This window comes from Quercus suber, unplaced genomic scaffold (genome assembly GCF_002906115.3).
Source record: "Quercus suber isolate HL8 unplaced genomic scaffold, Cork oak 2.0 scaffold_503, whole genome shotgun sequence".
NCBI classification, from domain to species: Eukaryota; Viridiplantae; Streptophyta; class Magnoliopsida; order Fagales; family Fagaceae; genus Quercus; species Quercus suber.
This window is the reverse complement of record NW_027069952.1, coordinates 287,041-355,419: the sequence shown is the minus strand read 5'-3', so window position 1 is coordinate 355,419 and position 68,379 is coordinate 287,041. Positions and strand designations below refer to the sequence as shown.

The 68,379-nt window shown below is 35.3% G+C and overlaps 3 protein-coding genes across 5 annotated transcripts; 1 reads left to right on the top strand and 2 right to left on the bottom strand.

The window, feature by feature from the left end:
- The first annotated feature begins 15,833 nt into the window (after positions 1-15,833).
- LOC112040089 (glutathione reductase, chloroplastic) lies at positions 15,834-33,508 on the top strand. Of its 2 annotated transcripts, XM_024072991.2 has the most exons (17): positions 15,837-15,970; positions 16,798-16,963; positions 17,432-17,496; positions 19,165-19,234; positions 19,838-19,909; positions 21,350-21,553; positions 27,033-27,106; positions 27,199-27,282; positions 27,824-27,911; positions 28,017-28,098; positions 28,994-29,067; positions 29,649-29,756; positions 29,874-29,938; positions 30,886-30,999; positions 31,587-31,686; positions 32,404-32,457; positions 33,130-33,508. In XM_024072991.2, the coding sequence occupies exons 2-17, from the start codon at positions 16,823-16,825 to the stop codon at positions 33,223-33,225; spliced, it is 1,491 nt and encodes a 496-aa protein (XP_023928759.1). In that variant the 5' UTR covers positions 15,837-15,970; positions 16,798-16,822; the 3' UTR covers positions 33,226-33,508. The 2 variants fall into 2 exon arrangements, with proteins under 2 accessions (XP_023928760.1, XP_023928759.1); XM_024072992.2 differs by lacking the exon at positions 29,649-29,756 and having other exon boundaries at positions 15,834-15,970.
- Positions 33,509-39,292: 5,784 nt separating this feature from the next.
- LOC112040087 (protein disulfide isomerase pTAC5, chloroplastic) lies at positions 39,293-46,518 on the bottom strand. 2 transcript variants are annotated; one of them, XM_024072987.2, is made up of 7 exons: positions 46,000-46,518; positions 45,027-45,122; positions 44,739-44,876; positions 43,458-43,704; positions 39,914-39,951; positions 39,706-39,795; positions 39,293-39,567 (listed from the first exon to the last, which is right to left on the bottom strand). In XM_024072987.2, exons 1-6 carry the CDS (start codon positions 46,450-46,452, stop codon positions 39,706-39,708), a joined length of 1,062 nt encoding a protein of 353 aa, XP_023928755.1. In that variant the 5' UTR covers positions 46,453-46,518; the 3' UTR covers positions 39,293-39,567. The 2 variants fall into 2 exon arrangements, with proteins under 2 accessions (XP_023928755.1, XP_023928754.1); XM_024072986.2 differs by having other exon boundaries at positions 39,293-39,795.
- A 14,384-nt stretch (positions 46,519-60,902) lies between these two features.
- On the bottom strand, positions 60,903-67,444 carry LOC112040103 (uncharacterized). The gene is made up of 11 exons (XM_024073005.2): positions 67,163-67,444; positions 66,972-67,055; positions 65,677-65,772; positions 65,519-65,591; positions 65,317-65,418; positions 65,125-65,198; positions 64,863-64,970; positions 64,597-64,734; positions 63,624-63,729; positions 63,000-63,208; positions 60,903-61,414 (listed from the first exon to the last, which is right to left on the bottom strand). The coding sequence occupies exons 1-11, from the start codon at positions 67,229-67,231 to the stop codon at positions 61,346-61,348; spliced, it is 1,128 nt and encodes a 375-aa protein (XP_023928773.1). The 5' UTR covers positions 67,232-67,444; the 3' UTR covers positions 60,903-61,345.
- Positions 67,445-68,379: the final 935 nt, after the last annotated feature.

The following is a 68,379-nucleotide window of genomic DNA, read 5'->3' as shown; positions in this document are numbered from 1 at the left end:
GTTATTAATTATTAGTTGATGGTTATGATGTTTAGAAGCTTATTATTCTTAATTTACTCTTAGTGGTAATTTATCAAAAGCCTATGAGAAAGCTCTTCTTGTGAGTAAGCTTTTTTTTTTTTTTTTTGGACGACTATTTTTTATCACTGCTGAAAAGCAAGGTGATTTCTTTGGATGACCATTTTTTATCACTGCTAAAACGCAAGCTAATTTCTTTGGACGACCATTGTTGATTACTGCTGAAGAGTAAGGTGATTTCTTTGGATGACCATTCTGGATGCCCCCTATTAAAGATGACGATCACTTGAATCAATTATTTCTTTGGACAATCCCTTGCCGTCAAAATTATTTCCTTGGCAACCATCTGGATCGCCTTCTACTGAAGATGGCGATCACTTGGATCGATTATTTCTTTGGACGATCTCTTGCCATCAGAATTATTTCCTTGGCAATTATCTGGATTGCCTTTAGTGGGCATTTCGCCTTTGATTGGGCCTTTGCCTTTTGTTTGAATAAGTAACTTTTTAGTTTTGACTTATCCATGTATAAAAGGTTTTATTGCTTTAAATGATTTTATTCTTGCGTGAAGAATTTATCATTGCTGTTTGGACAATTTTATTCTTGTATGAAGAATTTATCGTTGAATGAGTTTATTCTTGTGTGAAGAATTTTATCATTGTTGCTTTGGACAATTTAATTCTTGCATGAAGAATGTATCGTTGAATGATATCATTCTTGTATGACGAATTTTATTATTATTGTTTTGGACAATTTTTTTTTTTTTTTTAGTTTCAATTTCTAATGGTCAACGATAAAATTCTTCATACAAGAATAATATCATAATTCAACGGTAAATTCTTTGTGCAAGGACAATTTAATTCTTGCACAAAGAATTTACCTTTGAATTATGATATTATTCTTGTATGAAGAATTTTATCGTTGACCATTAGAAATTGAAACTAAAAGAATATGTACATCATGCATCATCAAAATAAAAGAAAACAGGAAAAAAAAAAGGATAAATAAAAACCACCTCTTGCATGGATGTACTCTTCTTATTGAGGGAATATTTTAGGGTTCAAAGAAATTTATTCAATTATCTTTGAAACCTAAAATACCTTGCTTACAAAAAAGAAATTCTTAAGGCTAGAGCCTTAGGAACGTCTTTAACGTAAGAGAGAAAATAATAGAAAATGGGAGTCAAGAATGGGGGAAATCAGAGAGCGTGAAAAGTCCCGTTAATTTTGAGAGACCTCCTCTATTTATAGAGGTTGGGAGGCTCGAAAAAATAGCTAAATGATCAGAACACAAACTAAGACGCGTCCTTATCTCTAAAAAATTGAAAAGGATGTGTTTTATCTTGATCTAAGTGCCCTCGGGCCGAGGCCCGAATTTGTGCCAATCGGCACTCCAAAAGTGTCGAATGGCCCTTTTGGGTGCCGGTCCCTCGTTTGTGTTTTGGTCCGTTTTGGACTTATTTTTTGAGCCAGGACTTGCACTTAAACACATTTTTAATCCAATTCTAAAAATTAAACTTTTTTTTCTGATAATTCAGGTCTTTTTAGCAATGATTATCCTATAGATAAATACTCCAAAAAGTCTTGATTATCCACCATTTTGTAGTTATCTGATTATCCTCTTTTATTCCTATGCAAGCAAGCCTATTTTTAACACTCACTAACAAGCAATCACAAAATTATTTAATTAATTTAAATTGTCTAGCCAATCAGAATTAATTTAAATTAATCATGTGTGGTTGATTCCACCCAAACAAAAATGCATGTAGACCGTGCAAACTTGATCATGCGATATCTTTCAATCCAATGGTCCGATTTAGAAATCAGGCATACCGTTGCAACCATTAGAATCTCAAAAACACTTTTATGAAATGTAATGAATGAATTAATACATGTAATGTAATCATGAATTTTGGGTATATGATTGGTCATTCTAGTAATTTTCCTTGATTAAATTATGGATGCAAAATCAAGTGTCTACAAGACCAAAATAAAAATAGGCCAAAAACGTAAGGACCAAAAGTGTATTTTCGCCTTATTTTTAATCTTTTATAGACCAATCGTAATTTATTAGTGGTTATTACATGTGAATCACCTTAATTGTATAGATGCATGCTAACCATGAAAACTATATGTAGCTAGGGCTGTACACGGTGTGGTACGGCCGGTTTTTGTGGCCGTTTCTGCACCGCACCGAAAACTTTGGTTTCCTAAAAACCCACATCGCTGCCGCGCCTGAGTAACGGTTTTCCGACAACCTCGGTGGCGGTTTCAGTCGGCACGGTGGTCGGTGTCCACCTGTCTATCACACACACACACACAGAAGAGATATCTAAATTCTAAAACCAAAATCAAACCCAGAAAACTCAAGGATTCAAACCACAAATTAAAACTTAGATCAAATCTAAATATTAAAAGATTCAAAACCTATTACAGACCCAAATATTAAAACCCATTACAAACCATCTGTCTGAGTCCGACTGAGCTTTTTTTTAGTCTGACTGAGCTAAGTGATGGAGCGAAAGGAGCCTGAAAGACTGAGAACAAAAGTCTAAAAATAGAGAAAGAGACAAGTTAGAGTGTTAGACAACTGGGTGCTGGGTACGTGTATGGCTGAGAGTAAATAAGGAAAAAAAAAATCTTATACAGTGACTTAAAAACACTAACCAACTGCGGCATTTTTATTTTTTTATTTTTTGTTTAAATGCAAGACAATTAGACAAGACCTGAGTGAGACTATACTTTAGGACTGACACACGCTAACCTTTTTTATTTATTGAAAGGCTTATTTCCTTTGACTTCGCACGCGGGTGAGAAAGAAACTAATGAGTCCTCATCACCCAAAAAAAAAAAAAAACCAGAGAGACTGAGCATGGCGTGCTCAGCACGCCATATATTTTTGAACATAGCACAGGCCATGGCATGAGAAACTGAGAGCACATCTCAGTTAAAAAAAAAAAAAAAAAGTATATACATATTAAACATACTCGGTGCGGTTCGGCTCTCGTCGGTGTGCACATCTCAGCGCCGACAGCCGCACCGGTCCGTCGTCAAAACTGAAAAGATGCCGCCGACCACCGTGCCGGAAACCATCGGCAGAGCTCTGAAGGGGGCGGATCGGTGCGGTTAGACCGGTTTCAGTCGGTGCCGGTTGATCGTTGAACAGGCCTATATGTAGCTATAACTTTTGATCCGATAATTTTATTTGAGCATATGATATATCATTTTAATCTTTAGATCTCTTATATTTATTTTGCATTCAAAGATTAAATAGTCAAAATTATGATTTAGCCTTTATGTCAAAAAACGATTGTTTTGCCATTGTTGTGAGGTTTAACAGAGGTAAAATAGAGCGTCTACTTGACTACATCTAGGGGTGGCAAAATTGGATACAACACACGAACCCGACACAACACGACATAAAATTAGTAGGTTATAGTTTGAGACTTAATGGGTTTGTGTCATATTTGAGTTAACACGACTGACCCGTTTAATAAACGGGTTGGGTTAGTGTCTATCACATGGAATTTGTTTACCCTGTCTAACCCATTTCATTACATGACATTTTACTAATATACCCTTCAAACCCAAGGTATATAAATTTATTAGTTGTTGTGGTTTTTTTTTTTTGTTTTGACATATTATGATTGATTATTTATGTTATTGAGATATGCTTTAGTTTTGAATGATTATTTGTGATGCAGTTACTTGTTAGTTTTGAATTTTATATTAAAAATATTTATTTGTTTGATTTTTCATAGTTCATATCAATTTGGTTAATACTAAAATTAGTTTTTTTTTTTTCATTTTGAGAAAATTTGATAAACATGTCAACACGACTGACCCGTTTAATAAATAGGTTGTATTAAGGTTAAGGAATCCTAACCCATCTAATAAACATGTCAGGTTAGGATTGACTCATATAGTCGAATACTCATGAGTCGACACAACATAAACTCGACACGCAAACACGAATTACCACCCCTAAGAACACCCACAACAAATGTGCCAAATATGCCAAATGCCAAATATTTGGCACATTTGGCATACCAAACACCAAAAAACACCTCATAGCAGGTGTTCTATATGTGCCAAATTTTTACCATTTGTGTCTGTATCGTTGCAAATTTGCAACGGTATGGACACAAATGCCAAACCGGAAAAATAATATTTTATTCAACCTTTCTCTCTCCTCTCAATTCTTTATTTGATTTTTTCTCTCTCTCTTCTCAGAATCTGTCTCTCTCCTAAGTTTCCAACATGTGTTCTTCCTCTTCTCACAATTGAAGATGAGCAAGAAGCCCGTCTACGGCGCAGAAGAAGGTAGCAGCGGCGGCCAAGAGAGAAGGAAAGGCAGTCGCGACTTCGTCGAAATTGACAGCGGCGGCATCGTCGACATCAGATTCGCAAAATGGAACGAAGAAGTTGGCAAATGGGGTTGAGGCACTTTTGATTTCTGATCTCTCTCTTTAGCTTGATTTGTTGGGTTGTGGGTTCATAATTATGTGATAATGATGACTAATTAGCTTGATTTGTTGGGTTTGCCATGGTGGTGAACGGCTAAGATTGCCTCTCTCTTGGGTTCATCGATGGTGGTAGATGGGTTTGCCATGGTGTGAGGTTGAAAGTAGGTTTAGCCAATGATAGGTTTGGGTTTGGCAGGTGATCTCACTCCGAGACAGCCGTCGATCTCACCATCTTCCCTCTCCTCTCTGTTCGCCTTTCACTCTGCCTCTCTCTGGTTGTGGGTTTTTTTTTTTTTTTTTTGCTGCAATTTAGGTTGATCTGATATTGGTGAGTAATTTTGGTGGTTGGTTTGCAGTAGAAGTGTTGTTGCGGCAGTGGATATTGGTGGCTGGTGGTTGTGTCGTTGCTGTTGTTGATGATAATGAGGGAGGGGATAATATATTATTTTAATGTGTAGCAAATATTATTTGAATGTATAGAATTGAATGATAAAACATATGATAAATAGGATGTTATAAAATGACATGGTAAAATAATAAAGTAGACTTTTAATGTGGCAAAATAGCATAATTTTTGCAACAGCTACTGCAGATGCTCTAACTACAACCATATTTTTGGCAAATGACAACACACAAAGGGTCTGTTTGTTTTGGGTGAAAATAGTTTTAGGAAATGGTTTTCCGCATTTTCGAGTGTTTGGTTGCGCATGGAAAATAAATTTTCCGAAAATGCATTTCCGTTGACCGTGTGACCGAGTGTAAATTGATTTCCATTTTTATTTTACCTTCAAATCCCATTTTTCGGAAAACAGAGAGAGAGAGAGAGAGAGAGAGAGAGAGAGAGAGAAGAAGAAGAAGAAGAAGAAGAAGAGAGCCGATGACCCACGAACGCAAAGTCCAGAGCCGGCGACCCACTGCCACGAGTCATCGACCCACGAACCCAGAGCCCAGAGCCATCGACCCACGACCCACCAATCTTTGAACTAGAGCCGATGACCCACGAACCCAAAGCCCAGAGCCTTCGACCTTCGACCCAGACCTTCGACGACCCAGACCTTTGACCCAGATCTCGTTGTCAACCCAGACCCAAATTCATCGCTCTCTCTTCCTCGATCTCTCAGTTTTGTTTTTTTAAAGTTTGATTGTTGTCGTTGTTGTGGTGGTGTGGTGGTAATGTTTTGGTGGTTGTGGATTTTGATTGCCAGAATTTGCTGTTGAATTGGTTGTGATGTTGAAATTTTTTGTAATAAAATTTGTTTGGATGCTGAGAAAATAGCTGAGAAAATGTGAAAAAATTGTAGGAAAATAGCATTTTCAGAATAGAACCAAACATATGAAAATATTTTCTACAACAATTTTTATAATACAACCAAACACCTGAAAATATTTTCCTTTCCCGAAAATAATATTTCCGAAAAATAGGCTATTTTCTAAAAATTATTTTACACGAACTAAACAGACCCAAAGTCACAAACTATAGTTGTAGTCATTTCCTCTAAAGTTTGTACCAGGCTTTCTCGTCCTTTATGCTGGTATATATGTCTGCTATGACCAAGCCTTTTTAAGCTATTATTACCTGTTAGGATTAGTGCCCTTAAATCCTATTGTATGATGCTATGTATGATATTAAGTTTGACATTGTGTATGACATTATGTATGACTTAATATTATGTTTAATAAATTTGTTTTATTGTTATCTGAAATAATGGTAACATGAATATTCGGACATTATCACATAGTCCATGAGATGCATAGTATGTGATTTATGTGAAGAGTCACAGAAGATATAAATCACAAGTTCTTTGTAAACTCAGAATTATAGTTCGTAGTCAGTGATGAAATTAGGCATTTCATCTGCAAAGATTATAACATATCAATCATGATGATTTGTCTTGATTATGGAAGTGGTGACTTCTGGTTGATGTGTTAATATGTTTTAAGAGTTAAGACATATTGAACTGGACCGCTGTGAGATTTATTATTCTCCTAAAGACTGTCAAAGGAGTAATAAATCTCACGACTTGTATTTGCATGAACTCTTAATCCTGAGAGAATAATGGACCTGATCATGAGGTGTAGGTTGTTTTGATATATCAGGAGTGAGATCTAAAGTTATGGTCAAAACCTCAGTATGTTGGGCAGCCACATTTAGTGTTGATGGAACATGTATTCTCAAGATGGAATTCATAGTCTCTTAACGGAGATATAAAGTATTCCCTTGAGATAAGTTTAATGAGTTTGTTATTCAGAGAGTTAGGTCTAACCACTTTAGTAAGACTAAAGTATATATTTATAGAATTGGATTTCATAAATATATAATGAATAACATTAAAGGATTAAACCGGGTACTCAAGGATTAAGATGTAGTAATTTACAAAGTTTACGAATATTTTATGAAGGGGTTGCATGTATAATAAAGTCTTGGGATATAATTTATAGATAAGGCCTAGAGTGCAACTATATTTATATAGTGGTATTAAATATAGTTAATGGTAACTTTGGACTTGTCAAGAGTTGACAGAAAACCCAAGGCCCATTGGAGCTAGTGTTTCATTGGTCCCTTTTGGTCCCACTCCAAGCCACACACTTAAGCCCAATTGGGAAGGCCCAAAAGGCTAGCCTAATTAGATAAATTGGTTAGATACAAAGGGAAAAACGTTCAGATTTTTCTAAGTGTGAAAAACAACATTGAAATGGTGTGCATGTGAGTTTTTGTCACTCACTACTCATCCCTTTTGTTTCCAATTTGAGAGACCACACATCTTGGGCGTTAGTGGAATTGGAGTGAAGATTAAAAGTATTCCCGAGTACTTCAATCTTTGGTTTTGAAATTCACCGCTTCAAGGTACGATCTCTTGTTTCCAAATTCTGAAATTCAATTAGTACGCGTTATCAATATCGAATGAAGTAGATCCGTTTAAAACTTATTTTCCGCTGCACTCATCTTTAATTTCCTTCATTACCACCTCAGTTCTTGCCACCTTTGTCTCATCTAAAATCTTTAGTCTTTAATCTTTATAAAAACCGAAACATATTAACTTTTGATTGACCTTTTAATGCCACGTCAACTTTTTAACCTCACAATTTTATTTTTTTTATTCTAATATATATTTTGTAATTGACATTAAATTGTATTTCATATTTAAATTTAACATTAAAATGTTGTCATATCATATTCAAATATAATCATTAGTAATTACCATAACAATAAATTTTCATATTTAGAAGAAAAAAAATAGATAAAAGAGGAAAACAATCGTATCTTGTTAATTTACAAGTTGTTGACCTTGTAGAATATGAAAAACGAGCAAGGTTAGAAACACCAAAAAAACCACCAGAAATTTCACTCTATTTTCCTGAATTAAAAAATATATATATGTGAAATGGTGAGCAAATTTTGGTGTGACAGTTCTGGTGAGCCATAAATTCCGGTGTTTGTGATAGAGAGGGAACAAAAATAAAAAAGAAGAAGAAGAAAACGTTAGAATTTGGAAGGTATTTTAAAAACCTCAGAGGTCGGTTACCTAAAAATCCAAGAGTTGGAGGGTTTCGTCTTTACTCTTAGGTCCTTTTGGGAAGTGAAATAAATAAATTTATGTACAGAGACGGAAAACTCCGGTGAACTTCACAGATTGGTTTAACTTTTTTATTATTATTATTATTATTATTATTATTTATACTACTATTTAAGGAGATTTTCTTGTTTGAAATTTTCATTTTTTTTGTTCAAAAATACGTCTACATCTCTATGTTTAAGTAGGACAAAATTAAAGTACAATCAGGTAAACATACAACTCTCCTGTTAATCTTCAAATTGTTTTATTCACTTATAAATTAGATTCTCAAAATAAAAGTATAAGTAAATACATAATATTAATGAGAAAATGTGTAAACCTCAAATTAGAATAAATGAGTAATTATGACACTAAATTAAAAAATAAAGAAAAAAACTCATCGCATACGCAAAGTGCGTGTGATAAGGTTAATAATAATTATTATTATTCACAAATTTTTATTTTTAATTTTTAGAATCAAGATTGGTTTAACTAAATTTGACCCAAAAAAATTAAAAATGTGACTAATTGTAATAATAATTAAAAAAGTAATATTAGTGATAAATTTAGATAATAACTAATAAAAATTTGCCAATTCAATTATTATTAAAAATGTTGTGAAAGTTGCTTTGTTATTATCTTTCTCTTTAACTATATCACTGTGAGCATGTGACCCAGGTCACCGGCCGAGCATTTCTTTTATTTATTTTTTTTTTTGTGAGAAGCAGATCACAGCCGAGCTTACAGTCAACAATCACGTTTTCATGTAAATATCATCAATCATTTGATCAAAATCGCAACAGTGATGCGAATCTCGTTGTACTTGCATGTTTGAAATTTCTTGTATACACCAATGAATTCTTAATTACAATTTTGATTTGGTGATCAAGTGCGACATACGTGTCAAATTTCTCTCATCTCTTAAATTAAAATATTCCAAGATACGTGTCAATTTTTATGTCCTTGCAAGTGGTTCCTTTGTTCTTTTGTCGTATGTAACTTGTCATCCCTTTCCCTTTTGATCTAACGGTATACCAAGACGGTTCTAGTTTATTTTGTTGTATTTGTGAGAATTTGGAGCTTGATTTCGGAGGTTTGAGATTTCTGAATGTTTCTAATCTCCCCCATAAGGTTGAGAGGAGTCTCTATTTAGAAGAGTCTTAAGGAGGTGTGATAACACATAATTAACTATGAGCGATAAAACGTATCATGATTTTAATAGAGAGACTTTATGTCTTATTCTCCAATTGACAAATGATATTATTTGATTAGTTAAAGTGTATTAATCTAAAATAACACATAAAAGCTTTTAAATAGATTGCTTACGACATTTAAAATTAAATATCAACATACTTCGACATATGATTAGTCCTTTAGTATTCTTTATAATTTTTATTTAGAAACACTTGAAATATTTCCATTGGTTTATAAATAATGACAATGGGACCTACTAAGTAGCACGTAGCATCTTGTAATTGGTTGCAACATTTCTACTTCTTAGTGGAGTTAAAATGAATTTTATACTTTTTCTAAAATTTATTTGAAAAACAATTGATTAGAATTATAGTATTGTTGCTCAATTTTAGTTACTTTGACAATAATTAAAACAAAATTAGTAGGTTTCAGTTAGTTTAACTAGTAAAGTGTTTGATAGTTAAATAAGAGATCTGAAGTTTAATCATCGCCGACACCAAAAACCGATTGATGTTTTGGTCTAATAATAAAATAGTTACATCAAGAGCAGACGCCATAGGTTGAAAGTTGAAACTCTCTAAAAAAAAATAAATCAAAAGAATAAAAAAATTTGAAAAACTTATGAAATCTTTAATTTTAAAAACTTGTGCACTTAAATTAAAGGAAATAATTAAATATTTGTCAAGTCAGTTAAGAAACATGTCCATATTCATAACTATATTAATCTTAATAATATACACATCCCTTTATTATTATTTTTTTTGTTGATAATTCAATAATTACAACATTGTAATCAAGACTTTTAGGGTTGATATATATATATATATATTGGTTCTTTTGTATTAATAAAGAATTGACTTTTTTTTTTTTTAAACAAGATAGAATTTCTACTCTAGTCTAATTTAAGTGTATATGTGTGTGAAGATTTTTCCTGAAAACTTGAATCTTAGCCCTTGCCCCCCACACCTTACAAGCATTTATACTTGTGAAGTGACCATCACATCAAGAGTGCGCAATGGTAGTTTAAAAAAAGCAAAAGAAAAAAAAAATTCATGATCACGTATATGGTCCATGACAATGAAAGCTCGACAATAAAATATTTGTCTTCTACTCTTTTCATCTAATCTTATCATCAAGTAATCAATTCTTATCAAATATAACAAGATGGGATTAATAATTTAATATTGTTATTTCTAATCAGAAAATCCATAACCGTGTAGTGTAATAAGAAATGCTAAAAAATCTACTTTCTAATTTCTATGATAAATAATTTAGAACTTATGACAAAGATATTACGTCGGATAAAAGAAAAATAGCAATTGAAGGAAGATTAGAAAAACAAACAGGTTTCCCCAAAAACTGAAGGAAGATTAGAAAAACAAATAGGTTTCCCAAAAAAAAAAAAAAAAAAAACAAATAGAGTTCATGGAGTGGAGCCTACACGTGGGGGTGGCACACTGTACCCCAATCCCCGATCTGGTCCATGCCGTTGACTCGTCAACCTTAATAACCATCGGCCTTTACGTCATCATTACTACCAGCCATTCTCTCCATATTCAAAAAATAAATTCTGTACCCTTTCAAATTTAAAATTGCAATTCCTTCCGAAAATCATGGACCATACAATAAATTTCTAACTTTTTACTTAAAAAAAAGGATCGAAAAATGAAATTCCACTTTTACAGGTTTCATCATACATTAACGCCTTGTTTATTTTAATGTAAAATATTTGTATAGATAAAATATTTTACATGCAAAATATCTGTAGAAAAATATTTCATTTTGGGTTCGTTTGGATAGCACTTATTGTTGCTGAAAGTTGATAAAAACTGATTGTTGCTGAAAACACTGTAGCAAAATAATTTTTAAATGTGTGAATAGTGTTGTGGGACCCACTTTTAATATTAAATATTGCGTGAACAGTGCATGAACAGTGCATGAACAGTGTGTAAACAGTGCGTAAACAGTAACTTTTGTCCCCCAAAGTCAACAACTGCACAGGAAAAAAAAAAAAAGGAGAAAACGTGAACAACAAAACGCGCCGCAGCTTTAAGCTGTATCCAAACCCAGGCTTTATAGTATTTGGTTGTGTACATGAAAATGCTATGTAAAATATTTTCTAGTGTTTGACATAATGTAAAATAGAAAAAAAAAACTATTAAAATAATTAAAACGTTTTTTTTTTAACTTCCAAAAAATACATAGAGATGGATGAGGAAGCATTAGAGCCAGTGATCTTGTCATCTAGCTCAGATAGTACACCATCAACAATTGCCACTCGAGAAAACCTCCTCCTCTTACGACCAAAAGTTAGAGAAGGAGAATCTCTAGAAGCAAGATCCAATAAGTTAGAATATGACCTTGAAACCATTGTGATTGAGGACAAAACACTTTTGGACTATAAGGAGTACAAAGAGGACTATCTTGATTCCTGAAAATCAAATTCTACACTGGGAAAATAAAATCAGAACAAATATGTCAGAAATTCCCAAAATCTCTAAGCAAATTAAAACATAAACCCCCCAATCACTCACTATCCCAGTAACTGCATATATGTATATGTAAAATTTCAACAAAAACTCAGTTGTGCCTCTCTTGAATTCTACATATGATTTTCAATTATGAAAGCCTAACCAGACATAAAGAGGGGGGGGGGAGGAACAACAGACATACAAATTCTACGTATGACTAACACTTAACATACAAATTCTACATATGACCATATATATATATATATATATATTTATGATTAACACTTACACTTATTTGAGCAAAAGAAATTTTAAGCAAATTTGGGAGTACCTGGAGTTAAATTAGACAAACAGTCATCAAATGGTGACAAAATGACCTCCAGAATCCAATCATACAACAACCCAAGAAAACCAAGAATGTCAAGAGGGCTAATAAAGCATCATTCATAACATAGATATAATCTTTAGATGAATATATATTCAATGCACTTGTAAACATATATAACAAATCAACCATAACATAGATATATTACTTTCATAACTAAGATTATCATAATATTACCTCCATCCAAAAATATAACATTATTCCATAACCATTCCAAACCATGTCAATCAAGGTTGCATAACCATCCATAAGCACACTTACAATAACAAAACCCAAATACTATGACAATAAAGCTACTATTAACACATAACCTTCCAAAATATGGAATTGTTCGATAATTATTAATAACCTAAAGAATTCCATAATACCACTAACATGGTTCACAAAACATATCTAGCAACTTCAAGTTAGAAGGTTTTGTTTAAAAATTTCTCCAACCAATCCTTTCTCATCCTATCATTTTTAGCCACACCCTTCTTGCCTTTTCATCATTAACCAAATGATCAAAAGCTTCATCAAGCATGTCTTCTTCAAATCCTTCAACATTCATCACTACTTTATGAAGCTCATTTGTATTAACTGGGCCATGACTAAGAGCCGTAACAACTAATGCAATTTGTTTGAGTTGTTCAGATATCTCACTAAAAAGACTATCTTCATCCATAGTTGCATAAGTTCTCTTTCTATGGCTCCTTCCCTTAAATGAAGTTCAATTGGAAGCACTTACAGGGGCATTTTTTGACAGTGTATCAAAGTCACCTTTAACGATAGAATTTTGGATGTCATTCTGTGGGGTCTCATTTTCATCCAATTAAGAACGTTCACTTCATTGCTTTGAAAAGCCACCAATTGTCATGTCCTTACCAACAATAATAGCCATCTCATCATACTTGTTAAATTTTTTATTTAAATATTGCGCATGATCGGGATGAGCCTATTTAAAGAAATTTGACAACATCAATAAATTGGATGATTTAATATAATACATGTATAAATCATTATTGTTCCTAAAAAAATAAAACTCGTTAATATATATTTCATACCAACACTTCATCATAATAAATTGCTAGTCACATGTGATCATCTTCAAATTATCATCCCAACCAAATCCATCTTTTTTTTTTTTCAAATATCTTGAATGATTTTCCACTCTTTTCTAACAGTGCGAAAACAGTAATGCACATGTGATGAATGACACTCTATATTAAACTTCGCACCAATTTCTTCTACTACTTTTTCAAGGGATTTAGGCTTACATTTGTTTGAGGGCTTATTGCCTTTCGCAACCTCAACAACCAAGATTTTAAATAGCATGTCACACATTGGTTGTGTCCATCTAAGTTGAGTTCCTAGTTCTTTCTCCTTGATTGGTTGTTTCACCTTGTTTATTAGCACTTCTTTCCCCTTGTTCTTGGACATTGCTATAATCATAGCCAAAAAGACAATCTAATGAATCACAACCATTATGATATTAACAATCTAAAACATTATTACAAAAATAGTACAAAAGCTATGGAACATAAAATTCATCATCCAAAAACAATGCAAAGCCATGTTAACTAGTCTTCAAATGACACAAGCAAAAGAATTTGAGGAACCAAATCACAGTTTTAACTGTTTGCCCACAAAAAAAATCAATTGTTGCATTTTAAAAACTGTAAATGATATCTACTTATGCTCTGTTAGCTACCATGTACAAAGCCAATAAGGTTGTAGTTGTTAATAGCCCATGCATCAGGATTCAAATAAAGCCAACAACATAAATGAACAAATCTATGCATGTCTCCTATTTATGTAGTCTGCCCACATTGCTTGACATATCTCATCCCTCTTATGATTCCATTCTCTACTTTCCACTATAGTTTCATGTTGGCTTGGTTGGACTCGAGCACTAGACTCTGTCTCACATGTTTCATTTCATATAATTGGGTCATAGGAGCAACCCCCATGATGTGATTGTGAATAACACCACATGCTAAAACTACATCAACTTGTGTATTAAAAGACTAAAATGGTTTTGCATCCAAAACACGAAAACGTTTTGTTATAACTCCAAACTCTCGCTTAGTGGTAGTTTGCAAGGAAGAATGACGAAGGTTGAATAATTCTTTTGCATTTTTAGGTGGATGATCACTAAAATTCTTTCAAATGGTATCGAACACTTCGATAAGGAGACAAGATTCATGGTTTATTTCCATAACCAGCATCACTAAGGTAATATTTACCTATAAATTATAAATCAATTTAAAAAAAAAATTTCCAACATAAAGCGAGAGACAACTCATTTAGAACCAAATTGAAACCACCAACCTAACTACCACAAGAAATCGGCCAGCCAACACCACTGAAACCCAAATCATAACCCATCGACCCAAAATCTCAACCCACTACCACCCAAATCGTGAGACCCATAGCCCTACCAATCCACTGCCAAAAAATCGAGAGAGAGAGAGAGAGAGAGAGAGAGAGAGAGAGAGAGAGAGAGAGAGAGAGAGAGAATAGAGAAGAGTTGGAGAGAAAGAGAAGAAGAGAGAAGAGTCAGAGATGGAGAGTGAGAGTGAGAGAAGAAGAAAATAAGAAGAGAGAAGAGAGAGAAAGGAGAGAAAAGAGAGTGAGAAGAAATAGAGGAGAGAGCAATAAAATAATATTATTTTAATTATACATACCTACTATAGTAAGTTCTAAATACCCATACTTATTGTAGCGAGGATGGAAAAAAAATTGGATTTACATACCTAGATGTTGCATGATTTTAAGAGTCTTGGTGGTAAAATAGCGACTGCTCAGGGGGTGGGGGGTGGGGGAATGTTAGTGCTCTAATAACTTGGTATGTGTGGGACGAAGGAACTGCATATACCCGAGAGAATAGTTAGAAATTTGAAAAGATCTGAATACCTTTATTTGTTTTAACTTAAAATTTGGAACTATTTTTATTTTGATATTTTAGGTTTTAAAATTTATATTTTGATTCTTCATGTGTCGGTTTTACTTTCATAATGACTATTACTTATTTCTCTTAGTAATTTAATTATTAAGTGCTCTTCATGAATACGTATTTCATAAAATACTATATTTAAAATTATAGAATTTGGGAATTTCATTGGTTTAGCGGATTGCTAAAAAAAAGAAGTTGACATAACAGTAGGGCCAATAGGAATACATAATCAAATATGAAGGACCCAAATAAAAATTTTAAAATTTAAAGTGTCGAAGTATAAACAATTCTGAACTTGGCCAAAAAGCAGTCTACTATGAGGAAAAGTAGGGCCATATCTCGAAATATAAGAAACAGCAGTATTTTCTCAAAAAAAAGAAGAAAAAGAAACAGCATTAGCAGTTTCAGCAATATCTCAAAACAAAAGGACTGAAAAATAAAAGTAGAAAGCAGAAGGGCATAAGAATAATAAGATAACCATGAGTCAGACAACTAAACTTCATGCATGATGGTAATAGATTTTTTTTTTTTTGCTGAATACATGATAGTAATAGATTGATTGGGCTTTTGTTGAATGTGCCATCTGTATGACCGACGGTATGGAATATTCGAAATCAAAGCCCCAACTTCGCATTCTCATGACTCATCCTCCTTTCAAACCCCGGGCTCCATTCAAAGTCAAACCCCATAATAATTTTTTTTTTTTTTTTGGGTTAAACAGCGCATACTATTAAAAACTAATAAGGAATAATAAGGAATAATAAAAACTAAGCAATTGCCAATTAGTGCCATACCTTTGCTTTCTTAATCACCCACTTTATTTATTTTATATATATAGAGAATAGAGAGATTTCATTACATTTCCTAATCACAGGCACAGCACTCTGTACGTATAAAAACCTAAGAGCAGAGCAACTATTGCTTTGCCATCTCCAACTTCGCGCACAGGTGAGAGAGATTTCGCGATTTTTGATCCGTTTGGTTGCTTGGAAAGTGTTGGAAAATGACAAAGAAATTAAAAAATTTCCTTTCAGAAAATGGAAACTGTACACTTTCCGTTTTGAACTGAGAGCTCGGTTGATGTGATTTTATTTTTGGTTCTGATTCGGAAAAGTAGGATAGAGTTTTACCATGTGATTTAATTTTCATCCAGTTTTCTCGGCAACCAAACAGGCCAAATTTAATCAAGTATGAAATTTAGTTGTTTGTTTTAGATTACGCAGTGAAAGCACTTGAATGCTTAGTTATCCATTGTTAGATATGCAGATTTTTCCATGTGGAGAAGGAGAATATGTATATATAAAAGTAATTTTTGAATCTTTCTTTTTTTGGTTGAGTTCGGAGATAAAATCTAGTCGAAAACATTTTATTTTATTTTTTTGTTCTGATTCGAAAAGTAGGATAGCGTTTTATTTGTATAAGTTAACATTTTGCTGTGTGATTTAATTTTCCTTTAGTTTTCTCGGCAACCAAACAGGGTAAATTTGATCACGTATTAAATTTAGTGGTTTGTTTTAGATTGCAGCGAAAGCACTTGAATGCTAAATTTATTCATTATTAGATATATGCATATTTGAGAGATTCAAGAATTTCTTTATTTATTTTTTAATCTTTAACATTTTGGTTGAACGCCAAAATATAATCTAGTTGAGGTGCTTTCTGATTTTTGTGAACCAAAGCGACAAAACGTGTGTGATTTTTCTCTGCAAAACAGAGTGTTATGCCTTTTTGTTTAATGTGGTAATGATTGAACATTGATTTTGTGATTGGTGTAGATTCAGTTCAGTTTGTTATATAATCATGGCAAGAAAGATGCTTATTGATGGGGAGGTGAGCCAACCTAATGAGGAAGAAGCTCACTATGACTTTGACTTGTTTGTCATTGGAGCCGGAAGTGGTGGTGTTCGTGCTTCTAGATTTTCAGCTAGTTATGGAGCCAAGGTATAGCCCTAGGATATTGAACAGTAAGCTATAAGAATAATTATGGTTTTGTACATATCAAAAAAAAAAAAAAAATTATTGTTTTGTCTTGGCTTTTGGTATTCTAATTTGTCTTATTATATTTTTTTTTTTTTTTTTTTTTGACATTGTTTTTTTCATTGATGTTATAGCATCATTAACTAAATGGGCAGGGAGAGATTTGAATGTTATTTAGTTTATTTTATGAGATCTAAAAGAACCAGTTATAATTTGTTTTTATAAAGATTCTTGATTGACTTGTTTGTCTTATTGTTGCTTATTGTGGTGGTACTAATCGATCTGATTGTCTCGAATTCTTGTGGAATGTAATTTTAGTTGTATCTGAATTCTACTTTGCTCTTCCCTTCGTTGTCACATTCATTTCCCTTTCTAATGGAAGCATTTGATAACTAAATGAGGACTTATAACTTTTGGTAATCCTGTTGCAAGGTTGGGATTTGTGAGCTTCCATTTCATCCAATCAGCTCAGAAGTTATTGGAGGAGTTGGTGGAACGTAAGTTGAAACAAAATCTAATCTTTAATGCTCTTTCATTGGTTGCCCAACTTAATTTGTAACCCATGCACTGCAGTTCCTGAGTTCCAATTTTACCATTTTAGTTGTGATATTTACCTTGCTTTAACCACTTTGTTGATACACAATTTCTAGTATCTTTATTAACAATATGGATTCACTTTTGTCTGCAATAGGTGAGAGATTTAACTTAAAGCATAGCTTTGTGCATGACATTGGAATATAGTATCAGTTCATGTTGCAGTAGCAACTTTATCTGTTTTCCTTTTCCTAATGTTTCCCACATCAATCATCATGAAGAACTTTTTCACTCGTTCTAGGAATTTTACTAAGTGGATGCAGGAATCATTAGTGAGTTGTTTGCACTTTTATGTTATTTAGTTATCATTTTCTTAGTGAAGTAGGTTAAAAAGACTCTGTAGGTGGGCATGTACAAATCTGATACTAGTTTCTAATTACTAGCATCAGGACTTTTAAGGCGGTGCTGCCGACTGTTGATGTTGGGAAAATTTTGTTTACCCCCTTGTAGTTCATTCTCTGTTGAGAGGTTTACCTGGACATGAGACAATGTTTCTTAACTATTTTTATGTCCAACATGTTGCAGGTAGTAGCTGCTTTGTGTGTTTTTTATTTTGCATTTTCTGAATAAGACTAACCGATTTTAATTTGATAATGATGAATTGTTGATTGATCACCTTCCTTATAATAATGATTGATTTGAGTCGAAGTAAATGAGAAATTAGCTTTTCTAAGTTGTATATGAATTTTTGGGTGGAGTTGCCAATGAGATTGAGCTCAAATGGCACCACCTCCCTTTGTAAGAGCAAGGTAGGGGGCAAGGTCTTGGGTTTGAAACCTATCAAGGATTCAAGGCGCATGTGTAACTTACCAATTAAAAAGATTTCTAGTTGGAGTGGTTCATTTGGATGTTCAACATAATTGTAAAGGTGGTACTTGAATATCAGGAAAAAAAAATAAAGAATAATATATGAAATTGCAGATATCTTACACAAATGGTTGATGTTATGCAGCTGAGTATCCTAGGTGTCAATTCTGGACTCATATTGTTCTAAGGGCTTATGAATCATTGGTTTGTTAAATATGGAATAACTTTGGTTGAAAGTGGTAATTTATGTTCAGAAAACCCTCATTGGACTACCTAGTTCTGCTGCATTTTTTTTACACATAGTGAAGTTTGAATAATATTGCTGGTCAGATGTTTAGACTTGATGTTGAAATGTAGTGACTTCTATGTTTAGACCTTATGAAAATGATTTCTCCCTAATAAATTACCAATTTTCCTGGAAGATTAAACTGTTAGGAAATGATGATTTTGATCTTTTAACCAATATTTTAATACTCTACCTCACATGTGGGTACAAACTCCCCTTTGATGAACATGTGGGATTTTGTAAATTTTAAATGAGAGGTAGAGTGGTAATAGGGTTTGAACTAGACTACGTACCCTGGAAGTATGGACACTTCATTCGAGGTGCTATACCCGTGTTATACAGGTGTCATACCCGCTATGTCATGTTATAATTTTTCAGAAATTGCTTGTGTCGTCGTGTCATACTTGTACCCATACCCATGTCCGTCCTTCCTAGCTACCTACTCTAATATTCTAACACTCATCTTTTGGTTTTCTAGGTGCGTCATTCGTGGTTGTGTTCCCAAAAAGATTTTGGTGTATGGAGCATCTTTTAGAGGTGAAATTGAGGTGAGAATATAATATGTATCAGTAGTACAATGAATTAATGAAAGCTCCTGCTGAAATCATGTGTTCTTATATTGATTACTCATTTATGTGGCAAAACTTTAAATGAAAAAAAAAGTTTGTGAAATATTTTCTTTTGACTGTCTTCATTGCAATCATCATACTGTATCTAGACAATTAACTTATCAATTTTTCTATCAACATGGATCAAGTTCAATTTCTTGAATTTTGTTTTATTATTAATAGTTATTATAAAACAATCAGCTCTCAACCTCCAGAATTGGTTTGGAGTTGTCTGATGTTCCTTTCTGATAGGGAAACTTCAGTGGAAGGGTGATATGTGCCTTTAGGATGTAATGGAAAATTTCATTTGTTCTTGGATTCATCAAGCTATACAATGGCTCCAAGCTTTTCTAGAAAGTGTGCCACGGAATAAAATTTTTGTTTGGCACATTGTGCTTCCTCTGTTTACTATTTATAGGAAAAAAAATCCCCAAGTTTGTGATGTACCAATTTTTCTGTTTTAGTATAATGTTATCATGATTTTTATTTTGTTTATATTTTGACCTTAATTGGTTTGCTGTATCCACTCTTTTGGCTTTGTAGGACGCTAGGAATTATGGGTGGGAAGTGAGTGAGAAAATTGACTTCAACTGGAAGAAGCTTTTGCATAAGAAGGTATTTTTTTTGCTCTATGTTTGGTACAGTTTTCATGTTTCTCTTTTACCTAATGAAACTAACAGTTACTAAACCAGTCAAAAAGTCAAGATGGTTGCTAGTCAGCTAGAGAGCTAAGCTTTGGTTTGGTGTTATAGAACTTGCTATTATGTATGGCAAATAAATTTATATTGGCAAGCTTGATATGACAAGTTAAAGAACTAGTTGGCTTTTGAAAATGTGAAACTGGGTCTGTTGATGGACCAGCCATGGATCAGTGAAAGATTGCCAACTGGCATATACTTCTGTGACTGATTATATGATTTAACTTGTGATTGCCTGGCTGCAGCAAAGTTTAGGTTTGTTTAAACATTTGTTGAGATCATGATTTTGTCAGTTTGCCACCTTGCCTCTTGGTTGTTTAGATCGAAGTTGTTATTGTAGTCTCAATGAAGAAGGGGAAAATCTGTCGGTTTTCTTCCCAAAAAAAAATCAAGGATTGGAAGATTAGTTTGTATTGATTCATGCCTTTCACTTTGATTGATTCCCCGTTGCTTTGACTGCTCTTTTAATTTTTCCTCTGTTTAACCCAGTTTAGTAGAAAATGTATAAAATATGTTTCTTAAGGGATACTTGACTATGGATGTTTAAGGGAGAAGTATTTTTAAATATTCAATCTGAAGTCTGATATGGTTGTTGTAAGCTTTACCCCAGATTCAAATAAATCTGTATTATAGAACTTCAACTTCTTGAATGTGGTTTGCATATGGATGATATGAAAGGTGCTACAAACTAGTCCAATCAGTTATAATGTTGGGCTGGGTATGATATGAGTGCTTGCTATATTTCCTTGGTTTACCTAGTACACAACCTGTGTACCTGGCTATCCCCTATTATTTTTATTACCAATTTTTTTTTTACTTATTCAAAAACAAAATAGGGGTATTGTAATCTGGTGGTTTTGGAAATTTGCATATTCCATTTGTAAGCTATTTTGCTAAGGTATAGGTTGGATAGCTCATTAGCGGCCAGCTTCCTATTATTAATGGTTCTGGTTAGTTTTGTGGCTGTGATGATTTCCTGTCTTGGGTTTGCTTATATTTTGGTAACAATTCTTCCTTTGTGAAGCTATGTGTGGAAGTTCTTCAGGGATGGAGGATCATATCTTTTAATAGGAAGAATTTAGTGTTTATACACACATTTCCTGTTCATTTATTATTCTTTCCTATGATTCAATTGTATATCAAGTCCTGCTGATAGTTTGGATTACAATAGCAGTTTGTTGTTTACACGTATACTATTATAATTATATATATATATATATATTTTTTTTTTCTCTTTTAAACTTGCAGACAGAAGAAATAGTCAGATTAAATGGAATCTACAAGCGGTTTTTTACACGTATACTATTATAATTATATATATATATATATATTTTTTTTTTCTCTTTTAAACTTGCAGACAGAAGAAATAGTCAGATTAAATGGAATCTACAAGCGGTTATTGAATAATGCTGGGGTTAAATTGTATGAAGGAGAGGGAAAGATTGTTGGTCCTAATGAAGTTGAGGTGACACAACTAGATGGCACTAAATTGAGCTATACAGCTAAGCACATACTGATTTCAACTGGCAGTAGAGCTACACGTCCTGCTATTCCTGGCCAGGTATTTTGTTCTACAATGATTTTAATGGATTCACAATGGTAGACATTAATTGGCACTTTGTGACAATGTGCAGCTAGAGTAATAGGTTTAGTATTCTTTTATATGTTCTGTGTATTAGTCTGTTCAAAATGTTATTAAAGACTTAGTCTCTGTTAACTGTGAATTTCAAAAATGTTGCATGTGATCTGAGTTTGTAGTTTGATGCATCAGCCTCTAAGGGTCATACTTTTTTCCTGTCTGTTCTGCTTGATTTGGAATTCTTTTAATGTTAAGTCACATCAGCGGCTGTTATTTACATGTTACCTAACTTATAAGTTGAACTAGCTTTGGCAAACCATATATTGGTTCCAAATCAATGCTAAAATAGAAAAACTAATTCAACTTGGAAGTTAAGTACTGGTTTTAGTTTCTATTTGGTGTTTTTGAGCTAGACATAGCAAACTCAATAACTTAAGAACTAGTTTGCAAAACATCCCCTTCATAAGATTTGTTTGTTTCATGTATGAACCACTACTTTGAATTAGCAAATTCTGCAGTGTAGCACCCAAATGAGTTTCTTCTAACCATGAAATTCCAGTAGATTACCATTAAATGTATGGTTTTCACTTCGGCAAGTAGGGTCCTTTCCAAATCTCCAACTTTTTTCTAAACCTGTGTGGAAAATGTATAACTACACCTAAGTTGGGTTAGGAGAACATAATTTGTATGGACACTTTGAATTTAGGGTCTTCAATAAGGAAATTAATGGAGATAATAGATACAATGATTAAGAGGAGAATAAACATTGTCTACAAGAAACTAAATGGGTAGGTGAGAAATCTAGATAAATTGAAGCTCAGAAATTTTTCAGAACATCGTTTGAGTGGAGGTTTGCTCTAGGAACATATCCTTTCTCTAAATTATAATCGCTGTAATCTTAGAAGTAAGCTTAGCTGTGTTGTTCATCTAGTATACCCCGTGTATTTGATGCATTATATTTTATCTGCAAACCTTATTACTTTCTACAAAAAGAGTGCTATAGAAGCTTACCTAGATGTTTAGATAATTCTGCTTATGAAAATTTTAAAGAGGTGAAGATGAGCAGAAAGGCTGTCTGGGAGGTAAAGGCTTATGATGGGGTGATGAAGGATGGAGAGTGAATATTTATAAAACTTGCTAAGACAAGGGAAATAAAAACAAGAGAATTGAAGTGTGTCAAGTGCATTATGGATGAAGATCAGAGAGTGTTTGATGCATGAGGCAGTGAGAAGACGGATTTATTATATTTTATTTGATTTTAAGTATCAAGAGCAATTTTGTAATTTTATAATACTCTGTAATGGTCTATGCCAACAGTCCATTAGATCTTCTTTTGGGTTATATTTAAGTTTGGTTATATAGTTGGGCTTAGTAGTAAAAGCCTAAGGAGTCCAAGTCCAAGTCTTATTAGGGTTTTAAGAAATCCTAGTTCAACTAGGATTAGGTATTAGTTTTCTATTGAAAGAGTTGTAGTACTTTCTATTGAAGTGATTAATAATGAATGTTTTCAGAATTTAAGAGATATGAAACTTTCTTTTATGGTTTGTGTGATGCAACCTTCTCCTAGGTGTGATGCCAAAGAACCCTAAGTGTGATGCTTAGGAAGTCTAGGTGTGATTCCTAGAATTTATCTATTTTCTTTAATTTTACTATTCATGGTTACTGTTCACATCACTGTTTACAGCAACCCAAATCTTGAATTTCACCTTTTGATTTCATTCCTAAAACCCTTTTAATCCTTGTCCCTTTGGACACCCTATAATCCTAATTATTTTCTAGCTCTTCAAAAGCCAAGCTATACCAGATCTGTCCCTAATGTTCTAAATCAGATTACCTTGTTCCCCCTTGTCCTACGTTAGTGTTAGTAAAGGGAGATGAGATTATAGAAAAGGAAGAGTTATTGATGGCATAACCATAGCATGGTTTGAGAAGCAATAACCTCTTTGGAAACTTATGGTTGAAGCAAAGCCCAAAATAACAGTCCATGATAGTTAATTAGGTTTTTATATTTTATTTGGTTATTCTAAAGTCAAAGGGAATTTTAGTAATTTTGCGATTGTTGGGCATGGGCCATAGTTGTGGGCCTTGGGTTTTGCTTATATTATCAAGTCTTATTTAGTTTATGGGTCTTTTATGTATGAGCTTTGGTTCAATTAGGTTTGGTTTGCAAGTCAAACTCAGAGTCCTAGTTCTATTCGGAGAAGTTAAGCCTTAGGTCTTATACAAGTTGTTATTGTACTCAAACAAGATAGAGATTACCAATAAAATATTGAGTGCTTTGTGTATTAAGGCATGTTGACCTTTGTGTTCTTTTTCCTCTGCTCCTCTTCTCTATTATTTTCTTTTGTGCAGTTTTGTTCATAGGTGCTATTCATTGTTACTGCTCATGTGCACAAGTAGACAAATTCTCCAATTTTTCCTATGTTAGTTATTTTGAAAACTCTCTAATGTAAGGAATTGGAGTGTATTGAGCAAGTAAACTGAGGATAGAAACTATTAGGGGTGTGCATGTGTTGAGTTTGGGGTTTTTGTCAACCCAACCTACCTCATTAAGTTGAGAAATTTCCAATCCAGCCCAACCCAACCCAACTCGTAGAGATCAGGTTTGGATGGGTTTAGTCGTTGGGTTGGGGCTATTTTGTCAAGCCCAATTTCTATCTTTAAAAATATTTCTTGGAATTGTATCTTCTCTTTACTTGTATTCCCACGTATCTATTTTAACATTCTCATTTCAACTAAATTCATTTTGTTAACATCTTACTTCTTAATAGCCTAACTAGGGCTGTCCATGGGTTGGGTCAGATTGGGTTTCGGGTTGACCCTTAACCGACCCGATTGAATTGGTGGAAAATGGACCCGCGGTTGACCGAATGTTTGGGTCGGACCCGGTGGCACAGGTCATTGGTTGAGCAGGTTGGAGCTGTTAGGTGATTTTGGGTCTAAAGCACAACAAGATAGAAATCAAAATCAAAACCCAAAGAACAAAGAAATCCAAATCCAAATAACACAAACCAAGACCAAAAACACCAGATCCATGAGACTAAAACGAAAAAGAGAGATAAGACTAAACCCACACCACCACCACCACTCCCTCCCCCACCATCATCACATCCATCACAATATCAGTACAATTTAAAAAATAAAAAATAAAAATAAAAACACTTTTTTTTACTAATCCACCATCAGATTGCACAAGATCAAATTCTCAAAGGAGATTTCATGTAGATAAGAGGAGGGATTCATCAAGAGTGAGGAGTTTGAGACCCAACCCAAGACGGCGAGTGCAACGGTGGCAATAGGGCCAGCCAACTAGGCGATGTCGGCAGTAAGGGGCCTAGGGTGAGAGAGAGAGAGAGAACTTTCTGAAATGGTTGAGTGTAGAAGAAACCCATGTGTTTTCCTTAGAAGTTAAGGGACCTGGACTGACCCGGAAAACCGATTTTTAAAATAAACAGACCTGCACCCGACCTGTTTGGGCGTTCAGATCTGCCCGTGGGTCTTCGGGTCGGATCGGGTCATATGGGTGGGTCGGGTCTGACAGGTTGATGGACAGCCCTAAGCCCAACTTTTAGTCCCTTCAACTTAATTGTATCCTACAATCATACACAATATTCGTGATGCACTTCTCCATTTCATCCAACATACTATTATTTAGGGGTGGCAATTCGTGTTTGCAGGTTGGGTTTGTGTCATGTCAAGCCATGAGCATTCGGCTATAGGGGTTGACCCAAACCTGACCTGTTTAGCAAACGTGTCAAAAATCCTCAACCTTAACATGACCTGTTTATTAAACAGCTCAACTCGACACGACATGTTTAACTCGTTTAAATAACAAGTCATGTAAAGGTCAATACAAATGACTCATTTAATAACCTGTTTGATTAGGTCATAACTAACCTGAATAACCGATTATCAATTCTCATATATCTAAAATTGAAATATAGTTACAACTATAAATATAGTAATAAACATATAATTACAACAAAAAATTAAGCAATAATAACAAAATAATAATAATAACAAAAGCTAATACATTTATAAGCTAAACAAGTCAGACAGGTTCACATGTTGAACACGAACACGATCTGTTTATTAAACAGGTCAGCCGTGTTGATCCGAATATGACCCGAACCTATTTAGTTTCAACCCATGACCTGTTTATAAACGGGTTAGTCGTGTCAGGTTGCGGGTCATGTCAGATTTTGCCACCCCTACTATTATTCTATGATTTTCATCATCTTCGATATCTTAATTCTTAATCCAAGATACTAAAATCCCTCACTATTTTGTAACTCTTGACCCTCAAGTTTTACAAATCTTTCATCTTTATTTTTCCTTTTACTAAACTTACCCTCCATGTACTGTACTCTGCTTCTCTGTTTTGGTAATCCTAATCATTCAAACAAACCTACAGTTTCTATATATATATATATAAGTTTATTGAAATGAAAGTGAGTATGTTCTCCATCTATACAGGGAGTGTACTAGGGTACAAACCTATAATTTCTATCCCACAGTTTGTACTAGGGAAGAAACCTACAGTTTCTTGGGGTGTGCATTTAACCCCACACCCACCAACCCAACCTGACCTAACTCGATGCATTGGGTTGGTTTTTTGTGGATTCATGGGTTGTGTTGATTTCTAAATTGATTTTGAAAGTTGGATTGGGTCGGGTTTGTGTTGACAAAATTTTCAACCGAACAATCCGACCAAACTATGCAATTAATAATTTAAAGAAAAATATTCATTTAAAATTTTTAGTTTGAGTTATTTAAGATTTTGAAATTTAGTTTAAATTTGTTAGTTTAGTTTATTACTTTTTTAGAACTTAATTTTGATGAAATTGGAATATTAGGCCCAATTCTATAAGTAGTAATCATTTATTGAATAATGCTCTGCATCTTTGGGGCATGTATGGACTTTGGCGTGTGCCAATTCATCATGTATCTTATGCCAAGTGCCATTTGGTGTGTCAGAGCTGTAGCTGTGTCCATATTAAGACCTTTTTTAAGTTTTCTGCTACTCACCTTGTAGGTGTTATATAATATGCTTCGTTGAATGCATTATGTGATCGCAAGTCCAAATGATACTGATCACATAGAAGTGCAAAAGGTTCTCTTGGACTGATATTTTCAATTTCTTGATTTTTGCTTGAAGTATTAGTTTCGTGATTTACTTGTGCAGTTTATGGTTTTTGCTGGATTATGTTGTTTATTTACCTTTTCCTGGATTCCTGAGTTTGTACTCTAGTTCTACCAGTTGGATTTATAAAGTTGATCCTTGAGGTGCTTGGCGACCTTCAATTGCAATTGTTGCTTTACATAATTAATAACTTAATTGATAAACTACTTGACACTCACTGCTTTAGTTGATGTAATCTGTGAGATGTGATATTACTCTTGCTTACACATTTTCTTCTTTCCTTTTTTTTCACCTTTCTTTCCCCTTTTTATTTTGTAGGAGTTGGCTATAACCTCTGATGAGGCATTGAGTTTGGAGGAGTTACCTAAGCGTGCTGTGATACTTGGGGGAGGGTGTGTCTGTCTCTTTTATCTGTGTTGTGTAATACTTTTCAGCTGCATAACATGCTCAATAGTCTCAAATGATCATCCTATCATTTCATCAGGTACATTGCTGTTGAATTCGCTTCAATATGGAATGGGATGGGTGTGACCGTGGATCTATTTTTCAGAAAGGAACTTCCTTTAAGGTTGTAAATGATGATTTGATTCTTGCCTTTTCAATTTAGACTTTGTGCAACTATGATTCCCTAGGCCCTGAATTTCTTGTACTTTGTAATAAGAAACTGTAATCATGAACACACACACACACACACACACATATATATAAGCAGGAGCTTTGTCCAAGAAGTGTAGGATAAGTGGGAGCTGAAAGGCGAAAGTGGAATACTACTATTTTTATCGTTATTTTCATGGTTTTAAAAACTGGACCGAGGGCAAAACCATTTTTGCCTCCGGTTCCCGGTTTTCACCGGTTTTGGGGTTTTTCTTGGACCAGATGGGTGGCCGGTTCCTGGTCGGACCGGCCGGTCCGGTCAGGTTTTTAAAACCATGGTTATTTTACTTATTCCGTGAATCAGAAGCGGGGGCTTTGCGCCCTCTTTTTGGACCCGAGGCTTGCCTCTGCTGGGAGGGGGGGGGGTCCGTGAACTGGTGACAACTTTATGGTCACTGTCTTTCTCGCTACTGCCATACTGATTCCAATGCAACTGTTTCTGAATTCTTTGGCAGAGGCTTTGATGATGAAATGAGAGCAGTGGTTGCAAGAAATCTTGAAAGCAGGGGAATTAATTTGCACCCAAGGGCAAATTTGTCAGAGGTAATATTACTTCTGTAAGGATTACATGGATCCATACTGGTGCAACATATCTGACATGTGCGTTTGCATATATACTTGTGCTAATAATGATTTCTGTAATTTCAGTTGATTAAAACAGAGGATGGCATAAAAGTTATCACAGATCATGGTGAAGAGTTGATTGCAGATGTTGTACTGTTTGCCACTGGTAATTACAAAGCCTTTTAAAATTACAAGGAACTTCAAGTTAGGGAGCTATGATGCCTTTGGTTACTATATATAATCTTGCATCAAAGATTAAAGGCACATTGATTGCACTGAGTTTGAGTTTCTAATTATCATTGTTTTTCTTTATTGAAATTCCTTTGGTGGTATCCTGGTGTCATGGACTGTCATTTGTTGTCTGAAGCAAGCTTTGGCTTTTTAACTATAATTAATAATTGGCGCAAATGTGCAAGTTGTATGTGATATTTAATACCAAGTTCAAGTTTATGGCTTGCTATTAAGCGTATAATATGAATTATCCTTGTTCTTTTAAAAAAAAATCAAAATATTATATGTTGATGTTTTAAATTTACTTACTTTTGAATCCCTTTTCTGCACACGAGAAATTATTATTTCTCAGAACTCTTTCAAAAATAATTTTGCATTTTGGTTGCCAAAATGAGTTGAATCCATGCAGCTGGTCTTCAAATCCTCTGGTGGGAAACGTTTCCTGATCCTACAAAGATTCTGCAGCTTTCTGCAAATGGAAGGCACAAATGTGTATACTAGGAATTTAAGTAAACTAATTGTCCTAGAGTCTGTCAAAATAATGCAGGAGTTTTGAGAGATCACTTGTATCTGCCAATAAGCTAACTGGTTGAAACGGTCATGATTGGTTGACTTACCGTATTATAATTTGTAAGGGTTTAACAATTAATTGTCAGTAAACTTGGATTATGCCAGCATTCTAATCATATTACTTTATATATATATATATATATTTTACTTGCTTTATAGATTTTAAAGTTGCATAAAATTTTGATGTGGTATTGTGGTTTAATTCTGCAACATTTTTTTTCCCCTTACAGAATTCTTGAGTGACTGCTCTTTTTTTACAGGTCGATCTGCTAATACAAAGCGTTTGAATTTGGAAGCTGTAGGTGTGGAACTTGATCAGACGGGAGCTGTGAAGGTCACTAGCTTTCTTATATGCTGCTCCTTATAATCATTGAATATTGTAATGTGTTTCTACTTTGACTGGGGATCCATTGGGTTGATTTTTGGCATTAGTTATGTGCTGGATTTTCCATTCCAGACACATCTTAATCTTCATTTATTTGTGCTAAGGCATGTAACACCCTCTTTGACTATGTTATGGTTTGCAAAATATTAATACATATATAAAAAGAGATGGTTTATATTATAATTCATTTATGGCATATACATAGAAAGGTAGGTTATGTTAGGAGTTGGCACCAGTTGGGGTGTTATCCAAACCAACTGATGGGGCTAGTGGGGTTCAGCACTAATCTATTTTTTGGTGTAAATGAAAAAAGTATGATAGCGTTTGAAACCATATAAAAGTTGATATGTTACTTATTGGTATGTTACCTTAACCTCATCGATCTGTTTCGTTGTTGTTCTATTGCTATATTACAATGGACTGTCTAGTGATGGCATGGCAAAATTGCTTTCAGTATTTATATAAAAAGATCGTGTACGCTATGAGAAGCACTCATACCGTCAAGGTCTTTGCCTCCATTTCTCTTGCAGGTAGATGAGTACTCATGTACCAATATACCTAGCATATGGGCTGTGGGTGATGTTACAAATCGACTAAATCTTACCCCTGTGGCCTTAATGGAGGGAACATGCTTTGCTGTATGTGTTCCATTTAGATCTTTTTTATTTTACTTTATTCAGTTTTCTATGCTTTTGTTCTTCCAATATTGATTTCAGTGTTGTTCAATGTATTCATTTATTTTGTTCCGTCTACAGAAAACTGTTTTTGGTGGGCAACCTTGCAAACCGGACCACAAAGATGTTGCCTGCGCTGTGTTCAGGTGTCATGAATCTTCTGATGCTTGTTAAATAAATTTAAAATGGGTTATTATTATTGAAAGAGTCTATTACTAATTAAAAAAGGAAATTGTTGTTCATAGGTTCTTGAAAAATTGTTCTCATTTATCATCCTCACTGGTTGTTTCCTTGCCAGAAAGAGTTTGCTCCATGAGTGGCATGTCACATTAGACAAAGTTCTGAGTTTTTCTGCTTTAGCATCTACTTTTTCTCTCTCAATGGTGTGCTAACCATGCACAGTTTAGTTTATATAGGGTTGGTTTTTGGTCTCACTCTCCTTGAATCACTGGATATATCTGGCATATGTCACTTGTTAAAATTGGGTTATAAGGGATTTGCTCATAGTGGCACTATAATATCTTAGGAGGAAATTTAGGAAGGGTTGTTTTTTTGGGTCTCCCTCTCCTTGAAACACCAGAAATATCTTGCATATGTTACTTGTTAAAAGTGAATTACAATGGAGTTTTGCTTATAGTGGCACCATAATATCTTATAGAGGACAGATTAGGGTTTGAAAAACAAGAGTAGTTTAGCAATTATTCTCAGCAGAGCCTAGCTTAATTGGGTGGATTCAATCTCTCTGCTTCAATAGTAACATTTTTTTTCCTCCCTATTGTACAATTTTTTATCTGCAATTTGTTGTTATTCATCTAATTTTAAATTGGTTCCTTGTTCTATAAACATTAATTGAATTGCAATTCTGTTGTCTAGAGTTTGCCTGTGTTGAGTACCTTGTTCTGTATGAACATTAATGCTCATATTTGATACATAGCATGTAAACAGTGACATTGTGAGCACTACTATTTTAATGCTTTTACCATTTTGTTGTTTATAGTTTTATTGAACATATGGAACTGAAGTAAAATATCTTATTAGCTATTTGGATTTTCTTTATAAATGTTAAATTTGCAATTTTCTTGCCAATTTGCAGCATACCACCTCTTTCTGCAGTGGGCCTCAGTGAAGAGCAGGCAATTGAGGAAGCACATGGTGATGTCTTGGTTTTCACATCAACCTTCAATCCAATGAAGAACACTATCTCTGGGTATGTATCATGATTTGGAGTCTGTCTTTACCACATAAGTTTACAATCTAACAAAGAAGCAGATTACCCTTTCATCTTTGGAAACTAAAAGAATCTTATGTGTCATAGAATTAGAGCACCTGAACTTTGTTATCTATTATCTTGCCTCTACTACTAATTCTTACCCTGCCTATTCTTCAGCTAAATAAGTAAGATCAATTTTCCTTACTATGAGTATGTACTTATCAAGGATATGGGGGGTAGCTATATTCATCAGCAAAGATGGTGTCATTTCGTAAGATCTATAATGGAAGACATATTGTTGATTTTATATGTATAGAAATTTGGATAAGTATTACTGGTTAACTGTTATGGACTTATCTGTGTATACTAAAATCTTTCAGCATCTTCATTGAATTCTAAATATATTCTGGATAATCTGGACATTAAATTGTTTCTTTTAATTAATTTTTAGCTTGTACCTTTGGCCTGTCATTGTCACAATAACATCTAATATTTGCAAAATTTGTATCTCTGATGGCATTTGTGTTTGAAGATTCATCTCATATAAATCTACTCACCATGTTTTATTCTCTTTTCTGTTCCAGACGACAAGAAAAGACAATTATGAAGCTTGTTGTTGATGCTGAGACAGATAAAGTTCTTGGAGCATCCATGTGTGGGCCAGATGCACCTGAAATTATACAGGTATTCTTTGTTAGCTATTCCATTTCAGTGAGTAGTTCCTATGTTTGTCAATTTTATTTATCTACTTTATACGATAGGTAACTTGCATGATATGTACAATTGTACATTCACATTGAGTGGCCATTCCTATTCTTGTTCTTACTAATTGGATTTTTAGTACATCAAATCAAAAATGATATTGAGGATACTGTGGAAATAGAATTCAGCTGATTATAAGATATATAGAATTCATCTATAAAAAAGTTCGGCCAAGTAGATTTACCTGGCACTGAAGGCACATGGTGTAAAGAATGGAGCAAAAGTCGTATGTAAAACTGTAGTCATCATTAACAATAATAGTTGTAAGTGACAATGTTTCTTGAAATTTTAAAACGTTTATGAACTATGATGTTGCTGCTTTTGTCTAAAGCTATGCTAGACACAATTCTGGTGCCTTTTTTTTACCCTCGGATGGCATAGTACAATTCTTGAATTTGTACTGAGCTCTAAAAAATGAACACCTAGAAATTTCTAGAAATGTCCAGTCCTTGAATTGTCCAAAATAATTTTAACAACAAAGCCTTAGTCCCAAAATCTTGGGGTCGGCTATAGATCCTGGACTTAAGTAATAAGTTGCACATAGCAGTTACTGCAAAATCTCCCTTTTTCTCTTATTTCATTGTCTATTTTTTTGCTTGTGCTTTTAATTCCTGATATTCTTTGTGATTTCCTTCACAGGGCATTGCTGTTGCCCTGAAGTGTGGAGCAACCAAGGCACAATTTGACAGCACGGTAAGCTGAAACTTTTTTCTTTACACCCCCTAGTCCTTTTTGGCCAGAGGAACTGGTAATATAAGGGGGGTGTTATCAACATTGACAAGGGGGTGTTATCAACATTGCATGCCATTCAACCTACCACTTAAAATGTAACAAAGTGACAATAAGGGAGAAACCTGAAATCTGAAATAGCTCTATGGTGGTGGCCTCATTGTGGCTCTTCTTTCTATTACCCTACTATATTGTACTACTCTCAGTCAAGAACTTTTTTCCAAATTCGAGCAAAGGAACTCCATTGCTCATAATTTTGTGCTGCATGTTGAATCTGTGTGCTGTCAATAAATGGTAGATATGGAAAAATTGAAGATATGATTGAGCATCTGTTCTCTCATACAACAAGTAATAACTAGGTAGACCAATCTGCACTCCTTAATAATCTGGAAGTGCTGACCAGAACTAATCTTTGCACTTTTTATGATAGACTTTTCTGATCATATTTTTTATTCCACGAGGAGGCATAAAATTTGTGTCTCCCAAACACACACCGTGCCCACACCCCCCCCCGCGGCGTGCGCGCGTATTTCTTGAGAGTTCAATTCCCTGACTTCATGTAGGTTCTTATTTTTATTTTCTCTCTTCATAATGTATGGCTCCTTGTAACTCATAAAGTTTGACTTTTTTCTACAGGTGGGAATTCATCCTTCTGCAGCAGAGGAATTTGTGACAATGCGGTCAGTGACGAGGCGTGTTTCTGCTGGTAGCAAGCCAAAGACTAATTTGTAAAGATACTAATAAGATTAGAAGAAAGGAAAAAGAATGCTAATATGCAATTGAAAGAGGAATTCTCATGGTCATAGGCCATAGTTTGGTATTTCGCTAAAAGCAAATTTGCGTACAGAATTCAGAAAGCTAAGTTAAGTTGGTTTTTGTCTCAATAAATGTCTCATCACATCACACGTCATGATGTAACAGTGACTTTTTGGTTACAGAATATGGCAGTGTTAGTATAGATGATGAATGCACAAAACAATGTCATATGTTATATCAATTGATTTGGATCCACAAACCTATATCTACTAGCGTGAATGCCATTTTTAACCTCAAGCCACTACGATTGTGCCCTCAATTTTTTAAGATATGCGAACTAGGGCTGACAATATAATCATACTTTTTGGACCCTTGGTATTTTATGGTTGTGTTGATTTTTTTTCCTCGATTCACTTGGAAATAAATGAATGTGTGGCTTCGGGACACTATTGAGCTACAAGGCTATTTACTAATTATGCTTTTTGATTGTCTTCACCCCTTTTTTTTTTTTTCACTGGAAAATAAATAGATGTATGGCACCTCACTACAGTGATCTTCTCCTGCTCCTTTGCGCATCTCTCTCTCTCTCTCTCTCATATTTTTTTTTTTCTGCCTTCCTTCTAACAGGTTGGAAAAAATGGCCAGAAGTGAAATTGGGGAGTCATACTTAATATCTATAATTTCACTTTCTTAATTCCAAAGATTGCTTTTATATAATATACTGTTTACTTAAATATTACTCAGTTTAACATTTGCTAAATGTTGAAGGGGAAATATGATTGGAAGGAAAAGGTTTGGCTCTAAGTACCAAATAAGAAGATGATATGTGTTTTGTCATGTGCAATGTGCATGACTCACTTGGTTGGTTGGGTTAAGCGAGTCATATGCATTGCACATAACAAGGACTAATGTCATATTTTTATTGATGGTTGGATTCAAGTTTCCGAGCATGTTTAGAGCTAAATTTTGTCTAAATTGAAAAAAAAAAAAATTTATGTAGTGCCTAGGGGTGTTTAGGTTCCAATTGGAACTGAAGATATTGATTGAAGTCGAATTGATCACTCGCACGCTCTTGGTTGTTGATGATGACGTACGAGTCAAAGATCAATTTTTTTTTTTTTTGGGAGAACCACATATCGACTAGTGTGGTTGTTGATTTAATTTAGACAAAAATCATATCACACCGAGCCCATCAAAATGTGTTAAGCAAATATGTCTCAATTTTGTTTACAACAAAAATCACTTCACACCGAGCCCATCAAAATGTGTAAAGCAAATATGTTTCAATTTCATTCACAAAGCATGCCCAGTAGCACCTCCCTTCGAAATGATTCAAATATGCATTTGCCATTAACAAAATTCCAAATCCACCAAATCTGGGGAGCAAATCAAATAAAGGTGAGAACCATGACTGTGAGAACACCAAATTTAGTGAACAGAGGGCTATAGTAGTAATGCTTGTCGCTAATAGTGATTGGTGAAAAGTTGTGGAAAGTAGAGCTTGAAGATGATCAGTCATGGAGGTTCAAGCTTTGTGGTGGGCCTTTTTCGCAACTGCAGCTTGAAGATCATCAATATAAATGCACTATAAATAAGATGGCAATAATAAAGAAATAGAAATAAAACCGATGCTTAATCAATAAAATGAAAGGAAGAATGGTTAGTCTGTCATGCTTGATTTCCCTACGAAGTTAAGTCCAGGAAGGGAACCACTCTTCAATGTGGGCAATCTCACAGGAAGATTCTGCCACAGAAATTACCCACTTTGAGAGAACGGGTCTAAATGGCTTTTCTTCAAATTTCTTAATCCTTACTAGAGGGTAGGCTTTTAGAGGGAGAGAAGGGATTAGCCTGTTGGTGCATGTTTACTATCACACTCTTGCCTACTCTCTATTTTTCTCTCTAACTCTTTTTCCTTTCTAAGTTTTTTGCTCTATTTTTACTTTCTTGTTCTATTGTTCTCCATGGTGTTGTTCTGTCACCCTTTACTGTGCACGGCTAAGCCCTTTTTATACTACCTACCGTGACTGATTTTTTATTATTTTACTCCTTAACCACTTTTGTCTTGGTGTGGGTGTCCTTCCTAGACCACCCACTAGTCTGTCAGCTCCCCAATCACCACCATTTACCTGTGCTAGTCATGCCACATTCCATTCCCAGACAAAGAGTTTTATTTTGTTTGCTTGCTCACTGTGGCATTCCTATCTGAATAAGGGTGGGTATTTTCTCTCATTATCCCTCATGGCATGCACCTAGTAATTCCAACTCATCTTTCCCTCTTTTAGGTAGTATGTCATCCCAGCAGAACATTTTCCCTAAAAGAGTTTAAGCTGGAACCCCAAAATAGACTCTCCCTTTCTCCCTACTGCCAAACCATACCCTCTCTTACTGAACCTATGGCCCAACACTCCTATATTGGCTGGATACAAGTTAGTGGTGCCTGAGCCTTGTGCGTGCTCCACTTCATGTGTGTCCATAGCTTTTATGCTGTTCATGCGTTTGCTATGACCTGAAGGCTCGTCTACACATTCTGTTGCTCATTCTTGACCTCTTGTGCGTGAATAAGCCTCTGAGCTTTCGTTCTTTATGTCTTACTTCCCTCTTTGGCTGGGCCTTGCTTGATTGTGGGCTTTTCCTTTTCTAATCCATTCTTTACCCCTTTTGCCAGTCTATTATGCCATTATGTTATTCTTGCATGTTATTATTTGACTTGTGCTTGCTGGGCCTTTTTTGGGTCTGCTGTATGTTTTCCCCTTACTTAATTCCAGTAGCCCAGTATTATCATTGGGCTAGTATTCATGCTGTTCTGGGCTTCTTTCGCCCGTTTCATCGCTTCCGGACTTCCTTGGCCCGTTTCCTTGGGTATCCTCGACCCATTCCAATTCTTCATTCCCATGGGTTTTTGCTAAGTCTTTTAGGCTTCCCCAGCCCAAATTACCATATCCTTTACTTTTAGGGTTTATGAGCTTTTCCACCAACCCCTTACTCACTTAATTCATTACTTTAGGCCTCTTTGGCCCATCCTTGCTTGTTTTCTATTTCTCATAATGTCCATGAGTTTACTACTTCTTTCTCTAGGCACCTTTGGGTCTGTTTGCTTTCTTTGAGGCCTTTTTGCTATTTTTAGGCCCATGGTCCATTATTCTTACCACTAGGGTTTAATGGATTTCTTCTCAGTTTATTAACTCTTTTTCTCCTATATCGTTGGGCTTCTTCCTGCTATTGAGCCTCATTGTCAAAATGGGCATCAACAAGCTTAACCATGGAGATCTGGCTAGAGAGAGAAAGAGAGGATCAATGATGGCCCAAATTGAAAGAATTGGTCGAATCAAAATAGGTTGATCACAGTTAGTCACCATATTAATTTACAACATACATTCATGATCATTGTTGTTGTTGTTGTTTTATTTTTTTATTTTTTTATTTTTTTTTCTAAATTCCTACATGATAATCTAGAAATCAACCTTATTAGCACGACATATATCATCTTTGAAACCCTTTCAAAAATCTAAAGCACGCTCTTTTTCACTTAAAAGTTTTGAACCAAATCATCAATTGTATTTATTAGAATCAAACCACAAGTGATATCCAATTTAAAATGAACAATAGAAACCAAGCATTCAATCAATTAAGATGATCCTACATCATGAGAAAAACCTGATTGAACTCAGATCTAGAATTTCATCTTCATCAATTAATGTGAAGCAAAAACAATATAATCGTTAAAGAAAACATCAATATGGATAAAATCAAATGTTAGGAACCCGGTGGTTCCTAATGGAGATGGATAGGAATTATAGGGGAATTGAAGGAAATTAATTTAATTTGAGATAGTTATCCTTCATAAAGAAATATTAAGAGAGAGAGAGAGAGAGAGAGAGAGAGAGAGAGAGAGAGAGAGGAAATACTCTAAGCAATCAATTGGTTTATTCTTCGATGATGGAAATATGATTACAAGTAGGTATTTATAGAACCATGAAACTATTATGTTGGTCCACATGGCCTTATCCTAATGGTCCTATTATTCCCCATGTGCATTAATAATTCCAACATGTGTTAAATGTGATTAACATGCTTGAGATTGTAACTAACTAACCAACTAACTAACTAAATGCATTCTATACTCAAATGTGGGTTACTAACATTTCCCCCTCCTTCAAAACACCTTTCCTACAAGGTGTTGTTATAGTTGACATCTTTATGAGGGAAACCGGCCATTAACCCAATACTCTAAAGCATCTTGAACATTGAACACTCCAACTACTTCCAAGCACATTGTCATAATCCATAACTTAAGCAAGTAGATCTCATCATTAAATAGATTAGCAAAGGAACACCAAGAAATCTTTATGTTGTGGCATTTCTTTCTATCAAATACCAAGTCTCTGATCATAAACTTCCAAACATATGACCACCCATGCAACTCACATGGGTAAGGAGATGATAGTCCACAAACAGCAAATAATGTAATAAATGGGTCCAACTGATCACATTCCCATGAAGTTGATATTGAGGATAGAGAGGTTTCATTGAGAGCAATTTCTATATCTTCACAACCTTTAAGATCCCAACTCACACCCAAGTCCTTATAAAAATTATGATCAGCTCAATTATAGAATCCATTATTTATCTCACTACAGCCACTAAGGAAAAAATCATCTAATTCAAATTCACTTGCATTACCACCAATGTTAGTGGCTATTAATTTCATGCCTTCATTCTTGATTACATGAACAGCCCCATCTGTTGAAGTATGAGTTTGGCCACAATAAAAAACCATTAACAGCAACAACTTTATGCATTGTAGATTCTTGGATCATCATCACCTTCTTTGTTGGTTCTTTGGATTGAACTTCAAGGGCAGTGTGTATGTGGATATCATCATCTACATTGACACAAAAATCAACGTCCCGGCTTGCAACAACAGCAGTTGATTCTTGGAACTTAATTTGTTCTTCGAGTTCCATTGAATCAAGAGATTGTAACTCCTCTTCTGTCATGTTCTCAAGATCCTTTTGTAATCTTGAGAGCTCTTCTTTCATGGCCTTTTTAGATTCAGTCAAGGCCTTGACTTTCTCTGAAACTTCATTCACCATTTGTTGTAAGTCCTTTAAGATTTCTTGTCAGTCATATTCATCTGTCTCAAGATCGACGGCTCTGATACCACTTGTTAGGAACCTCATAAATATATGTCGTTACTCATTGACAAGGCTTCATTCTCAAACTTAATTGATATTTTTAGCCCTGCATGGAATCATGATACATGGAAGAATATGAATAAAAAGACAAAGAGTAGTAGAAAAACTTAGATATCAGAAGCATGTCATTCTATGCAATTGGTCTTCTCCTTCACGTTATGCTCTTCAGCCTCCATCAAATTTGTCTTTTTTTCTCTTGTTTAGGCTGCCACCTCTTTTCTCTTTCTTTCTCACGCTCAACACTCTTTTTATATCTCCCATCATTGTAGAGAAACCCTAAAACCACCCACACCAAGACACCCTCATTGATCGCTCCACACACAAAGGTGAAGGTTTTGAGAGAGAGAGAGAGAGTATTTGATAACTTATTAGTGATATGTTAATGTGTGTTCCCGAGTTAGATCTATTCAAAAAAGAAGCATTAGTGTGTTATTTGTGCTAGATACTTAATGGAAAGTATGGGTAGTGGGATACAAAATAGTGAATACCATATTGAAATTGGCGTGACTTGAATTTGTCTGTGCTTCTATAGGTGTGAACCTACGATTAACTTGTTGATTTGTTGTGCCAATGAGTTATTAGTAATAATTTTATTGTGTCAACAAATTATTAATATTTATTTTGTTACGGCTTGTGCGGGGTAGTTTCCCTCTCTTTTTTATTTTCATTTTTTTAGTAAGTAATCTTGGCATAATAGAATTGTTATAACATATTGAAGTAGTGAAACATATTCAAATTAAAGAAATTAAAAATTGAAAAAATTACATTTTACATATTTGGATTATTACGTAATATAAATTCCTATTATTAATATAACTTATTTGATTTGTCCGATCATGGAAAAGTTAACTGCAATTCTTTATATTTTCAAAAGAAAAAATACAAATAATTCAAAAGGCATTATTGATTACATAGCGTTGTCAACCTTAGTATTGATGGAATTAAAATCCTGTTTGTATGAATAATAAATAAATACATAAATAATACCCCGTTTGTATGACTTGTTTTGGCATTAAAAAACAAAAAGAGTAGTATTTATTACACGGACCATTTTACACACCCTTAGCATCACACTCTGCCATGCCGCTTGTAAGTACCTCATTAAAAACTTGATCCTCCACTTCAATATCACAAGTTGTATGGAATTTAGCAAAAGATAAAAGATTTAGTAAGTTGTATAGTAATTAAACAATCATGAATTATGATACACGCACTATAGCATATGAAGCAGATGAGAAAATATATATCATGTCTTAACTCATTGTTTGCCTCCACATACGTCGCAAACGGTATAACCAAGGCCCTCGCAATATGGACACTTTGTTCCCTCCTCTACCCATTCCATAAACTGCAATACGGAACTTTATCATAAGGGTCAAATCTAGAATAATGTTGGAATAAATCAGACCAAAAAAAAAAAAAAAAAAGAGACATCTCAAGGATATCATTATCAATAGCCCTCTTACCTGTGGCTCAACGTTTGGCTCGCCTGTTCCATCACATTCTGCACCAGACAAAGCTTAGTTAGCCATAGGTGGTCTAAATGGCAGCTGTTGGTCATTTATTTGATTGGTAAGTTTTCACACACATCTAGTAAATTTTCAAGCCACGGTCTTATCCTCCATCCTCTCTTGTTGGAAAAGGACTTGCCATTTGAGCTAAAGCTCATTGGCTGGTTATCATTATAACCTCAAAGTCCAATATGTAACCTTTGTCATATAAGAAGCAATGGCAACTCTGAATAAATCAACTATAACAAAATAGTTTACAATATGTTTTCAATTTTACACTCAAAAGCTTGATATACACACTAAAAGGACCACTTGGAAACAATGAATGTGATTGGGGATCAATTTCTACCATCAGGGAAGGAAAAGAGATCCCCTCCAATCGAAAGTGGTAAACCTTCGTCACTGTCAGCATTACTCTCTCAACAGCTTCATACTTCACAAACATGAAGGGTTATGGATAATGGTCTCTTTCTGTTAAAAATTAATATTTTGATAGGTCAAATGGCTTCTTGACAAACTAAGGCACACTGTTTTGTACACATGAATGCGTGAGCTATGCCAAGTACTCAGTAAATTATAGACCACTTCAAATGTTTGAGTCGATATAAGAAATTATCTCTCTAAGAACTACAATGCAATTTTCTCATCAAAACTACAAATAAACAAAGTCATTGTACCTGATGAAATCAAATATCATGGAGGAAATTACCAACCCAAGTTTCATGAATTCTCCTTGACATAAGGTTTCTTTACCCTTTACTTCAAGGAAACCTACTTTCATTGGTTTCTACCTTTTCTCCTTTTACTTTTTCAATCACACATTTGACCTACATTTTATTGGTTTCTACTTTTTCTCTTTTTACTTTTCCATTTCTGACATAAAAAAGAAAGCCTTCATATTTTTTTCTTTTCTACATCATGTGGTTCTTGTCATTTTTGAAATCCTATTGCCACTTTTGAAATCCTTAATATCTCAAGACTCTTGCCACTTTTGAAATCTCAATATCTCATGGGCTAGTACTCTTCATAACGACTGAAAAAATCATCTCCAATCCATGAGAAAAGGGAACCACATTGCGACCGTTCACTGGAAGTTCATGCCAACCAACATCCTATAAAGCTTAAACAACTTGATAATTTTTATAATAATTCGGAAAAACCTCATCGAAGCCAATGTCTTTGTTTTTCAAATAATTAATCTCATCTTGGATATAAAAAATACAATTACTTGTCTCCCCCTCATCAAAAGGCAAAATATTCCCAAAACTGAGTCCCACATTCTGTAATAGAAGGGTTGACAATCTCTAATGAAAAGGGTTGTTCGTACTAAACAACCTTAAAATATTTCATGTTATTGCAATAAATTATTGCCGGCTTAACATCATTATATTCCTCTTCACATATCTCTCTCTCCCATTTGTGGCATTTTCACATAGAGAAAATTTTACTTTCTTGGTAATAGAACCATTGATTCCAAGTCTAAGCTGTGGAGTCCTCTCAAAATCTTCTCATATTAACCCATAGTCATAAGTCTTTACATGTGTCTTGTACATACTGCAACGAGCATTCCCTCTTGCTCTTTTCCACCTTCCATTACCAAAGTGACTATAATAACCTACCTAACCCATGGTATGCATAGAAAATAGATTAAAGCCTAAGCCAACAATATGTACCACATTCTTTAATGTCAATGTGCAACCAACATTAGTTTTAATCCACACATCACCATGCAGTCTTTGAGTTGCTAGAATTACCTATCTCATACTACCAAAGTCTCTTTCTTTGTATGTGGTGAAGAAATCAGTGGTAGAAATTACATGGTGGGACTTGGCAACCCAACCAATGTCATGTTTGCAGCATGGTTATACTCTTCCTCTTCAAACTTCAATAGAGGGCTCTACCACCTGTTCTTCTAATTATCATTCTATGGATTTTAATCCCTTTCTGTTCAATTTTTCAAAACCCATTTTTATATGACCTATCTTCCTATAATTGAAGCATTCTCTAAACCCCCCTTAGCTGAGATGTATCACTTGTTTTTGATCTATCGTCAAATTTCCTATGACTATCAAACCTTCTACTCTTACTTCAACCCCGGTTCTTTGTGACAAGATCTTGTTCTCATGCATTGTTCATACCCATATCTTTCCCCCTAATTTCCTCATAGAATAAGCTATCTTTCACAATGCTCAACAACTGCACATCATTTGGAGAAGAGTTATTAAATGTCACAACTAAAGTTTCTTCACTGTCAAAACAAGGAACAAAACCTGCAATATTTTTTTCTTTGCCACCACTTTCGCATGGGTTGTAATCATCAAATCATCTAAACACTGTATTCTGGTTGTTCAGATCTGTTAAACCTCATTATATTATGGTTGAGTCATCAAGTCAATCCACATTGCATGAGGAGTCATGCCAAGTAAAAACAAAAACATGACTACAGATGGTCAATTGTTACAGTTCAAGCTATATATGACTAACAGTGTGCTAACCTACAATACAACCATTTGAATCTGAAATTATAAAATCTCAAATCCCAGTTGCAAGAATTTTCATATAGTAGACAAGCTCCAGCTCCAAAACTTGATTCCCTACACGTTACATTTGTGACAAAAACAATATATTCCGTCATGATCAAACCTTAAATTAGCTCCAGTTCAGTCGGTAATATAGGAAGTCCATTTTCAAAATAAAATAGTTTTTTGGAAAAGAAGTCAATTTAACTGGGAACTTCAGCCTAAAATGGTTTGGGGAATCAAGTAAATTTCTTAAATTTTTTATTTACATTTTTGGATAATTAAAATATGCTTATGTTTAAAGCAGTTAAATTATTGCTTGTGCACTGGGTATGGCCTTCTAATTATGCTTTTTTATCCATGTATGCATGACACAGGCATATATAAGCTTGATTTCTTTTTTCAAAGGCCTTAGAGCCATCTAATAAAATTTGGTCAACAAACTCAAACAGACTGTGTCTCATTTGGCTGTGCAAGCATAAAGTTCCTTCTGTCTGAAACGTGTGCAATAAAGTGATATGTATCCCTATGTAAAAACCAAATCATTGGTAACAAGTCCTTTTCCAATCTCCGTCCTGGTATACATAGTGAGAAGAAGTATGTTGTGGGTACTATTTCAGATGCTTCTGTCCACAGGACAGAAAATAGGCTGGCCTCTAAAAATGCTGATTCAATCAACCACAAATACATGTTAAGAATATATATGCATCCCCAGGTCAGTTTCCCACGTGTATGACATTTAACCTCTATTCACTTCGTAATTGCAGATTACTAAATTGCCCATTAGCCCAATATCTAATATGTGTAAGTTATACTTATACATTGCTCTCATTATATTTAGTTGTAAAATATCATATTTGACCAAATAATCTATGCTAGGGCTCTGCCATTAATTTCACGTGTATCACGTGTATGGTTCAACAATGAGCACCTTCAAAGAACTATCATTATCAAAGATCTATATTGTGACAATTATGTACCTGTGCACATTAAGCGGCCCTCTCCACGACATGTAAGGCACTTTGTTGTGGTATCTTTAGTCTTGCTATTACCTACTGGTTTGTTCCTGCCTACAAGTCTGGAGGGTTCTTCCCATCGGTTCTCTCCTAGGAGAAAAACTCGATGTTGGGATACCTCCACTTCTGTAACACTTTCTTCGTTCACAACTGTCTGCTTAACTTCTGAAATATCCATTATAGAAGCAACTGGAGCCCCATTTGCATCTTCCTGAAAAAACAATGAGCCTAATCAGATATTTGCACACAAGATGACGTCAGTATCGTTAAAAGGATAAATTATTTGCCATTAGCTAATAATAGAGTTGCTTAGGTTGACGTTCAAAAGACGTAATCCTTCCACTCACTAATCTGCCCAACATGCTACCATCACCATAGAATGTATCCAACAAAAACAGAAAGCCAAAAAAGAAAAGAAGAGCCGAGTTATGTGAACCGTACAAGTTAAATCCTAATACTCCATGCAGTTAAAACTGGTCACAACTGCAGAGTCCTGCATCTCTGTGATATGTAAGGCTGTTCTTGAGATGGATTCCAGACTCAGGAAGACTCCACACCAAGAAGGGGAAAATAATTTTACATATTTTGGGGTATCAGAACAATATGTCTTTCCATTTTCTTTTAGTGTTGGTCTTTATTAAGCCAGCCACTAACAAAGCAAAAAAAAAAAACCAATTCTCCATATCAATCTCAAGCAAAGAAGACACCAAAAAAAAAAAAAGATAAAGAAAGGAAGTTGCATTATCATCTACACACAGTGTAAAGCCATCCTGAATGTCAGTCAAACCTTTAAAATTTTTTTTTTTTTTTTAAAAACTGCAGTTTGTTCGCCTCAGCCAGCTTGCTACTTCAACAATCCTAACGATTCAAAAGGGTAAAACTTAAGTACAGTACCTTAGGTGCAATACATTCAATTCCTCAATTGAATTCAAATACTTGGTTACATTAACCAATAAAAAACAAATAGTGTTATCTTTTTCAAGAACAATTAAATATAATGCAATTAAGCGTTTGAATTTAACTAGGGAACCTAATGTGCTGCACCTAAGGAATTATACCTTTACATAATGCAAAATATACTTCTCTTATGTATCAGAATATCATCCATCTGCCAGTGCATGACCACCAGAATAGCTACATATCTTTGAAAGGCTTCAGTGCCAATACCAGAATAGCTAGTGAGAATTCAGCTGATGCATCCCTTAATATGGTAAAGCATTGCAGCAAATGGTTATATCAACGTACCATTGGCGAAACAGTCAAGGTGCTCCCCTTCTGATCTGCATCTACATTTGAACCAGCACCAATAATTTGTTGCTCCACATATAATCTTTCAAGCAGCTCTGCAGTCATTATCCCATCTTCAGGGGCACCTAGTGAGGCCTGTCAAGCAATATGAAGCACTGTAAGAACCATGGAACAGAATAGTAATACAGCATTGAATAGTCTATGAGGGAAAGACTATTTTTACCCTTGATGATTCTACAGAGTTTTCCTACAAGTAAGTTCCACAAATAAATGTTTGCAACTTACTTGCCAAGTCTTCACAGCACGCTCGGTCCCACTTGAGAAACTTGAATATTCCATGTCTTCCTCTCCTGAGTAAAATCCCATTTTTTGCAATGCCTCCTGTCATACTCAAATGTTAGAACAAATCAAGTATAAGACATGCTCTTACAAAGTTAGTAATGCATTTGTGAGTTGTGACAGCGCGCATGGGTAACTGCCGAAAACCCTATAAAAAATTTCAACTTTGAAATTCACATATATGATATATACAGGGAATGTTGGAGATCTAACTGTGCATAGTGAACGAAAATAATGTGTCCAATCAACTTCAACTACATTTGAATCTAATCAGTGAGTTAATTGCCCATCTTATGTGGAACAATATACCATTTTTATGTACAACTAAAATCAACTTAATTAAGCCCATTTACTTGTACTTAAGTAAATAACTTTATTGTAGTGCACCTAAATTATTGGCAATGTAAATAATAATTGTACTCAAGTATTAGATAGGCTAAAACTTTTTTTTTTTTTTTTTTCCCTAAAGTTTGAATGAAGTTCGTTTTGTTTCATCCCTAAAGTATTGAAAACATTACACTTTTTATCCTTAAACTTTAAAATGATTGACAAAAAAGTTTATTTTTTTGTTCAAAAACTTTAAAAAGATCTTTCATATAACCAAGACTTTCAAGTTTCGATTGACTTATTTGCCTAATGTGTGTGTGTCCTTATTATTATTATTGATAAATGTAATGGTTCATATCAGACATGTCAAATTCTTTAATGCTAAAAAAAAAATGTGACCTAGTCTAGTTACACTTACACACATAAGATAAAAAGTTAGTAGAAGGACAGAAAAGAAAAATGAATAGTGATGCAAACTTGTTTAGGAATGAGAACGATATTTGTTTTGCCTATCTGTTGTATTTTCTATAAAGGAATCACAAAACAAAAACTCGCCTTGTGAATTTCATAGTATGAGTGAATGCGAGCAGACCTGCATCGCTTGAACCTCGGCGCCTTCCGATCCTTTCCGCAGAGTCTGCTTCTCCGAAACCCTAATCACCTCCTTCTTCTTCTCCTCCTCCTCCAACCCGGTCTCTGCAATGAGGCCTTTCTCCTTCAAACCCTGCAACGTTAATCCTAGGGCTTCTAACACCGATGATTCTCCTTCTAGGGCTTGTATTTTGAGCTTGAGGTCAGAGATTTCGCGGAGGAGTGAGTCCCGCTCGCGAGCCCAGCGTTGTTCCTCGCGGAGCCAGCGTTGCTCTTCGCGTAGCCACCGCTGTTCCTCGCGAAGCCATCGGATTTCTTCACTGGAGGAGTGGCAAATGTGGGATTTGAAGAGGGAGAGTGAGGGTAGTTTGGGGATTGGGAATAGGAGGAGAGTGGAGTGGGGTTTGTGGTGAAAAGGAGGGTTTAGAGAGAGGAGAGTGAGAGAGGAAGACATGGAATCGAGAGAGAGAGAGAGAGAGAGATAAATTGAAAGAAGAAGAAAGAAGTTGAAGATATTTGGAATTGGTGCGCTGTTGTCCTTGTGTATTTTTGTGTTTTGTTTTGAACCACACGTTTGGTACCAGGTGGCGGGAAGATAATTTCGGTCCACTCCAGGGTTGGCTTCGGAGCCAGCGTTGCTCTTCGCGTAGCCACCGCTGTTCCTCGCGAAGCCATCGGATTTCTTCACTGGAGGAGTGGCAAATGTGGGATTTGAAGAGGGAGAGTGAGGGTAGTTTGGGGATTGGGAATAGGAGGAGAGTGGAGTGGGGTTTGTGGTGAAAAGGAGGGTTTAGAGAGAGGAGAGTGAGAGAGGAAGACATGGAATCGAGAGAGAGAGAGAGAGAGAGATAAATTGAAAGAAGAAGAAAGAAGTTGAAGATATTTGGAATTGGTGCGCTGTTGTCCTTGTGTATTTTTGTGTTTTGTTTTGAACCACACGTTTGGTACCAGGTGGCGGGAAGATAATTTCGGTCCACTCCAGGGTTGGCTACTTGCTATGAATTCAAAAAACTTTTAACTGTGTACACTAGCACTACACATGCCAATCCAATCATTTGGTATTGATAATTTTCAACAAAAACATATTTTTGTGCCCTATGTTTTTTTTCTCTATTTTCTATTTGATCTTCAAGTATTCATAGTTTCTGTTTTGGTCCTTATATTTTTAAATTTATTATCATTTGGTTCATGTTATATTACACTACGAGTTTAAAAATAGTGTTTCTTGAGATTAAGGATGTCCTCGCCTCAGTCTGAGTCGAGTTTGGATACTACTTGGACTCAACCCAATTTCGGCAAGTGATAGAACAGAGGATTCGCACTGTGAGCACCATCAGTTTGGATCAGGCAGTTCTTCGTTCAAATTGAGTCAATTTTAGATAATATTATTAATTTCGTTTCAAAACTCTTCATACTGGTATGTAATCTAAAACGGTAATACTACCCGTTCCACCTCGAGTCAAATTCCAATCAATTTCAAGGTGCTTTAGTTGTTCTGGTCAATTTCGAGCAAAATGGGAATTTTGGCCAGTACTAGTTTTTGCCCTTAAAAAAAAAAAAACTATTTGAAATAGTATTCATAACATTGGTTTAAGTTGAAACCGAAGGAGGAGACAACAAATCTAGCCCAGATCTAGTCAAATCTTGACGAGATCTCAATAAATCTGAGAATAAGAGAAAGAGGGAGAAAGAGAATGGCAGTTACCAGAGAGATTTGTCCATCAGTTCAATTTCCATCGAGTGTCAAATCTCTAACCCGCCACTCAACCTGCTCCCATTGGTTGTTGATGTAGAAGATCTGATGCTGACCACCTCTCTACTTGGATTAAGTTGGTTTCCGTTGGGTGGCACTAGATCAGATGGTTTGGTTGCTTTGGAAAGTCCTAAATAAGATGATGACAGGGACCAAAATGACAACGTTTAAAAATAAAAAGATAAAAAAATAAAAATAAAAACCTATGAAAATTTGACGTTCAAATTAAAAAGGTGAAAACATAGAGAAAATGGGTAAAATACAGTTAACACATTTGAGATTCAAGACTAATGCAAATCAGGTTCAAAAATTTTCAAAACTAACAAACTTGGTCCCTAAACCTAACTTGAACCCTAAACCGTTATCATTTTTCTCAGCTCTCTCACGATGATTAGAGTGCAAGTTGATCAATTTTGAAAAGTTTTGAACCTAGCTAACTTTAGCCCAAACCTTAAGGGTGTTAATTGTATTTTATCAAATTTTTTTTTTTTTTTTTTTACTATTTTGGAATGGATTTAACTATACTTGGGCTTTCTAAAAAAATGTATTGGTCTCTTTTAGGAGAAGTATTGGTTCCCTCTTTTCTTGAAACCAAAGTCACACATGACTCATGACTTGGGCTTCCTTCTAGGAAAACATATACGGCTTTAGTTTCTTGGATTGATAGCTTCTATTTAACTCATGGATGGAAAAGCTTTATTTTTGACATTTTCTAAGAAAACCTGCCCGAATTTTTCTTTCATCACACAACTCTTAACAACCGAGTTGCTTTTTTGATAAATGTGAATATTTGATTGAATGAGCAAAAGAGATACATTTCTTTCCCAAGCCTTCATGACAGCAAGATGAAGGGATGTACAATTACAAAAATATCAGATATTTGAGTACAAAACATGTTTAGTTCATGAGCTACAGTACAGAGTTAGCATCCTTTTTGATCCAACAAAAACAACAACCCACAAAAGAATTAGCCAAGACTAATGCATCGTTCAATAGTGACTAAATCTCCAAACATGCCTCCAAATTCTTATTTATGGCATCACCACAGAGCTTAGAATCACTCTCAACAATTATACTTCGGAACTTTTTATCTTTAGCTAGTTGCAAAGCCCAAATTATGGCAGAAGTTTCAGCAAAACTATGACTACACGACATTATACTTCAAGCCCACACCTTTTAAAATATTTCAATTTTCATCCCGAACTGCCACGGCTACATAGTCTTCTCATTTAAACACGCTGCATCAATATTTAATTTTATCACACATTTGGTGAGCCTTCAGCAAGTTACATCTTCATCTTGTCTTGGACTTAGCTGCGCACTGGTCTTAGCTGCAAGAATGCTCCTTAAACCTTCTTTCTAAACTATGGAGCTCAACAAGTAATTAAGCTCACCCGCCCATTATTGTGCACTACTTTGTTTCTCAAGGTCAAGGATCATACTGTCTCCAATGTAAGTGCCATGTAGAGCGAGCACTGTTGCCTTACTTTTAGTTTAGGTAGTAGATTAATCAATCTAAGAAAAGGCCCAAAACAGTAACACGTCCAATCTACTTAGTGTCATTATTTCAAATTAAATCAATTACATTCAATAATAATAATTAGAGCAGTGTTATTATACACATTCTATTACACACTTAAAATAATCTGATATCAAGTCATGATTTTCAAGTTAGGCCAATTTCAGTGCAGTTCAAGTATGGACTAGTATTTTCCCTGATTATTAACACCACACAGTCAACATTTTTTTTCCTTATTGTGGTCAAGCATTGACAACATAGCACTATTATTGAAAATATAAAAATAAAAATAACATAGTGTGGAAAGAGAGACCACAAAGGTCAAGGTCAAGGATTGAAGGTGATTTGGTGACATGGATGCGCCACACGTAAGCAATTGGGTAGGCCGCTTTAGCATGGAGGCAGTGGTCAGGGCAAGGGACAAACTTCAAGCTACGTACCTTTGAGTGACTACCCACATGAACGATGAACAAGTTGTAATAGGACATTACCAACGTATCGAGCTTGTAATACTTTAGCTTTTAAGGATCGTTTTATTTATTATATATGGTCAGGGTTGGCTCAACAATTTTGATGGCTTTAGACGAAAATTTTAAGTGAGTTTTTTTTTTAATTTTAAAGTCTAAATTCGTGCAAATAAAAATTAATTTATTACATGGTTCAATAAATTAGTATCACTATAATACAAATAAGTTGATATAATATACATCAAATAATTAATTGATGTGATAATTTATAATAATTGATAAAGTAAGAGTTTGCATTAAAAAAAAATGTGATAACTTATTAATTAGTGTGGGGTCGTGTGGGGGCCAACTTAGCTTAGGCCTTGTAATGTGTTGGGGCTTGTGGACAAGACTGCATAGTTCTATGTGCACTGTGCAGTCTTATCCTATCAAGTATGTGCACTATTATTGTGCAGTATTCTGCATTTTAGAATACAATGTAGCTTTTTTAATGCATTTTATTAACCAATAAAAACTTAAATATAATTTTTTTTTTGTAATTAAAATATATAGATAAATATATATATATATATATATATGTATATAATTTTTTTTTTTTTTTTTTACAAGTGGAGCCTTCTTTTATTTGGGGCCTTAGGCGATTGCATCAATTGCTTAAATGGTTCAGTCGGCCTGTATATAGTTCCATGCATATGCATGTATACAATTAAAAACAATCATAATATATATATATATATATATATATAGAAGATATTCAAATTATACATATTATGAGTTTACACTTTTTTTAAATTATACATTTCTAAAATATGTAAGGGTTTCTCATTATTTATGTATACTAGTAGGGCAGCACATGCCTTGCTGAGGAAAAGAGTAGTGATTAAGATCAATTCTAGATTTTATTTATATTACAAAAAAAAAAAAAAGATATAATCATTGGATTTTTGAAGTATATAGAGATTTACATTAATCAAAAGAGACATTAATTTTAAGAATTTTGATAATTATGTCATAAAAAGTTAATCTCATTTGTATAAGAATTTTAATCACACACAAAATTAGAGTAGCTATTTAACATATAAATATTTATTTTACTATAATATTTTTTTTGGTACTTATTTGCTAAAGGCAATATATCCACTCACTAAAAACTTCTAAGAATGATAACAAATATTATTATCTTCCAACAATAAGCAATTGAGTTTTGCTAAGAAAAAAAAGATAACAAAAGGCATGCCATCGAATTTTCCATTAGATAAATTATAAATTTAAAAAATTTAAACCTAGAAAATCAATGTTCTTTAGATTACAAATAAAATATCTTATATCATCATTCCAACTTTCCAAAAATTACTACTGTCTAAAACTCAAAATACGGTCTTTTAGGCCTTAAATCATAGCTTTTAGTTCTGATTAGGTGGCCTCCAAAACCATTGAAAACCTTGAAATCACATTGTAATACGCATAGTCATGGAGCAAGAGCTAATAGAAATTTTGAAGAATTTTTAGCTAATGGAGGAAGAAGAGTTCCAGATCTCAATTTCAAAAGAAGATAAAACACAAGTAATAGAAGAATGCTCTCTAAGTTTGATGAGGAAACTCTTGACGGATAGAAAGCAGAACATATGTGCTTTAAGGAACACACTAAGGATCGTTTGGAAAATAGGCCAGGATTTGAAGATTGTAGAAGTTAGGAATGACATTTTCCAATATAAGTTTGCTAGCGAATTCCAGCTAAGGTGGGTTGAAACCAATGGGCCATGGAATTTTGAAAATAATTTCCTCTTGCTCAAAAGATGGGAGAGGGGAATGATGGCAAACTACATCACTTTTACCCACTCCTTTTTTTGGGTGCAAATCATGGGTTTGCCTTTTGATATTATGGCAGAGAAGATAAGGAAGGAGATAGACAGCAATTTGGGGATCTTTATGGTAGTGGATGCTAGATCATGGATGTCAAACCAAGCAAAATTCATGAGAATAAGGGTGAATCTTCCACTGGAAAAACCCTTAAGAAGATGTGGAAAAGTAGCTAGCCCAGAGGGGGAGATTGTTAGTGAATAAACAACTTGATCAGGCCCTTTGGGACAACCATCCTCCCATCAAATCCCACCGAAAGGGAATCATAACTAATTAAGTTCTCAGGTTTCAAATCAAGTCAGGTCGGGATACATGATCTCTGCCCCATTGCCTTGGTCTACCAAAACACTCATTAGATCGTACCCTCAAATCCGAAGGGTTACTACTAAGGCATAATCATGCAGTTGATAAGTTCCAACCTTGTCTTCTTCATAAAAGCTCAAAGCTAGTTGGACTCCCAATCTCCCTTGTTTAGACTCAGGGACCAAATCCTCAGTATTTGTTCTTGCTATGGACATAACCCCAGAAGGCCATCCCCCAATCCGACCTGGGGCTACAAGAATAACACTAATTGTTCCCAAGGATGGTCTCGAGATAGACTCCCTCTGGTATTTCGACCCAGCCTGACTCACCTGCCCAGAGGGTTGATGCATAAACTATCTTAGCTTCCCTACCTTGACCAATTGTTCCAAGTAATCACAGAGAGTTCCACAATCCTCGGTAGTGTGTCCACGATCCTGGAGATACTGACAGTAAAGTGCCTGATTATGCTTCGTGGGGTCACATCCCATTTTGTTTGGCCACTTAAAGTATGGCTCAGCTTTTTTCTTCTCAAGGATCTAATGAATAGGCTCCTTGAACATTGTACTAACCACTTGTGCACTAGGATGCCCAGTATGTCTAGCAGAATCCTTTCTGGGTCGGCTGTTATTATATCTCTCTAACCTGAAATCTCTTTGGTCAAGAGGAGCAATCTTTGCCTTCCCCTTCCCTTGCTGCTGATCCTCATCGACCCATTTGTGCTCATCAATCCGATCCATAAGTTGGCACATGCTTTGTGCAGGTTTCATTGTCGGGGACTTCCTCAAATCGTGCTCGATGGGGAGGCCAACTTTAAATGTCCTTATTGCCACGTCTTCAAAATCTCTGTCTATCTCATTAAACGTTGCCCAGTACCTATCCAAGTAAGTTTTTAGGGTTTCACCCTCTCTCATTACCATAGATAGCAGGGAATCTAAAGGATGAGGAACCTTGCTACACGTAACAAATCGAGCGCCGAAAGCCCTAGTGTGCTCTTCAAAATAGCTAATTAAGCCCTCATCCAACCCATCAAACCACCTCATTGCAACAGGTCCCAAGCTAGAGGGAAACACCTTGCGCATCAAAGTTTCATTATTACACTAAATAGCCATCCTCTTATTGAAATAATTGACATGATCTGCTGGGTCGGTCCTCCCATTATAAATAGTAAAAATGGGTTACATAAACCGGTGAGGGAGTTTAGCCCTATCAATCTTGCGTGTAAATGGTGATTTAGAAATTTGACGCAAAGCCTTACTCATCACGTCATTTCCCATACTCCTAGGGGTCAGGCTTTTATTCTTCTTCCTATGATATTGCTCCTCCCTATCCAACTATGAAGATAGAAAGAAGGATTCACTAGGGGGTGTTCTAGACCTTGGTGTGTAACTGTCATCTCCACTTGAATCAGTTTTGGAACTAAAAGGGGATGCCTCTCGTTGTTTACGACGTAATTTTCTGCATAAATGGTCTATCTCCAATCTGAGGTTCCGTGTCTCCTCCCCATGTGAGACATGGCTTCTAGTTCTTCTAGTTCTAGAGTGACTCTTGTTGGTATGACCTGTATATACACTAGGAGTCTGGTTAACCTCACGATCTCTCCTTCTTTCCAAATTAACAAACTGGTCTTCATGTTGTGATACCACCGATTCTTCTCTATTTGGTCCTGAACCCACCATAGTTGTTCAAAACTGCAAGTGCTTCCCCAGTTCTCACAAACGTCGCCAATTCTAAGGACATAAAATGAACTCAAGCCCACCAAGAACAATGGACAATGGCCCACTAAACCCAAAACAATGTATTTTGTAAGAGAATGGATCAAGCCAGGGAACGACTCTACAAGAAAAGTGACCATAGTTGATAGGACTTAAGACAGTAAGATTAGAGACATAGATTGATGGAAATAACGCTTCTTAGTCAAGTCCGAGGATGAGATTTTCTTATATTCAAATCAAGTCTATATGAATACACTATCTTCTCCTTTTCATTTTTCCTTTTTTAGATTACGTGCCCCCTTTTTCATGGTGATCACTTCCTTATATAATCCTTTAACCCTTCATCCCAGCCTTCCACCTATTGATTTAGTAGAAAATCCCTTGGATGCTTGTCCCATCAAGACCTCCTGGAAGCTTTGTTGGTAGCTGTGAGCTGAGTTGCCACTGTTCAGGTGTCATTTTTCCATAAATATGGTCAGTTCATTAGGTGCAGTGCATTTAATGTGGTGGTGGCAGCTTTTCATGGTTGACTGAATTTTATGCTACTTTCCCTGAAACTTATCCTTCCATAACGATTATCTCCTTGAACCCCTCCCGAGGTGGCCCAACTCCTCAGAAATCAAAGCTGACCTATTATTCTTTTCCTTTGTCCTCGGCCCATTGATCCAGGCTCAACAATCCGGTTGACCATCCTCAGGCTTTTGTTCGTCCTCGGGCATGGCCCATAGTCCGACACGGCTACTCAAACCTCCTATCCCCACAATTTATATTGGATTGTAAAAACCTTCCAACCTAATCCATGTACACTCTGATCATTTTTGTGCTCTATAATGATTAACAATTAAAGAATTAATTACTATTAATAAGAAGTCGTTAATAAAAATAACAAATAATTATGACACAAATAATAACCAAAAGACAAAAAAAAAAGGGTCTTATTATTACTATTATTATTATTAGTATTAAGAAGTTTTTTTTTTTTTTTTTTAGAATCAAGTCTGCAAGTTTTATTAATCAACAGAAATATTGTCATCAGTTACAAGTTGTTGCACATTACATGGTAGATCAATTGACCAACTGTGTGGACAAGGTGTACATTTTGCTGTTTTAGCTAATCTGTTTGCCACAGCATTCCCCTGCCTTTTTACATGGACAAAACTTGTTGCTACAAAATTCAGAGCTAAAGTTTTAACATCATCAATTATAAGACCAAAGGAGTTTAGGGATGGTAGAGCCAAATTAAGGGCCTTAGTAATTGTCTCTAAATCGCCTTCAAACACCACTTCATGCAGGCCAAGTTCCAAGGCGAAGACAACTGTTGACCTGTAAGCCAAAGCCTCAACGTCTTCAACATTTATAGGGAGAGCAAACCTGTCCGAGAGTGCCCCATGAACCCTACCAACTGCATCTCTGACCATAACGCCCACCCCTGCTTGCTGAATGTCATTGAAAACAGCTCTATCGTAATTAACTTTGAGCTAGGAATTTTGAGGTGGAGTCCAGCGTGTGACTTCTGTATGTATGGGATTGGTCTGGGGGTCTTCTTGGACAGATTTGAACTCGCGAAGCCACTTACACGTCTTGATACAACCTGCTAAAAGGTAATGAGGTGGACTGAAGCCTTTCTTGATTTCTTTTATTCCATATTCTCCATGTAAGGTAGGCAAATCTCTCAGCCAAATTGGGGTCCTCTGAATTTATGATACTTGTCCATAGGTCTCTGAAAGCACAAAGCATGTTGCTAGCTGGTTTCTGAGAGAGGCCTCTTCCCACCACACTTCCTTCAACGCTTGGCAGCCCCAAAGAGCGTGGATTGCATCTTCAATCCCCTCTTTACATCTATTACAAGTAGCACAACGTGTGACTTTCCTGCTAAACAGATTTGTTTTGGTAGGCAATGACTCACAACAAGCTCTCCAAATGAAATGTTTTATTTTGTTTGGAACACCAAGGGACCAAATTCTTCTCCAACAAGTATTTTGTGCCAGGGGTTTGATGGACCTGAAATGGTTGATTCACGGATACTTGACAACATTTTATAAACACTTTTCGTTGTATATCTCCCTGATTTAGTTCCTGCCCAGATAAGGGTGTCAGGTACTTAGTTAACACTTAAAGGAATACCAAGTATGATTTTGGTTTCATGTGGGAGGAATTCTTGCACTATCCGTTCTTTAATCCATCTTGGTCCCTCTTCATCTATTAGAGCACATACCTTAGTATTATTGGGTAGATTTTTTTGGGGTGAAATGATGTATTTTGTGGACAAACCAGGCAACCACATGTCACCCCAGATTTGAACTTGTGAACCATCACCAATCCGCCAATATGCTCCCTTTTTAATGACATCCCTTGCCTTAAGAATGCTTTGCCACTCGTATGATCCCACTGTTTTGACCCCACTGTCAAGGACTGAGCAGTTTGGGAAGAATCTTGCCTTGAAGACTTTGTAGAACATGGATTCTATGTTATGTACCAGGCGCCATACCTGTTTGCCTAGGAGTGCAAGATTAAAATTCTCCAAATCTCTAAACCCCAACTCTCCATGGCTTTTTGGTTGACAAAACTTTTTCCACGCAATCCAATGTATTTTCCTTGAACTTCCTAAATACCCCCACCAGAATTTTCAGACCAAAGATTCGATGTCTTTACACAAATTGTTGGGCAATTTGAAGCACCCCATGGTGAAAGATGGCATTGCTTGGATGACCGATTTGATTAGGATTTCACAACCCGCATGGGATATGCGCTTTTCCTTCCATCCTTGTACTTTATGCCAAACTCTTTCTCTAATGTAGCTGAAACTTTCTCTTTTTCCTCTTCCTACAAATGATGGCAAACCCAAATATTTTTCATATTGAGTTGCCACTTTCACCCCCAACATGTCCTTGATTTTATTTTTGTGGTTCCCTTCGGTGTTTTAGCTGAAGAACAATTGGGTTTTTTCATGGTTTATTTTTTGGCCTGAAGCTTGCTTGTATTTTGTAAGAATGTCCATCACTGTTTGGCAATCCACCTTTTTTGTTCTACAAAAAAGTAAGCTATCATCCGCGAAAAATAGGTGGGTGATTTTTGGCCCTTCTTTACAAAGGAATACTCCATGCAGCTCTCCATTGTTTGCTGCCTGTTGTAATAAAGAATGAAGGCCTTTTGCATATAAGAGAAATAAGTAAGGTGATAAAGGGTCTCCTTGACAGCGTCCCCTACTCGGTTGGATCAATCCATATGGCTCTCCATTGACCAAAATAGAAAAGGAAACCGTACGAATATAGCCTCCTACAAGTGTTCTCCATTTGTTGTTAAAACCCAACCTTTCCATGATTTTATCCAGAAAATTCCACTTAACTCTATCGTATGCTTTACTCATATCAAGTTTTAAAGCCATAAACCTCATTTTACCTTTTCTTTTGTTTTTTAGATGGTGGAGAGTTTCAAATGCAATTAGAATATTATCAGTTATGAGATGGTCTGACATGTATGCACTTTGTGTTTCGGATACGAGTTTAGGAAGGATTTTTTTTAGACGATTGGCTATGGTTTTGGAAATTATCTTATACATTACATTGCAAAGACTAATGGGGCGGAATTCTTTTAGGGTTGAAGGTGATTTTGTTTTGGGAATAAGGGCAATGATGGTGTGGTTTATATTTGGTGGCATGTTTCCGGAATTTAAAACCTATAGAGTTGCATCAATAACATCTGAATCAACAATATTCCAATACGATTTATAGAAAAGTGGGGGCATACCGTCTGGTCCAGGGGCTGTTAATGGCTTCATTTGTTTGAGAGCTAGTTCCACTTCCATGGCCGTGAAAAGTTGAGAGAGCTCTGCATTCATTTCAGGTGTGACTTTCGGCTCAATTCCTTGGAGAATAGGATCAAGCTCGATAGTGTTGGAGGCCTAAAACATGGTTTGGAAATAATCAACAAATGCCATTCCAATTTTGTGTTCATCCTCCAATACTTCCCCACTGTCCAGAACTAGCTTGGAGATGTAATTCCTTCGGTTTCTTTGGTTTGCTCGGCTGTGAAAATAGCTTGTGTTGAGATCACTCGCTTTCAACCATTCCACCCGTGATCACTGCTGCCACAAGCAATCTTCCTTAACCATCAGATCATACATTTTGGCCTTCAATGCTCTCTCATGATCATGGTTTACCCCATTCATTGATTGGAATTCGGCCTTTTTAAGCATCTTCCTCTTTTGTTGCAGCAAGCGTCGAATACTGCCAAAGGAATTCTTGCTCCACATCTGAAGTGACTCATGACAAGCCTCAATTTTTTTCACAAATTTGTTGGTTGGATTATCCACTGATTGACTTTCCCATGACTGTTTGAATACACCTTCACATCCTTCATCCAAACTGCCTCAAATCTATAGGGTCATCTTTTCTTGTAAAATTGATCATTTTCATCATTAGTACAAATCCACAATGGACAATGATCTGAAAGTGAACCTGAGATGTGGTGGACTCAAGTTGTTGGGAACATTTGGATTCAGGAACTAGTGGCCACTCCTCTGTCCAATCTAATCCAAGTGATTGTTTTGTCAAATTGGTTAGTGCCTCTCTGAAATCCTTCATTTGACGCTCCCGCCGTAATGCACCACCCATTTTTTCCTTGGCTTTGACAATCTCGTTAAAATTACCCATGCACAGCCGAGGTAGATTTAGTTTTAGACTCAAGTGTTTTAGCAGCGCCCAAGAGTGTTCTCGGCTGGCAGTAACAGGATTTCCGTAGAAGCCTGTAATCTGCCAAGCATCATCCACTCCTGGGTAAACCATTGCATCTATGTGTGAAGGCGATGAGTCAAGTATGCTAATGTTAATCTCATTCTTCCAAACCAATGTTAACCCGCCCCCTGTATGTTGTCGAGGAACAATGTGGACATTGTCTAGTTGAAGCTTAGACTTTAGATTCTTGACATAATCATCCTTTGCTTTAGTTTCCATGAGAAAGAAAATGGAGGGAAAGTGTTTCCTCACCAACTTGGTGAGTTCTTGAACTGCTCGTGGTAGTTCCAATTGATGCAATTCATGGTGATCGGCAGGGCTGCCTAGCAGCCTCCACCGTTTGACAAGCTCCAGGGACATCTTCATGAGGCACGGACTGTCTCTTTTTTGGTCTGCACTCCTCCTCTGGAATTGGCGTTCTCTTATGCTCTGTTTCTAGCATATGCACATCACCAGGGTATTTTGTTTTGTCACGTGGGATTCGTCCCCAGGTACGTGATTTGGCTAATGTTGGGTTTTAGGGATTTTGGTTTTTGTAATGGGCCTAGCAGTGGCGGTCCGCCCAAGAGTAATTGGAGTTATTTGGGCTTGCGATGTGGGCTGGAGAGCCAGCTTGCACTCTGTGTCACAGGAATCTTGCTTTAAGACCACGTTAGGAACCTTCAATCTTCGGTTTCCCTGACAATCGTCCTCCGAATTATGAGCATTAATTGTCTCAATAATTGCATTAGGACTAGTTGTTTCAGGGGTGGCCGTTGACGGCTAGTGGTGGTTGCTGGACGGTGTTTCTGCTGGGTGGGTTGACGTGGCTGTCTGGTCAGGTTGGTTTGTTGAGGTTTGGAATGGTGACTTAGTTGGTTTAGGGTATCTGGATCTAGATCTAGGGACTATGATGGATGTTTTTTTAGTTTGGAGATCAACCTCTGCCCTCATCCAATCCTCATAGTGCTGATTTGATTTTTTCAAAGAGCCCTTACTCCGTAACCATCATTCACAATCTCTGTCATCGTGAGAGATTAATCCACACCAGCAACAAAAATTTGGGAGGCACTCGTACTTTAATACGGTGCAGCCAATGACTGATCCTTCAGACCAAATTTTGCAGACTCCGTTTAGAGGTTTTGTAATATCAATTCAAACTCGGACCCTTAGAAAGTTTCCTTTTCCCCCCTCGCTTTTCGAGTCTGTCATATGGAGAATGGTGCCCAATGAGCTTCCTATTTTATCTCAGGTTTCTGGGTTGAGGCAGTGTATTGGGAGGTTATGAATTTGGATAAAAAAGGAAATGAATTGAAAGGCTAATGCTGATATGGGAACGTTTGCTATCACCTTCTCAAAAATGACCAAGTGTTTGTCGTATGTCCACGACTCATGCTTGATTACCCTGTCCAAGTCACACTCGTCTTCAAAATGGAAGAACAAAATGTTTTCGCCCATGTACTTGATCTGAACATCCTTCTCCAATATCCATAGTGGTCGAAAGGTGCGTGCAATTGATTCCACATTCACGATTCGTTTCGTCAAGAACTTTGCTGCGAGGATGAAGTTCACAAGAGCATCCTTCTTTGTGCATTCAATCCCATTTTCTTCATCGTCAAGGAGGGAGAATTTTTCTCATAATCCCTCAAGCGATTCCATTGTGAGTGTGTTGTAGAGTTTGTGAGAGAGAGGCAGGTTGTGTTTTAGAAGAAAACTGTTTTAGAGGCCCTATCATTCGCTGAGAAACTAGAGGGGGAGCAAGGGAACCTATACTGTGACAGGGACAAAAAAGCTCCATTGGGTTGTAGGACTAGGGAGAAAATCCCAGGACCATAGAGAATGAAAGAAATATCCATATTGTTCTTTTTGGTAATGTACATCTCAAACTGAAATTTTGATAAGTGTTAGCTAAATACTCAACATTTTTAAAAAAATATTTTTTAATAGTTTTTAATGAACACTATTTTTAAAAAATGCTCAATTTCATATTGCACTTTTTCAAACCACCATGTGGCATTCTGCAATTGCAACACTGTAACTGCTACACAATAGTGTAGGTTTCCTTTGTATTTGGAAAAGTCACTTTTTTACGACAGGTATTTATTAAGATTTACCAAACACGCAGTTTGTGATGAAAAAAAGTGCATTTAAATGTTTTCACAATCTACTTTAATATCTTTTATGTCCAAAATAATGCTAAACTTTGTTATCTAGAAAAAGAATGCTAAACTTAAAATGAGGAATACCAAGATTAGTTACGAACAAAAAAGATCTAATAAACAGATTACGTCAAGCAATCTTTTCTAAATTTGACATGAAAAGTAGATTTTGGCAAATCCAGATTCACAAAGAATATATATATATATATATATCTGTGTGTGCGCGTGTCTGTGGAGGGGTGTTGGAAAATCCTAAACCAAGTGCTACACTGAGTTTCTTCCTTTAAGCACCGATCAGCACAATTGACCCCACCAGTGGCCGCCTTTGGCGGTCAATTGAGGTCGGCATTTGAACACCCCAAAGCGGATATAAGAGGCTTGCACGCAACGTGCACATGCAAGAAGGATAATGCTAATCATTGAGGATAAATAAATCAAACTTATTCACTATTTCAAAACTCAGAAAATAACAATGTATGATCAAGAAGTCCATCGTCAAGTACAGTTCAACGCGGAATCACCCTCATATATCCAAAATGCACATCATCATAAAATCATCTTAAGTTCCCAGTTGTCTCCCTCCCACCCTATGGTGCCCAGTACCATGCTTTACATAAAACAACCTTGTGTCTTAAAAATTTACTTATATATAACCCCAATTCTCATTGATCTAGACCCCAACGCCTAAACAAAGAGAACATCTTATTAGCTATTAGATACCACAGAACAACTTGGGAGGGAGATATTCATGAACAAGGACATTGGTAATGAGACATCTACAAAACGCCCCCATGCGAAATAAGTTTCACTGGCGATCTGGTGTAATCTGGCAGGTGATATATCAAGTGTATCCTTTTCAGACTTAGTCGAGCTTCACATTAGAATACAGAAGGGTGTCCTTTGTTATGGGCATATTGAGAAGGAAGTATACCTGCAGAGAAGTAAAGACAAAGAAGTTAATGAAGATCTTGCCACAAGTCAATTATAAATGCTATCCACTTAAATACCATTCTAGCCCTAAACATAGAAAATCCAGAAAATCCATAATATGGTCTAACCATCTCCTACTTGCAGCATCCAAGTCAAATGCAAAAAAGCTCACATGATCCACAAAATCGATCAAAAGACACCAGATAAACAATGTACACAAAATCATTAAAACAACAAGCCTAAGTCCCAAATTTCTGGGGTCATCAATAGACCCACAACAAATTAGTTAGGATCAACCACATGTATTCTTTTCCTCCATTTTATAATATCTGAACTGCTTCTCAAAAATATTATATCTGAACTCATACACTCTATTACTTCCCTAATTGTCATATCTTATTTTTTTACTTCTACTGATGTTCTTTTTGGTCTTCCTCTACTTTTTTTCATTCCCTCAACTTGGATATATAATCATCAAAAACTACCTAAAACTTTCCTTCGATTTTTTTCTTGGCCAAAAGAAACTTCTAAAGAATTAAAATCTGAAAATTAAAAGATCAATAAATTCTACCAAAGAAGAACAAGAACTGCCAAACACAGATATCCAATCATACAAAGTTCTCAATATTTGGGTACTATGTGAATTTCCTAGACCAAAGCGATGGCTAACAGTACCGATAATATAATTTAAACTACTGTTGAATTGTGTATAAAGTCACCTAGTTCTACAAGATCATATACATAAATCAACAAATAAATAAATAAATAGATAAATAAGAGAAACTGCATTGGATTTTGACATCTAAACTGCATTGCTTTTGCTAGTCCTATGTTTTTTAACAATCTCACAGAGAAAATGCTGGTAGCAAATCAGGAACTGATACAATCTGCAGATTCTAAAGTCTACATCGTAGCCTTAAGTCAATTACTACGGAATGTGACAAGTTAATTTCAAATGCAGGGCTGGTTTTCTTTTTGACCAGAAGCTCAATAAGACTCATTTAGAATGCACCTAACCATTTCATTAGTTTACAATCAATTATTTTTTCCTAGTTCCCTCAAGTATTTTTTATTAAGTTAAGCATGCACCCAATGGGTCTTGGACCCATGAGGGGAGGAGGTGCCAGTTGGGCTAGAGCTCATTGGCATTTCCCTCAAAATTAAAGATGCAGAATAAGGAAACTTGTGCTTTTTTCTAGCAAAATATGTGCATGCATGTGTACATAATGTGTGAACACACTCATCTTGGATTGCATTGCATAGAGCTTTTGACCAGTACTGGTTTCAGTTTAAATTGTGTAAAACATGTTGGTAAGGAAAAAAATATTTTGTATCAAATAATACTGCGTCATCTATTTAAAATCCAATAAATGAGAAATGTGTGCAAAAATAACTACCTACTAACATGTCTTTCATTTGTTAGTGAGGTAGTTATTTCTTCCAGACATGTCTCTCACTTATTGGATTCATGTCTCTTACTTATTGGATTCATGTCTCACTTATTGGATTTTGATACTGTTGACGTGGTATCATTTGATACCCAATACCTTCTCGCTAGTAAGCCTTTATTTAATTTCCAATCTTACCCCTATGAAGGTTGAAATCAGAAGAATAATTCCAGTGAGCCAGGCAAGTGTCCACCTAACCAACACTACTTGTGGATCAAACTCACTATGGGAGCCTTCTGTTTCCACCAACCAGCGTGCAGATGGCTGAGAAGTATACATCACATTCAACAGCTTGCCCGACTCTGTGGGAGGTGTCCCATGAAAGAAGATGACTCCAACAATTTGACCTGTCATATAATTAATTACCACTGATTTAAATGATACCCAGGGGGAAAAATTTCAACCAATTTGAATTTATAAGGAAAAAGAAAAGGTGATCACTAAATAAAATTTGAAAGATAGCAGAGATCACACATGATCATTAATCTTCCAAAATACATAGTTGCATCAAAAGGGATCTGCTCATATGAAGTTTGTGTTTAAATTCCACTAGTTTACTATTCTACTCCTTTACATTAATCAAACCCCAAGGTTATCGTAGAAACAGAAAAAGAAATTGTAACACTGATAACATTATGTGAAGCCTATCAGGCAATTTGAGAGTTTTATAGTTAAATTGGCTTGGCATGGCATGGCATGACAAAAGCCACAAAGCTAAAGCTTAAGCTCATGTAATGACTTCAAAGAAATAAGATAATTGACCTTTGTATGCTTCTTGGAATGAATCAAATATCTTGGACAATGTAGCTACCAAAAGATCCACTCCATGCTTAGAAACACCATCAGATCCATATTGCTCTGACAAAGCCTGTTTTTATTGTGAAATTTATAAATAAATAAATAAACAAACAAACAAATAAATAAATAAATATATATATGTGTGTGTGTGTGTGTGTGAAGCTAAAATCTATAAATAATAGCACAAATAGTAAGCATAATAGACACACACATATACACAGTGAGAGAACACACAGAGAGAGAGATATTATCACTGACAAATCTCAATAGTCTAAGTTAAGCAGACAAAGAAAGAAAAAAGATCAGTCAGTCCCCAACAACTAAAAAGAGGGGTACTACTTGGCTCATCCCCAATCATGATAAAGCAATGCCCTTGAAAGCCTTATGAAACCAAAGATGCTAGAAGAGGTTCTTACTTTGCTCTAAACCTCAAGAGACATTGAGCTCATCTCAACATGAATCCTATCATTTTATTCTTCAAAGGTCCACAGAATCACATAAAAAATAACAGTAAAGGCCACTTTCTTTCAAAGATCAAATATTTAATAAGTCAACTACACAGGTAATTGAAGCAAGGAAATTCAGGAACCCCAGATCAAATTACACATAAGATGCCGCAAGCTACAATGAACAAATGTGTAGGTCAAATTTTCCCAGCTAGTACAAAGTCACCTACTGAACGCTTCTATCAAGGAAGTGGAAGGCTACCCACATTGTGTAGTCTACTGTTATAGTTTAATTAATAAGACAATAAAATGTACTTCAACAGAAAATAAGAAAATATAATGTGAAATCTGTAAAGCATGTTTCCAAGAATAAGCCTCTTGAATCTAGCAACTGTTGTTCTTGTTATTCAAACTCATAAAAATCTGCAGTAAATTGGATTGCATAACAAAATTTAAAAGATTAAAACTAAAAGAATTATGGGGTGTACCACCTTAAAGCCATCAAAACAGCCTGTTATCAACTCAGCTGGACTTTGCATACTTTGTGCCAAATCTTCATGCAACTCTACTGCCCTTCTAAAATTGCGAATCAGAGACAGAAGACTTACAATAAAATCCCTGTCTGCTTTCTGAAAAAAAATGAAATTTAATTTTTTGAATCAAATGCGAGAAATTTCGTTACTAAAAAAAAGAACATCATCTCTCAATAATAAAATGGATAGACATGTAGGGAAGAAAAAAAAAATCCTTAGTAAACCTTTGACATATGGAGATTCATGTTGGCACCATCTGCCAAGGGGATAGTTAAATCCCCATTTAATGGCTCCAGGGAATCGGCAATATAAGAACCATCCATCCAAGATGCCTAAACAGAAACAAATAAAAATAAAATAAAAAAGTATTAGAAGAAGAAAGCTAGGTCCCAGATGTGAAGTTGTGAACAAAATGAAGCAGTACAAGAAAGGGAAAAACAGCATGAAAATGAAATCCAACATATAATAACATCAGTGATGACTCACAAATTCACCAATTTCCTTGTCAGTATAATCTGCCAAGGGTTCATCCAGGGACAACACGGAGACTTTGTTTTCATCTGTAGCAAATCATACAAGTTAAATGTCAGCAGCTTGATAAAATGATCTAGATGTAAAAATATCTCATATTCTTAAATTATATTTTCCAATCATAAATGTTTAGAAAAGATTACGTACCTGGAAGTTGAATGTCAGCAGCTTTCTCCAAACCAAAACTAACCTTTCTCTCAGATGCACTGCTGAACATGGCATTATTTGAGTTGACCACTAGCTTAGGATCTGCAATTATAAAAACATTAATCTAAATACTAGGCCAACAAAATTACAATAACATAATAAAACTGAGAGTTATATTTGTCCAAAATGCATTTCAAAAAACCTGTTCCTTGGACTTCCAGGATAAAAACCGCATGAGGCCTATCAAACGGATTAGGCTTGAGAACTTCATTCAACTGCAAAAGACAAACAAAGTTGTGAACCAAGCCAAACATGAACACAGTTGAAAATCCCATTTCACTTAATAAGAATTTCAATAACCTTAGATGAACCATCAGCTGAAAGTGTCAAGGGTGGTGAAAAACCAAGTAAGACTGATACTGCAGCTCCAACTTCTGAGGGCAACATTGAATCAGGCTGTGAAGAGTAAAAATGGGTACATATGGTGAGAAGATCATATGAAGGCATCAATAGATTGTCCCCTGCTGTGAATAACTAAATTCATGTGCTAGAAGACGATATCTACCAAAACACCATAAAATTCAAACATTTTTTGATTTGCTTGGACATAGATGTTTAAAGGGAAGGATTTGGATTTCAATTTTAGTTTAATAACTTGAATAAAGTATGAGATGCCGAATTTTTTACAATTTATCAAGTTAACAGAGGGATTTGAGCGTACTCAATATGTGAATTTGAAATAAATAGGTGCAAGATGTCAATTCAAATCCATAATTTCAAAAGTGTTGTTGTTTGAGCAAAATCTCAAAAGCTCACATAATCATTTTTTGATAAGTAAAAGCAACAGTCCTACAAGCCAACAACTAGGCTATTAGTTAAAAAGGCTCACATAATAATGAGTTACGAAATTTAATATTAAGCAATTTATACCAACGACTGATTTTCAAATCCGTGATTTCAAATCGAAAAATCCAAACATACCCTTTATGAATATATATATATACATATATATATATATATGATTATAAATAAACTGAAAAACTACCTTTTCTAATTTTCTTGCTTTTTCAAACATTAATAAAGAATTTTCATAACTTTCAGCCAAGAGCTTTGTAGTTTAACTGGTTGGCACTTCTTGGTGTTTCTAAAGGAGACATCTAGATTCCCCATTCTCCAATTATTGAATTATAAAATAATAAATAAAAAACGAAATTTCATACATTTGCAACTTAATGTAATGCCAGAAACTCAGTGTTTCTTAAGATTGAATTATAAAATTACTGTTTCCTATAGATATTGTTCTCCAACAACAAAACATTTATGATAAAAAGAAAAAAAAAAAAAAAGGTTTCTTTATGAAAAAAGGGGTATATGAACTACAGAGTGATCAGAAATGGCATTGATGCATAAAAAAAAAAATTTAAATTATCTAAGTTTGATGCCTAATTCTTTAAAATCGAACCTAAACCACGGCACATACGAAACACTAAAAGGTCAATAAAATTCCTAAGCACCGCACAGGATGCTCATGTAACTCAACTTGTTCAATCTAAGATTGAATTTATATTTCCGTAGGAACACAAAAAAGAAAAAGAAAAAAAGAAAGTAGCGTAGTTGATAAAGAAAAAAAAAAAAAATTAAGAACAAGGCATGACCTGAACGACATCGTTAGATGATGGAGTGCGAAGAAATTGGCGAGTTGAGCTATCGATGAAGAAAACGGAAGCAGTATCTTCAGCCTGTAAATCGAAATCAACCAAATTGAAATGGAGAATTTAATCAATAGATCCAATCCAATTTCGTAGTAAATTTAGGCAGAGATGAGGTTGAGTGAGAAAGAACAAACCCTAGATTGCGAGCAGAGAAGAAAGGATAAGACGAACAGGTAGAAAATGCTGCCAATGCGAAAATCCATTGGAGAGAGAGAGCGAGAGAGAGAGTCTGATCTGGTGGTTTCCTGGGGACGATGAAGAAGGCAAGGCGAGTTTCGGTTTCGGTGTCTTTACGGCTTTAGGCTCGCAACGACGTCGTTTAAAACGAAACGACGAAGTTTCGTTTTGTTTTTCGGCGTGTGGGGTCTGAAAAATTGGAGTTTCTCTTTTGTTTTTGGTAAGTACTAGAGAAAGTTGGATTTTTTTTATTTTTTTTATTTTTTGATAAAAGAGAAAGTTGGAGATGGCATTTGGCAATGTGTCTCTATTTGAATGGGTTTCCAACCACGCAAACGCAATAGTTGGCCCGTTGAGTTTGGGCCTCTTTGGTGGTGTTATGAACTTTCAATGCTCCAGTTTATACCAAAGTGATAAAGATTTTTTTTTTTTTTTTTTTTAAGTGAGAAATGACAATAGATGATATTATAAAATTTCATTATGTATCATAATTATTACGCATAAAAACATACAAGTGTTGTTATTTTATTTTTTAAGTACTTATTTTAATATGAGATCTTTTTACATCTATAACAAAATCTCATTATATTTTTATAACAAACTGATGTGTTAATATTTCATCAAACCTTTATCGGATTGACCATGCAACAACATATAATATTAATGAATCCTATTTAACACCCACACACATATCTACTACAAGGCTATAATTGACAATTTTATTGAAGATGTTATGTAAAAAATTTGTTGTGATATCACTATTGGTCCCAATGGGTAGATGGTAGTCTAGTGAAAGTGGAAATTATGTCAAAATTTTGTCCAAAGGAAGGGAATGGAATGAAGTTGCTTAATAACCTTATGCCTATTCATAGACAACAAGGTACCATTTTAGGGAGAATACAATTCTTTGAGCACTTTTCCTTTTTCAACATTTGTGACCCTTGTAATATCTCTCTCATGGGTTGTGGTTATTCACTTGGCAATATCTCTCTCATGGAAATATTTTCTTTCCCCAAGTAGCTCCTATATTGTGTGTCGGGGGTGGTTTTACGCGTGTCTTTCACTAGAGGTGTGACTTTGGTAGACCTGGATTTGTTTTGGGGAGTCCAATCCGAAACTCGACATTGGGCCACATAAACTAATGACTTTCAGTGCATTTTAAGCCTACAAAATA

What these genes read in the sequence shown, in the direction of transcription:
- LOC112040089 (XM_024072991.2), top strand. Translation starts at nt 16,823, where the DNA reads ATGGCAAGAAAGATGCTTATTGATGGGGAGGTGAGCCAACCTAATGAG. An exon ending in AGAAAGGAACTTCCTTTAAG is followed by an intron (nt 27,283 to 27,823) that starts GTTGTAAATGAT and finishes ATTCTTTGGCAG; the next exon opens with AGGCTTTGATGATGAAATGA. An exon ending in ATCAGACGGGAGCTGTGAAG is followed by an intron (nt 29,068 to 29,648) that starts GTCACTAGCTTT and finishes TTTCTCTTGCAG; the next exon opens with GTAGATGAGTACTCATGTAC.
- LOC112040087 (XM_024072986.2), bottom strand. Translation starts at nt 46,452, where the DNA reads ATGTCTTCCTCTCTCACTCTCCTCTCTCTAAACCCTCCTTTTCACCAC. An exon ending in CCGAGGTTCAAGCGATGCAG is followed by an intron (nt 45,123 to 45,999) that starts GTCTGCTCGCAT and finishes TGAGTATGACAG; the next exon opens with GAGGCATTGCAAAAAATGGG. An exon ending in GGGCCGCTTAATGTGCACAG is followed by an intron (nt 39,952 to 43,457) that starts GTACATAATTGT and finishes TGTCTGGTGCAG; the next exon opens with AATGTGATGGAACAGGCGAG.
- LOC112040103 (XM_024073005.2), bottom strand. Translation starts at nt 67,231, where the DNA reads ATGGATTTTCGCATTGGCAGCATTTTCTACCTGTTCGTCTTATCCTTT. An exon ending in CCTGGAAGTCCAAGGAACAG is followed by an intron (nt 65,419 to 65,518) that starts GTTTTTTGAAAT and finishes TTATAATTGCAG; the next exon opens with ATCCTAAGCTAGTGGTCAAC. An exon ending in TGATTTCAACCTTCATAGGG is followed by an intron (nt 61,415 to 62,999) that starts GTAAGATTGGAA and finishes ACTTCTCTGCAG; the next exon opens with GTATACTTCCTTCTCAATAT.